A 72,089-nucleotide genomic window follows, 5' to 3' on the forward strand; every position below is an offset into this window, starting at 1 on the left:
TGCTTTCCTGTAATATCTCATGGATATATTCTGTTCGCTGGGACTTTTGGCTTCTATGAAAGGACCTTGTTTTATGCTCTATGCTTCTATGGACTTATTGCTTGCAGCCTTGGTTTTGTACCTATCTTTTGGAACTGAACTTTTATCCTTTTATGAACTATCTTTTGCCTATTTTCTAAATAAACTACAAAATACTACTTCTTTTGTGTGGCTTGGTGTCTTTAGCAAGGTGAAGCTAACCTGAGGTGTGACAAAAAGAACCTTTGTAACAAGATATGCTTTATGTGCCAAAGAATTCATAAAAAATATTTATTTATAATTTCAACAGTGTCTTCGAGTTGTGAACTGCACTTCACAGAGTCTGCGAGGATTCGTCCATCACTCTCCCCTCAGCACCTCTTTGACTCATACACGCGCGCACACACATATATGTATATTGTTGGCAGTGGCTGAGATTTTGAAATAAAGATTATCCCCTGCCAGTCAAGTCTCATGCCTCACATACATATTTAATTGTGGCAGTGGTGGGATAACACAAAATTCCTCCCTGCCTTAAATAATAGTTGGATCCTTTTACAGTGGGTTATAAGAATAAAGTTATTAATGAAGTTATTATTGTCAACACCTGGAGCTGGAGTACGACTGGCAGTTGACTATTTGCCTGGCAATGCTTCAGGGCCTCCAGAGCAGTTGCTGAGGAAAACTGGTTTGGGGAAGCCAAAAGTCTCCAGGACTGTCTGGCATTATAGGACACAAATATAGTCCCACATAAGTGAATAATCTTGCTCAATTTCAAGTGCTTTTCTCTGACAGAAAAGACAGAAAGCTTCCAGTGTTGGCATGCTGAGCAAGGCAGAGGTCCAGTACATTCAATGGCTGGACCAATACATGTGCTAACAAAGGCTGGATTCAGACAGTGACATGATACCAGTTCTCAATTGGTTTGCTGCAGATCCAGTGTTCTTCTCTTGAGCAGCTAGAGCTGGCAATAGCATCAGAGATCATATATGCACACCTTCCTCCGCCATAAATTGTAAACCTAAACAATAATAAAACAGTAAAACAAATTGTATTTAAAAGTATTAATTTTAATTTGCATTGCAGAATGTAATTACACACAACAGTGAAACTGTCTGCAACTCATTTACAAAAAAATGTTTTAAAGTCATATATTTCTATGTCACATCAATGCAATCTGGTTTCTGAGCTGATTTTTCTTGATTTTTTTTTATTATGTCAGAAGTGAATTGAGAATATACTGCAAGTCCTTCTGGTTTGAGAAAATTTGCCATCTTTCGAGACCGTTGCCCAGGGGATGCCTGGACATGTTACCATGCTTTGGGAGGCTTCTCTCATGTCACCACATAGGAAGCTGGGGCTGACAAATGGGAGCTCACCCCATCTCACGGATTCAAACCACTGACCTTCAGGTCTTCAGGTCAGCAGTTCAGCCAGCACAAGGGTTTAACCCATTGCACCATCGCAGCTCCCTATTTTTTTTTTTATGAGACCATACAGAAAAAATGCTCACCGTTTGCGGAAAATGGTACCATTGATCCATTTCCAGGGCTGCTCTGGATTATCTCTTCGGAGACCAATCCAATGGTCAGGAGGGCTTTTATAACGTAAAAGAAAATGCTTGAAAGATAGAAAGAAATGCATTATAATTGAGGTGTTGTGTGATTTCTGGGCTGTATGGCTGTGTTCTAGCAGCATTTTCTCTTGACGTTTCACCTGCATCTGTGGCTGGCATCTTTAGAGGATCTGATAGTAGTAAAGCAAGTGGAGTATATATACTTGTGGAATATCCAGGGTGGGAGAAAGAACCATTGACTGCTTAACTAGTTTAACAGATAATGGTTACATCCTTTACACTACTTTAACAGACAATGTTTCCTTATCCCACCCTGGACATTCCACAGGTATATATATACTCCACTTGCTTGACTATCATCACATCCTCTGAAGATGCCATCCACAGATGCCGGCAAAACATTAAGAGAAAATGCTGCTAGAACATGGCCATACAACCAGGAAACCACACAACACTCCAGTGATTCCAACCATGAAACGCATTATCTACTTGATTGAAATATTTTACAAGAAACTAGAAAATGTAAAATAAAAAATTCACTTGATGAGTTGCTGAAAGAGCTAAGACCCAGATGCTAAGGTTTTATATAGATAGAATGTTTTTATAGATTGTGACACCAATATTTGTAGAGTATACATTTCAAGACACATGCACACCTGAAATCAATGGTTTTGATAGAACTTGGGCCAGAAACACACCATAGAAATGCACTAAAATACCTAGAGAGGCCAACAAATCCTTCTAGGGGGAATATTTTGTGAAGTGTGAGTAAGTAAAATCTTGAATATCAGATTCATGAACAAAGAGCGATATTGTCCTTTACATTCAAGAAAAATATTTTAAATTATTTTAAAATATTTTGCAATAGAGGTTGAGTGTCCCTATCCAAAACACTTAAAGTGTTATGGATTTTGGAATATCTGTACAAGAAAAAAATAAAGTGGAGATGGAACTCAAGTCTAAATATGAAGTTTATTTATGATTCATATACACTTTAAATACTTAGCCTTAAGGTAAATTTATATTCAATAGCTTTTAGTTGTTTAAGTAAGCAGGTAAGCAGGCCTTTTTTCATCTTCGTCAGGCAAGGAAATTGGCATCCTACCTTTCGACAGAAGCATTGGCAACGGTAATCCATGCAACAGTCACCACTAGGTTGGATTATTGTAACGCCTTATATGCTGGCCTTCCGAAGACAAAAACCCAGAAGATCCGAATGGTCCAAAATGCGGCAGCCAGGCTGCTAGCAGGATCATCTATAAGATCCCATATTACACCAATTCTGAAACAACTGCATTGGCTACCAATAGAACATCGGATCTCTTACAAGATACTGATCCTGACATTTAGAGCTCGAACTGGCCAAGGACCATTATATCTTAGGGACCACCTCATTCCTTGTTTCCATCAGTGGTCACCTCGATCCTCCCAGGGAGGGCCCTAGGGAGGTACACCTGGAAGCCACAAGGCGTAGAGCCTTTTCGGCCTATGCTCCAATTCTGTGGAACTCATTGCATCCATATGTTAGAGCAATGTCGGAGTTGCAACCTTTTGTAAAAGTGCTCAAGACTTGGCTGTTTGGTTGTGCATTTAAGTAAATCAGATCTAATTTGCCAAATAGTCACTGTTGAATGTTTTTAGGTTGAATGTTTTTATGTTGAATGTTTTTTATATTGTGGAATGATATTTTAAATTGTAAGTCACTCGGAACACTCTGGTGGGGAGCCACTAATTAAGAAATAAAGTGAAGTGAAGTTTTGTGCATGAAACAAAGTTTGTTTACACTGAACCATCAGAAATCAAAGGTAGACAGGCACACATGTGGGCAGGTTTTTTTTGTGCTTGTATTTCAGAATCCTGGATTAGGGATGCTCAACTTATAATAAAAATGAATCAAACAAAACCAATTAGCAAATTTGTAAAACAGAAGAATAACAATAATGAAACCCCCCTAGGATTCACTATTGGTTTCAACCACTGTACTCACCATTTCTTCTTGTGAATCAATCACAGCCAGAGAGGCATTGTGAGAAGAACAGTGGAGGCTACTAGATGTCCAGTTTCCTTCAGCCTCTGAAAAGTAGTAGCATTTTCTCTGGAACCCAATCCAGCTGTTTGGACAGAGATCATAAGGGAGGAGAGGAGCAGGATCTGGACATATTTCACATCTTCTCACTAGTGGTATAAATATAATTAGTTAACATAAACAATTAAAAAAATTGATACCCACCATTCTGACCAGCTCAATAACAACTTGTGAACAATTTGTTTAATCACATCATATTATAATGTTTTCTTAATCTGGTCTACCATATTGTATTTTCTTATGTTAAAAGTCCTGCTTTAACTCCCTTCACTTTACAAGACAGATTCCCAGGGTTTTATTTGGCTCAGTGATTATAGAATCATAGAGTTGGAAGAGAGCTCATGGGCCATCCAGTTCAGCGGTTTATCTGTTTACCTGTATATCATATCAAAACCCAAAAGAATTGTCTACAAGAGTTTCTGAATGTTTCATGATAACAATGTTGGAAAGACAATAGCAAAAAAAAGAGTGAAATAATTTTAGGCAGAACAGAAATGTAATTAAACTACAGTAATAATCAGCAACATTTTAGACTCCTCAACATTAAGAATCTTTGGAATTCTAAAATAAAATGATAGAATTACATGTATAAGAAATATGAGATCAGTACAGCTTTTTACTCACCAGATAATATAATGAGAATTATAATTATTATCAGGCTCACAATTGCCAAGCTCAAAGGTAGTCTGTATTTTGCATTGGATCCCTTTTTCCTTCTGAGGCATAAAGAGCTTTTCCAGGCACACTCTTGAAGGAATTAATAGAAAATGTAACATTTTGATTCAAGATATATCTATCCTTCTTACAAGAACTCAGAATCATGCTCAATGAAAGAAGAAAAGTTGGGATTGGCAACTTTTTTTTTACATTGATCTTCTTTCTGTGCCTTTAAAAGTCTTCAAAAGTAAATATGCAATAAAAACAGCATTTTTCTGTGAAAAAACATTTTTAAATCATTAAATGCCTTGTATGATGTATATTTACTTCCATGGGAATTTTTCTTGTTCAGAAATTTTAACCAAATTTGCTCTACTAACCAAAGCAGCCTGATGGTGGTGGTGATTTAATGCCTCGTGCTACCAATTTTCTATAGTGAATTTGTTACTACAAATTAAAATCTATTTTCCATTAATAAAGGAATCAGTTAGACCTGGGAAAAGCAGAGGATTTGGAAGCAGTGCAATGTACCAGCTCCACCGCCATGATTCACATTTTAGAAGGGTCTATAATTCTTGGCAGCGACATGATCAAATGTAGAGAGCTGTCCAGTAGCATAAAAAGATACTATGTCTTTAATAGGACTTTCAGCAAGGTTCACTTTGTTTTTTAACAATTAACATCATTGTTAAAATTTAACCTGAAAAGGCAGTGGGACAGAGAGAAGGGCCTCTGCAGGCAAGTTTATTGCTAATAGACTAATTTATTATACTACACTGTTAAAGACTTTAAATTCTATGGCTGCCACCTGTTGAATACTGGTATTTGCAGTTTAGGGAGAGGCCTTTACATTCTCTGCCAAAGAGATCCTGGTCTTCACTAAACTGCAAACCACAGAATACCACAGGAGACAGCCAGGGAATTTAAAGTGGGGTAGCAATTCTTTAAAGCCACAGGATTTAAAGCAACACTTTGAACTGCAATGTACTCAATGTATCATGTATCTCTAGAAGGGATTACTCATGCAGTTCCCTGGTTGGGGGGTTGGAGGTTTGGATCTTTCCTTATATAGTTGCAGGAATCCATCTTCCAAGTATTTCAGGTGTGAGGGCCATATTCAAGATTTGGGGATCCATTTTCAGCCAAAGGGATCTGGAGTGTTTGACTGGGGCTAGTCTGGCAGAATCTCTTAGTAGCCCCAGTCTGTTATTTGCTGGTACCATTGACAAATGAACTGCAATGCTTCTTCTGCTACAAACCATCACTAAACCCCCCATTAAAACATGTATCAACCCCCTGGCGTGAGTTTGCTTATGTTTGTGCTGCTGTCTTGCAATGCCTGCTTTAAGACATTTTTAGTCTCAAGCATTATAAATTAAATGTACTTCCTTTTAATAAAATAATGAATGCAGCTCTCCCTGCAGCTTGAGGCAGGATAAAATATCATTAAAACAAGAGATAAAACACTACTAAAGATGCTATTAAAGACATACAACAAGATGCACACTCACTGATAAAATGCAAATTAAATTTCACAACTTAAAATTTAAGCCTTCCAAAAGAGATGGGTCTTCAATTGCGCCTTAAATTCTGAAAGCTCTTTCTGTAGGTTATTTTTAGTCTTGAGACAGCTGGTGAAAAGGGGCATCTGATCCTATAGTAGTGATGTGTGTCACTTTTGCTATCAAAAGAAATATCGGGAGGCAGGGGGAGGCAGGGGGCTGCAGCCAGATCCGGATCAGAACCTGCGCACCAAGGCCCCTTCTACACCACTATATAAAATCTGGATTATCTGCTTTGAACTGGATTATATGGCAGTGTAGAAGGGGGGCTCACTTTCTTCTCATGTGATGAGTGAATGCAATATCTTTTGGGATTTACTATGCAAATAAAATACTTCTGCCTGTGGTACCACAACTTACCATTTGTAGAGTCCTCTTCCTTCAAATGAGAGTCTTCTATTTTGATGATTTCATCCATTATTGCATTTTCTTTCGCTTGTGGATCCAAGGCACAACTGGACTGCCATCCTTCTTTTCTTTCCTGAGTTTCACCCATTTATTTTCCTTTCAAATCAATTTATAGATGTTGGGTAGTCAATTATTCTGCTCAGAGGTATTGTTCATGTGACGTGGGCAGAGAAAACACACCATAAGTACCATTTAACCATACCTTTTAGTCTCCGCCTTGGTCCAGCCAAACTGGGCTGCCTGTGTTGCCCAGCTGTCCTAGGGAAGATGATTCTTGGGTCTGGGTTGCTGTGCGTTTTCCTTGCTTCTGCTCTTACGGATAATGTTAACAGTGCTGCTCCAGATTTATCTGTGCAGAACAATTACACCATGAAAAGAGTGCCATCTTTCCAAATGGCTCTATTAATTTTCTTAAGTTTTATTTCCATACACAGCATAATTTTCTTCCAACCTCTGTGTTAATAGATATCTTACCAGCTTCAAACATAAATTCAAATAGATGCTATGATGCTTTTATTTTTTTTAAAAAAAGAGTCAATAATTTATATATGCACAATAAGAACCCGGTATCCATGGGGGATGCTTCCTGGCCAAAAGAGGTATCTGAAACTGCAGAATTACCTGATTTCTTTTCCCCATCTTACTATGGAATCACCTTAGACCAGTGGTTCTCAACCTGTGGGTCCCCCCAATGTTTTGGCCTTCAACTCCCAGAAATCCTAACAGCTGGTAAACTGGCTGGGATTTCTGGGAGTTGTAGGCAAAACACCTGGGACCCACAGGTTGAGAATTACTGCCTTAGAGGATTCAAGACCCTTCTACACTGCCATATAATCCAGATTATCAATGTAGATAATCTACATTATCTGCATTGAAGTGGATTATATGAGTCCACAGTGCCATACAATCTAGTTCAAAGCAGATAATCTAGATTTTTTATGGCAGTGTAGATAGGGCCCCATATCCTGGAATACAGGACAGTGTGAATCCTGCCTATGTCTTTTCTGCCTTTCATAACCACACTAGTTTAAAAGAAATCAAATTAACACAAAAGTATTTTTTTTTAAAAAAAAATTACTTGTAAAATGGTGAATCAAGTTACTGAGAAAAGGTAGCTTGAGGTAGAAAAAGATCCACAAATCAAGGTAAGTAGACCAGAAAAAAATACCATTCAAAGGTTTAAAAGAAGAATCTCTTGTTTTCTCCATTTCGTTTGGAAAACAGCCCCCTTCTATACTGCTATATAAAATCCAGATTATCTGCTTTGAACTCATATAATCTAGTTCAAAGCAGATAATGTGGATTATCTGTTTTGATAATCTAGAAAAAAAATATAAGAAAATTTTCTCAAAAAGTCCAAACTTTGGGTCACATTTAATTTTTCGTGGGTTGATTCTGGCCTGCCATATCATTTTCTATGGCCCTCCAAGTGCTGGGCTTCAAGTCCTGTATTCCTGATCATTGGATATTATTACTTGACTTGATGGGAGCTATGATACAGTAACATCGGGAAGGTTGCATTTTGTCAGAGTGGGGTTTGAATTGAGATTCAAAGCTTGTGGACAGGATGCCTGACTTTGAAATATCCCAATCTCAGAGCCACAACTGCGGTTGAATTGCAATTGCCATCATCCCCAGTCCACATGGAGAATAATCAGAATGATGGGGGCACAATTGGACAAAACCATGGGACTTTGGAGGCGCATCTCCATTGCAGAATTCATACAATTTAACACCACTTTACCTGCCATGCCTTGGTGCTCTGGGACTCTGGAAACTGAAGTCCGGTGAGGCAGAGAAAGTTAAAAAGACCTTGTCAAACTACAATTCCATAGATTCCATTTCACTGTGCCATGGCATTTAAAGCTGTGCCAAACTGCATTAACTCCAGATGCAGGCAGAGCTCCAATCCCTGCTTGAACCTGGAAACCTTGGGCAGGTGATCTGCTCTCAGCCTCAGAGGCAAATCCATCTCTGAGAACACACCTTGGACTTCATCAGATTATGATGGGAAGTGTTCAGAAGTGTTCGGAAGAAGAGAGTTCAGTCCAACTCCATTTTGTAATAAATGAAGTTTTTCCCTACCTTTTAATCACACTGTTTTACTTTTTCAGTGCACTCACCTGTCTTGTGTATTTTTCAATGAAGAGGTTTCCACACTGCAGACATTTGGCCATGGCCACTATCCCACTGGGTGCTTTTTGGTACTTCCCACAATTCCCAACAGCAGGAAGGGAGAGAGAGAAGGGGTGGGAGGGGAACCCATTTGGAAGGGCAGCAACAGAGGCTCAGCTGGTGTTTTGGACTACTACTCCCACAATTCCCAACAGCAGAGAGGGAGAGAGGGAGAGAAGAGGTGGGAGGGAATCTCATTGGGAAGGGCAACAGCACTGGCCCTCCCAACACAGGACACACAGACAAATCATGGAAGGAAGGAATAAAGGCTTTTTTTTTTTTTTTGCAAAGTAGAAGCTTTTTGAAGTAGCTTACAACCAAACCTTCCTGCTTGGGGAGCAAAGGAAATGGCCCAAAAAAGTTTATTTTGACTCCTCCCCCAATTTCTCCCCCCACAAATTGGGTGATCCTAACCTGAGCGCAAGGAGTGATAAAAGGTAAAGATTTCCCCTGACATTATGTCCAGTCGTGACCAACTCTGGGGGTTGGTGCTCATCTCCATTTCTAGGCTGAAGAGCCAGCGTTGTCCATAGACATCTCCAGGTCATGTGGCGGGCATGACTGCATGGAGCGCTGTTACCTTCCCGCCAGAGCAGTACCTATTGATCTATTCACATTGGCATGTTTTCGAAATGCTAGGTTGGTAGGAGCTGGGGCTAACAGCGGACACTCATTCCGCTCCCGGGATTTGAACCTGGGACCTTTTGGTCCGCAAGTTCAGCAGCTCAGCGCTTTAACACACTGTGCAACCAGGGACCCCCGCAAGGAGTGATACTTCATTAGAAATTTGGCAAAACCTCCGGAGTTTTGACAAAAATCTTATTTCCTCAGCTCTTGGAAAAAAAATGCTACTCTCTAGGTTTAAAAGACTCAAAAACTGCACTTTAACCAAAACTTAAACCTAGTGCAATACCTGAATTTAAATGTAGAACTCAGTGGAATTTAAGTTATGTGATGAAGTGGCTGGCTTTTCAAGGAAATCCCCCCTGATGGGTTTGCTTTAAGAAGTCAAAAGTACACAGCAGCCACACAAAACCCTGGAGAGGAAAGCTTCAAATAGAATTTAGGGGAAGGAGGGGTGCAAGAGACTCCAAATGAAGAAAGGCACGTACCAGAGGAGAAGGGCGGTCGTCTCGGTTCACTTCCCTTAATAAGCCTCTGGGATCCCAGAAACGGAGAAAGCCGTTGCTGCACTTCAGACCCAAATTTGATTACAATACATCGAAGAAGGGCAGGGCGACAGCTCAACAATGAACAAAAGCCACGGCATGGACAGATGGGCTTAGGGATGAGTGGCACGAAACTGCCAGAGCACGAAACTGCCAGATGAGATGGCATGAGTTTTGAGCCATGGGAACGAATCTCTGGGTCTCTGGGCTCGCTGATCCCCGCTATTAAATGAAGCCTGAAACGCAATGAGTAGAAAACCGCAAGAATGCATGGTCTGGAATTACTTAATTAGCTAATAATACAGTAGAGTCTCACTTATCCAAGCCTCTGGATTATCCAAGCCATTTTTGTAGTCAATGTTTTCAATATATCGTGATATTTTGGTGCTAAATTCGTAAATACAGTAATTACAACATAACATTACTGCGTATTGAACTACTTTTTCTGTCGAATTTGTTGTATAACATGATGTTTTGGTGCTTAATTTGTAAAATCATAACCTAATTTGATGTTTAATAGGCTTTTCCTTAATCCCTCCTTATTATCCAAGATATTCGCTTATCCAAGCTTCTGCCGGCCCGTTTAGCTTGGATAAGTGAGACTCTACTGTACCTGCAACACCCATATCATACCGAGCAGAGTCCAGCCAGAGCGGTTTGGCACTTTGAGCGCTGGGCAACCGCCTTGGGGAGCAAATTGGGATTAAAAGAGTGTCAAGTGTGAAACACACGGGTAGAATACAGAAAAGGCGAATGGGCTGAATATTATAATCATGTATAATTTAAACAGGAGCAGGTTCGAATCACCGCTTGGGCATGGAATGAAGCCGGGCAGGTCACACCCTCTCAGCCTATGAGAGACAGAGAGAAACCCTCCGAACGATGGGTTGTTGTGAGTCTTCCGGGCTGTATGGTCAATACGGCATTCTCTCCTGACATTTCGCCCACATTTATGGCAGGCACCGTCATAGATTGTGAGGACTGTTGGAGACTAGGCAAGTGGGGGTCAGATATCTGTGGAATATCCAAGGTGGGGAAAATAACTCTTGTCTGTTTGAGATACGTGTGAATGTTGAAATTTGCCATCTTGATTAGCATTTTAATGTCCCACAGTTTCAAGGTCTGCCTGATAGCTGCCAGTGCCCGTAGCTGCCTGGGGGAATCCTTTGTTGGGAGGTATTAGGTAAAGGTAAAGGTTTTCCCCTGACATTAAGTCCGGTTGTGTCCGACTCTGGGGGTTGGTGCTCATCTCCATTTCTAAGCCGAAGAGCTAGCGTTGTCCTGAGACGCCTCCAAGGTCATGTAGCCACTGGCATGACTGCATGGAGCGCCCTTACCTTCCTGCCGGAGCGGTACCTGTTGATCTACTCACATTTGCATGTTTTTGAACTGCTAGGTTGGCAGAAGCTAGGGCTAACAGTGGGAGTTCACCCCGCTCCCTGGATTCGAACTGGCAACCATTTGGTTAGCAAGTTTGGCAGCTCAGCAGTTTAACCCACTGCGCCACCAGGGAGGTATTAGCTGGCCCTAATTGATTCTTGTCTGAGATTCCCCTGCTTTTTGAGTGGACAATTTCAACAGAAAGGAGGAAACCATGAAAATGAACAAAATGAACAAAATCTGGCTACTAGTATTTTAAAAAACTCTAAAATCAGAACAGTAAAGAGCAAGACTCAAAAAGCAGGGGAATTCCAGACAAAACTCAATTAGGGCCAGCTAACACCTCCCAACAAAGGATCCCCTCAGGCAGCTACCAGCCAGACCTTGAAACTGCGGGCCATTAAAATGCTAATCACGGTGACAAATTGCAACATTCATACCTACCTCAAGCAGACAAGAGTCCCCCCCCCCCCCCCCCCCCATACTCCACAGATACATAAACCTCACTGGCAAAAAGGCGCAGAGAAGACCAGGCTTCACATCCCTCTTCGGCCAAGGAAAACACACACACGCACACATGCAGTGCAATAGTGGTGCATTAAGGGTTAAACCACAGGCCATTTACATACTGTATATATAAAAGTGAAAATATGTACAGGCGATCCTCGGGTTACCCAGAAGGGTACTGTTCCATTATCCGGGGAAGCCAAAGGGGATGGCTAGAGAGAAAGATTATTCGTTTTATATTTTTTTGGGGGGGGGGGGGGGAGGAAGGAGGAAAACAATTTCCCGTTTTCACTGGTTATTCCCTCTCCTCACTTTTCATATCATAACTGAGGGGACATGAGTGAAGGGAATAACAGGAAAACGGAGGGAACCTTTCCCCCATAAAATGGACTATCCTTCTCTGTCTATCGCCCCTTTGTGGCTTCAACCTGGATAATGAAACAGTATCCAAAGAAGAGAAGTTCTGTAGGGTTGTTGTATGTTTTCCGGGCTGCATGGCCATGTTCCAGAAGTATTCTCTCCTGACGTTTCGCCCACATGTATGGCAGGCACCCCACAACCTCTGAGGATGCCTGCCATAGATGTGGGCGAAACATCAGGAGAGAATACTTCTGGAACATGGCCATGCAGCCCGGAAAACATACAACCCTGTGATACCAGCCGTGAAAGCCTTCGACAACACATTAAGTTCTGTAGGTTGAATTTGCATATAAGTCAGAATAGGTCAATTTTTAAAGTGTAACCACAAACACACACACACACACACACACACACACACACACACACACACATATATTAGAGTCATTTATCCAACATAAATGGACCAGCAGTATGTTGGATAAGCAAAAATGTTGGATAATAAGGAGGGATTAAGGAAAAGCCCATTAAACATCAAATTATGTTATGATTTTACAAATTAAGCACCAAAACTTCAAGTTTTACAACAAATCAACAGAAAAAGTAGTTCAATACACGGTAAGGTTATGTAATAATTACTGTATTTATGAATTTAGCACCAAAACATCACAATGTATTGTAAACATTGACTACAAAAAATTGACTACTAAAAGGCAAACTGCATTGAATAATACAGAATGTTGGATAAGTGAAGGTTGGATAATAATATTATACAGTATTCACTTCACTCAGGCAATCCTTCATTGTCCGAGTATGATGGTGCTCCAAGTGAAGTGTCTTGGCACTGGGTATGTAGATGACTGTGGAGTCCTAGTTTTGACTGGCAAGTTCTTCCACAGTGAGGACATCTGCTTCCAGGTGGATGGCGGTCCCAGTTTCTCCCTTTCACCCTCAATTCATGCCTCTTCATATTCCACTGCCCTGCTGGTCCAGTTAGAGCACTCAAGGACCAAGGCTTCCCAGTTTTCAGTGCCTATGCCACAGTTTTTGAGGTTAGCTCTCTTTGTCTCTCTCTCTGTCTCTCTCTCTAATATATATAATATATATAATATATATATATATATATCTAATATATGAACTGAAGCTTAATCACCAATCCTTGTTTCCACAAAAGCCATTTTTTTTCAAAATCTAATTCTCATAGAGACAGAAGTGAGGCAGAAGTTTGTACGTTTTGTTTTAAATTTAGCAAGGACTTGCTCGGATCTTTGGACCAAAGCTCCCAAAAATCTATGGTGCCATAAGAAAAAGTAGGAGAGAGCACTAGTGTATATCAACCTTTCACCAACCTGGCAGAATGGTTTGAGTGTTGGAGAAGAGAGTTCAAATCTCCACTTGGACACTGAGGCAAGTCATACTCTCAGCTTCAGAGGCACAACCCCTTAATAAATCTTGTTAAGAAACCCACAGTGATAGGTTCACCTTAAGAAGTCAGAAATGGCTGGAAGGCACACAAGAACACCCATAAAAACACAAAACTGGAGATGAAAGCTTGTAATGAGATGAAGGAACCAGGGGCCACTAATGAAGAAAGCCACCTACCAGGGCAAATAGGGGAGAGCCGTGTGAGCCAAAGGGGATCTCTCCCCTGGGTCTGGGTCTGGAGCTGGGTGTCTGGGGAGCAGAGGGAGCCAGCTCCTGACCCAGACCTAGGGGACTCCACTGGGCTCCTGGCTCAGCAAGCAAACTGAAGGAAAGCGAAAACACACATTTTATACACTCTCTGGGAGGTGTAATAAATAAAAAAGGAAGGGAAAGGCAAAAATCCACGCTCTCACAGACAACATGGACTCAAGAGCATGAGGAAGGACATAAAATATACCAGGTGCAATTGTGGAGAGAAAGAGAGAGCTCTGTTTGATGACATTCCCAGGAAAAGAAAGAATCACAACAAAGACACTAGAAGAGCTTTCAGATTGTTTTGGAAATGGGGAGGAATAAAGATCAGATCGAAATCATAAAATATATGAAAGTAGCTACCCAAGCAACAATTGCCTTAGGATGGAAAGATGAAGGGAAATTAAAAATGGTTTGAATATTTATCAGAGTATAGGCTCCAAGCAGGGCCATAGCCAGACAAAAATTTCGGAGGGGGGGGGGTTGATAATTTGGAGGTGGGGGTTGAACTCCTAACCCCCCCCCCCCCCCTTAGAGGCCTGTCAATATTTGCTTGAGATAGTGCTTGCAGTTCTGGAGAGACTCTTAATTTTTTGCGTCTCATATACTTAGCATGGGGATTTGGTTAACCGTTTAAAATTCATGAATAAACCAGGTTTTTTATCCGCTACAGGCCTGGCTCCAAGATTATATAAGTGAAAGAAGAACAAAATATATGAATGGTCATCCAAAGGGGAAATGGGAGCTGAAGTGGAAAGAGCTTATAGCCAGAGTGAAAGGAAAATATAAGTAATTGAACCAAAAAACTTTATGAGTGAACAAATAATATAAATCAAAGAGTAGAGTCATAACTGTTCCCGGAGAGAATGAGGAAGAGGGAGGGGAAAAATTGAATAGGTATAGGTAATTGATGTATAGGACTATAAAAGATAGAATGTAATCAATAGAATGTGTTATATGGAGTTAAAAATAACGTATTATTGTGTAAATGCAATTAGACAATATTACAAATTACTTGCATCTAACCAAATAATAATAAAAAGATTGTTTTGCAAACTCCAGAATGGTTGCAATTTTCTAAGAGCTAATACGGTGTTAAAATATAATTGTTGGTGACTTTAGTTGGATTGCAGGTTAATTTCTGCACTACAAAATAGCAAATTGCCTCCAACTCACTACCAATATTCTTCAGTTGATTTTCACATTCTTTTTGAACATTAATAAGCATCTACAACTATAGCAGAGGTACAATGGTAGCAGTTTTCAGGAGAGAAGATGGAAACCTTGTGATATGTAGATTGTGGAACCCAGCATGGTATTTTCTGATTTCTGCAGTTCTTGTTCTTCATATTGCCCAAAATGACTGAGTAAACAAGGTATAAAGGGAACAGAGATTAAGAGAAGGTCCAATGTTTTGAAAAAATGCAGGGATTTAGATGATGCTAATCTTTAGATATATCTAAAATGTGGACTTAAAGGGGCTTACATTAAATAAATACAATATAGTAAAAATCAATCCCGTCCAATACAATAAATACAATATAGTAAATAATTACAAAGGACCAGCATTAAAAATAAGATTTGAAACATTGACCACATTATAAAAATCTAAAACATACAGTTAAACATCTTGGTATCCTTAAAATGTTCTCAAACAAAACATATTTTGCAGGCATAGAACAGGATTGTGAGGACAATAGCTTTATAAACAAGCATAGAATCAAACCCTGGCTTCTACTAATACTATGGCTAGCATTTTGTTGGATGGTTTCAATGAGAGTAGACTCAACTTTTGAAAGGTCACATCTCTGTTTTTCAATAGAATTAAAATACAGCGTATCTTGATTTTGATAAGGCCTTTGACAAGGCCCCCATGATTTCTTGCAACAAACTAGTAAAATGTGGGCTAGACAATACTGTTGTGGTAATCTCTGAGCAGTTAGACTCAATTTAACCCTCTCTGGGGGACATTCCACCAAAATGCAGCAGAGTAGCAAAAGCAAAAGCTTTCAAATGCAACAGTTACTTACATGGGGCAAGAAAGAGAAGAGAAAAAGAAGAATTAGTGTGGCCGGTGACCTCCTGTCGATTCCACAGGGATAAAGTTTCATTAATATTATTTCCAGTATTTCTTATATCGGTCTCCATACTTCCCGCTCTTTATTTATTTATTTACAGTATTTATATTCCACCCTTCTCACCCCGAAGGGACGTAGGGCGGATCACATTACACATATAAGGCAAACATTCAATGCCTTAACATAGAACAAAGACAAAGGCAAATGCAGGCTCCAAGCTGGCCTCGAAGTCATGACCTCTTGGTCAGAGTGATATGTTGCAGCTGGCTGCTCACCAGCCTGCACCACAGCCCGTGCCTATTTTCTTGCTTCAACTGGTCTCATTAAAGTAGTCAACTCAAAATTAATATGACGTTTTTCTCGGAAGTACTTTTCCACCGGTGACCAGTCTGTATTTTGTTTTTTGTATGTTCTTGTAATAGAAAAGTCATAGAGTCCAAATCCATGTAGTCCCTTAGTTTGGTGATCCAGGAGTCTTCTGACAAAATTTCTTTGGAGCGCCATCTTAGAGCTATGAGGACTCGTGTTGCTGCTGTTATGTAGAAAAATAATACATCTTCATTTCTTTCTAACAGAAAGTCCATGATATTTAAAATGTAATATTCAGGTTTAAAAGTGAATTTCTTTTTTTTAAAAAATTGTGAGTGGGTGTGGATCCTTTTCCAAAATCCCTTAATCCCTTTACATTCCCACCATACATGTAAAAAAAGTCACTGTTTGGGCATTGCACTTCCAACATTCCTTCTTTTGATTTTTATAGTATTTAGATAATCTCCGTGGGGTTAGGAACCATTGAAAGAACATTTGCTACCAGTTCTCCCTTAATTTTAAAGAACTCGAATATTTTAATTTTATCTTCCACAGTTTTTTCCCAATCTCCGAGGAGAATTGGGTGGCCCAGATCTTGTGCCCACTTGATTATTGTATCTTTTACCCCTTCCGATTCGATACTCCACTCAAGTACATTTTGAAGGGCTTCAGTGTATGTGTAGAGGAGGAATCAGGGCTCCATTTCTGCAGTTCAGGCAATGCTTTTAAACATGTCTTTGCTACAGATCCAGAATTCTTCTCTTGTGCAGTTAGAGCTGGCAACAGCTTTATGATTCAAATATGCACATCTCCTTCCCTTTTCAGTTGGAAGTGTGAAGAACCTGAGGAGCAACAAAACTCTGTTAGGCAAAAAAAAATTATGTATGACTGTTAGAATTAAAATTCACTAAAGGCTTGAGTAATCCACAGCCTTATAATGCATATTTCATTTATCTCATTGGTTGAGTGTCAGTTCACTAGCAGATAGATATTTAACGAAACATAACAAATTTAGAGCCTAAAACATGTGTTGCTGTACTTAAGAGTTTTTGAGCATTTGATTTAGAGTTGTCTTGTTGAAAAGTAGAAATGGGTCCTTTACTTTCAATGATTGTGTAGAAGTGAGAATTTCTGGCCTTGATAGTAATCAAGCAATACATGCTGAAATCTCCTCTTCCACACAAACACTGAAGGTACAAAAGCCTCTCCAGTTTTCAACCTGCCAACCCTAATGTGGGCATTTTTTGCTTCAAACAGAACAGAAAAGAGACCTACCCTTCTGTGAAAATGCTGCCATTGATCCATCTCCAAGGTTGACCTGAATCTTTCTGGAGGCCAATCCAGTGATCAGGAGGGCTTTTGTAACGTAAAAAGAAATCCTTAATCAAGAAAGGAAGGAAGGAAGCACAGATTACCAACTCCAGTTTGATGACCAACTCCTCTCATTTGAGAACTAGATGAAGGAAAAATAAAACCAATGTATTGTCGAAAGGTTTCATGGCCTGAATCACTAGGTTGCTGTGAGTTTTCTGGGCTGCATGGCCATGTTCCAGAAGCATTATCTTCTGACATTTCACCCATATCAATGGCGGGCATCCTCAGAGTTTGTGGAAAGTCCAGACTGAGAGAAAGAACTCTTGTCTGAGGCAAGTGTAAATGTTGCAACTAGCCAGCTTGATTAGCATTTAATGGCCTTGCAGATTCAAAGTCTGACTGCTTCTTGCCTGGGGGCATCCTTTGCTGGGAGGTGTTAGCTGGCCCTGATTGTTTCTTGTCTGGATTTCCCCTGTTTTCTGAATGTTGTTCTTTATTTACTGCCCTGATTTTAGAGTTTACCAGTATTAAAAAAACTCTAAAATCAGACAGTAAACACCTCCCAACAAAGGATTCCCCCAGGCAGGAAGCAGCCACACCTTGACGCTGAAAGGCAATTCAATGCTAATCAAGGTGGTCAATTGAAACATTCACAACTGTCTCAAACAGACAAGAGTTCGTTTGCCACCTTGAACAGTCCACAGATATATAAACCCCACTGGACTAGTTTCCAACATACCTCATTACCTGTGAGGATGCCTGCCATAGATGCATGTGAAACATCAGGAAAGAATGCTTCTGGAACATGGCCATACAGCCCAGAAAACTCACAGCAACCCAGTGATTCCGGCCACGAAAGCCTTTGACAACAGTTGATGGAGTATTTTTTAAAAATAGTAATAAATTTAGTGTTATAGAATTTGATGAAAGATCTGAGATTAACTGTGCTCTGAATTTTTATACTTACGAGTGTTTCTTGGGAGCCGACCACAGCCAAGGAGGCATTGTGGGAGGAACAGTGGCTGTTGCCAGAGGTCCAGTTTCCTTCATTCACTGAAAAGTAGTAGCATTTCATTTGATATCCCAGCCAACCTTTTGGACAAGGATCAGCAAAGACAGCAGGGAGAAGATCTGGACATCCTTCGCTTTTTCTCTCTGGTGATGCAAAAGATTTCATAAACTAGGATGTTAATAACATTGTCCAAACTGTACCTGTCAGAACGTCAGCACTAAAAAGATTAAGTTGAGCATGAATGCAATGGATCTATTAACAAACATTCTAGACTGCTCACAAATATGTTAAGAATTTTTAAAAGTTTAATATAACTGATAAATTGCACAGTATAATTGGACTAATGCAGTTCTTTACTCACCTGTGAACAAAATGGCAAGGATCAGAATAATAACTGTCATTGTCAAAATTACTAAAGAAAAACATGTTACAGGTACGACCCACTCTCCTCTTTCACTCTTGTAGCACCAACAGTTGTTCAAGGAAGACCCTTAAAAGTAAGAAAAAGGCAGGATGAATTTGTACCCAGGGTGAATCTAACAATTTTGTGTAGATCAAGATAAAACATCAGTGAACAAGAGGAACTTAAGAAAGTGAAATTATTTTTAGGTAGGATCATCAGGGATTTTTTTTTCTTTTGCCACATTTTTATCTTTAAATATCCATTAACAACCCCTTTCCAAGAATGTCTTTCTTGAAAGCCACCAACCAAGGTGCCAAGGACACAGCTTCCTCCACTTATTCCCTGTTCCCAACACATCTGTATAGTTGGTATCACCATTCAGAATGTCCTAAAATTTAACTTTTAGCTCATTGCATGCAGTCATATCCCATGTCACAGAAATGAAAGATGCAATTCTGTTTCCTGAAGACCACTGAATTGATTTTCTAACAATGCCCCTCCACTAGGGCTACCAGCCCTAGCATAAAATAGGAATGATTATCTCCTAATAGGTAAAACTTTACAGAAAAGTTGACTGTAGTGAGGATGTCCATGGACTATGCTCTTAACTTAGAATCAGGGTAGGGGTTTGCTGCTGAAATGCCCCTTCCCCAGTTGTGTTTATATATAGTTCAAATATCTGCAAAGAACTCACATTAGGGATGCAGAAATTCCCCGTTCCACAGTCCTCCTCAGGCCAGTGTGAAAGGACATGAAGGCCCCCCCCCCCCCATTATATCATGTACTTAAATGAGAGAAAAGTCTGCAGTCTTGGAGCTAAGGACCTGTATATTATTTCTGTACTTTCAGTGGTGCAGCAGGTTAAACTGCTGAGTTGCTGAACTTGCTGACCAAAACGTCAACAATTTGAATCTGCGGAACAGGGTGAGCTCCCACTGTTAGCGCCAGCTTCTGCCAACTTGGCAGTTCGAAAACATGCAAATGTGAGTAGATCAATAAGTACCACTCCAGCAGGAAAGTAATGACGCTCCATGCAGTCATGCTGTCCATATGACTTTGGAGGTATCTATGGACAACGCCGACTCTTCGGCTTAGAAATGGAGATGAGCACCAACCCTCAGAGTCGGAAATGACTCGACTTAATGTCAGGGGAAAAGCTTTACTTTTACCTATAATATGCATACATCCAACGAGCACAATATACATACAGTGAGCAGAAAAACTGCCTTCTGCCCAGGAAGAAGGGGAGCTCGTCTTTCTTAGATGCAGGTTAATAGGTTGTACATCCAATTTGGGTTGGTAGTGAATTCATAGCTTTTCTGGAAATACAGTACTATCTATCTCGTCACACTCACCTTTTTTAAAATACTCTAAGGATCTTCTGGCCAAAAGCATTTTGACTGCTTCAATCTCAGCTCCTTTCTCTTCTTCATTTAGGTTCATTCGGGTTTCTTTTATATGAGCTTCAGCCATTTTTCTTGAGAATACACAGCTCTTAATTGTCCACACTAAGCCTATTCTTGCTGCAGATTTTATTCACGTGATATGATCAGAGAAAACAAACTTTAAATACCATTTAATCGTGAACTTTATTTTGTGCCTTTGCCCTTCTAAACTGGCAATGCAGTCTTTCCCTTTAGTGCTGTATAAAACCGTTGTTTTGTCTGCTCTTCTAAATCAATGTAAATAGTCCATATTCTCATTTGCTGAAGTGACAGTCTTTGTTCTGTGAAGATATTCTCCCTTTCTGGTCTGTCTCCAAGATTCATCTGTATTGAGGAAAACATGCACAGAATATAAAGTTTGTACTATTTTCATTTCCACATGAAATATACTTTTGTTGCATAGTGGCTTTTGCTAGGCTGTTTTAGCTTTGCTTCTACAGCTTTGCAACAAATATGGCACAGCAGTATACAACCACCTTTCCCAATGTAGTGTTTTTAGTCATTGAGCTATAATTCCCACTATCCTAATTCAATATGTATGTAACTAACATATGTACCTAGCGTTCCCAGGTATGCATTTTCTAAAGCAGTGGTTCTCAACCTGTGGGTCCCCAGGTGTTTTGGCCTACAGCTTCCAGAAATTCCAGCCAGTTTACCAGTTCTTAGGATTTCTGGGAGTTGAAGGCCAAAACATCTGGGGACCCACAGGGTGAGAACCACTGGTCTAAAGGGACCATTCACAATATCATAAAGCTTTTTGACACAGATTAACTCAGGTTAATTTTTTCTCCTTGCAGAAAAAACATACTGGTCTGAATATAGGATTCTGTTAGAAAACAGGAGGATGGCCAGACACCGTTCCCTCAAAACATGGAACCAATTGCTGCAAAAGGAAAAAAAGGCAAGCTTTCCAGGTGCGGGAATATCGCGGTTTTGAGCCAAGCCAAATATGCGGATATTCAGGACTGGTCCGAGGAAATATAAAGGGGTACGCAAAACAAATATTGTGCCATGGTTAGCTTCCCGTGTTGGGCTAGGCCTGCGGATATTGGTATGTCTGTATGTCCCAGCAAATGGAAATCATGGGATTTTTATCTGGGTTTGTTCCCGGGTTTTAGATGCTTGTTCCTGATTGGTTGGTTCCTAAAAGGAAGGCGACACTTGAGTGGAAGGTAAAAACTTTGTCCTGTGAAGAGGAACTTCGTCCTTCACATATTTAATGAAGTTTGTGGCAGAAAAAGGAAGTTCCTGGGGTGCAACAAGTACTTCCACATTAAGCAGTACACAATGAAACAGGAACAGACACTTTCAAACCAGGAACAGAATGTCATAATTGCTATAATTACTCAGACCCTTGGCGCTTTCAGACAGCACTAAATCATGGGTTTTAAGCAGGAGCAAAAAAAAGAAAAAAAAAGCCCAGGACTTCAGAAGAGGTCCACATAAAGACCTGTTAGTCCTGGGATTTCTGCCTGTGTTGTCCAGACTTGCTACTTTGTTCTGAGATTTAGAGGCGCCCAAGATGGCTACCATGGGACTTCCGCCGGAAACCCCCCAGATGTTTCATGAAGTATCTTCCACACAAACAAACCTCATGGGGTAGGATGACTACTGCCCAAGTCAGCAGTACACAATCAAACAGGAACACACACTTTTAAGACAGAACTTTATCATTATCGACTATTTTTACAGCTTGGCTGCCTGGCCATTTGCCCAGACAGATTTTGTTGCGTACTTGTGGCATCAAACAACACGGTGCTGTTCCTGGATTATACATGGCTTTTCCTATTAATAATAATAATAATAACTTTATTTTTATACCCCGCCCCATCTCCCCAAAGGGACTCGGGGCGGCTTACATGGGGCCTGGCCCGATAAAACAAACAAATAACAGTAACAAAGCAATAAAACAATTATCCCAGTAAAAAACACCAACATCAATAAAAACTATCATTAAAATCAACAAGCAGGATACAGTGTTAAAAACAGGAGACTAATTCGTAGATCCCAGGCGAAATGCAGAGTGTTACGAAATGGGAAAAGGAAATTTCACAGTTGGACAATAAAGTGCGGTATAAAATGGCAAGACAACAACAATGGGACTATTATGGAATGGACAGATAGATCAATCCAGCAACAACTAAACATCGAAGGCCTTTTGGAATAGCCAGGTTTTTAAGCTCTTCCGGAAGGAGAGGAGGGTAGGGGCCTGCCTGATCTCTCTAGGTAGAGCGTTCCAAAGCCGGGGGGCCACGACGGAGAAGGCCCTCTCTCTCGTCCCCACCAACTGTGACTGTGAGGGTGGTGGGAGCGAGAGAAGGGCCTCCCCCGACGAGCGAAGAGAATGTGTGGGTTCATAGAGGGAGATGCGGTCTCTAAGGTAGGTGGGTCCCAAACCGTTTAGGGCTTTGTAGGTGATAACCTGCACCTTGAATTGGGCCCGGAAAGTAAATGGCAGCCAGTGAAGCTCCTTAAACAGAGGTGTTGAACGCGCCCTGTAATTCGCTCCGGTTAGAAGCCTGGCTGCCGAACGCTGTACTAGTTGTAATTTCCAGGCCGTCTTCAAAGGCAGCCCCACGTAGAGCGCATTGCAATAGTCCAGTCTAGAGGTAACTAAGGCATGGACCACCATGGTCAGATCAGACTTCTCGAGGTATGGTCGCAGCTGGCGCACAAGTTTTAGTTGTGCAAAGGCCCTCCTGGCCACGGCCGACACCTGAGCCTCAAGCGTCAACCCCGAATCCAGGAGGACCCCCAAGCTGCGGACCTGCGCCTTCAGGGGGAGTGCGTCCCCGTCAAGCACAGGTTGCCACCCAATACCCCGATCAGATGTACGACTGACCTGGAGGACCTCTGTCTTGTCGGGATTAAGTCTCAGTTTGTTCACCCTCATCCAGGCCAACACAGCGGCCAGACACTGGTCCAGAATCTGAGGGGCTTCCTTGGATTTAGGTGGAAAAGAGTAGTAGAGTTGGGTGTCATCCGCGTAGAGATGGCACCATACTCCAAAACTCCGGATGACCTCTTCTAGCGGTTTCATGTAGATGTTAAAAAGCATGGGGGACAAAATAGAACCTTGTGGGACCCCACAGGTCAATGGCCAGGGGTCCGAGCAGGTGTCCCCCAGCTTCACCAACTGGGAACGACCCTCCAGAAAGGACCAGAGCTACTGGAGTGCAGTACCCCCAAGGGCCATTCCAGTGAGCTGCCCCAGAAGGATACCATGGTCGATGGTATCGAAAGCCGCTGAGATGTCCAAGAGAACCAGCAGGGTCACACTCCCCCTGTCCAGCTTCCTGCGGAGGTCATCCACCAAGGCAACCAAAGCCATCTCGGTACTGAACCCAGGCCTGAAGCCAGACTGTGATTGGTCCAGAAAATCCGTATCTGAGAAGGTTGGAGGAGCTCCCCAACAACTCGGAACTCAGAAGATCTATTTGTTGCAGACGCGATGTGGGCAGTCGTGAAAACCTTCCTGGCTGCCCGCAACGCCGCGGAATAAGCCCTAATAGCGGCTATTAGTCACCTGCATGATTTGGCTCTCAGTATTTACATTCCTCTCCAGCACATCTATTTCCCAACTGCCAGTACTAAGTTTTTGCCATGCCATTTACTAAACTGTACACATGTTGTTAGCATACACCCAATGAGGAACCATAATTATAACCCGGCAACCCATCCTGTTGTTCCCTGGCACAAGTACACCACAAAACCTGTCTGCAGAGATGGTCATACAAGTTCTGAGTAATTATAGTACTAATTATGGCATTCTGTTCCTGATTTGAAAGTGTCTGTTCCTGTTTTATTGTGTACTATTTAATGTGAAAGTACTTGTTGCACCCCAGGAACTTCATTTTTCTGCCACAAACTTCATTAATCAGGTGAAGGATGAAATTCCTCTTCCCAGGACAAAGTTTTTTCCTTCCACTCAAGTGTCACCTTCTTTTTAGGAACCAACCAATCAGGAACAAGCATCTAAAACCCGGGAACAAACCTAGATAAAAAATCCAGTGATTTCCGATTGCAGGGCCATACAGACATACAAAAATCTGGATATTTGGCTAAAACCCACGATATTCCCGCACCTGGAAATCTTGCGTTTTTTGCCTTTTGTAGCAGTTGCTTCCAGGTTTACAAGGAACGGCCACCCTCCTGTTTCCTGTAGGAGCTCCTGGGATAAAGGTACTGTCTGGACAGGCCCATAGTTCTATGGCCATCTGTGCTGACAGGTTTTGTGGTCTTCTTGTGCCAGGGAACAATAGGATGATGTTGCCAGGTTGGTTCCTCACTGGGTGTATGCTGACAACATGGGTACAGTTTAGTAAATGGCAAGAACTTAATATTAGCTGCTGGGACATGGATGTGCTGGAGAGGAATGTAGATACAGAACGCCAAGGTCATGCAGAAGGCTAATAGGAACAGCCATGTATAACCCAGGAACAGCATCCTATTGTTCCATGCCACAAGTACACAACCAAATCTGTACAGCCAGGCTGTAAAAATAGTAGACAAAGTTCTGTTCCATGCTTAAAAGTGTGTGTAAGGATGTTATGAGTTAATGGGAATTATTGAGATGATTTTATTTGTTTATTAAAAGGAAAAAGGGGAGTTATGTATTGATGAAGACAGGTCTCACATGGAAGCCAGCTGTGTTCAGCAGGTTGCCATGGTAACACAGCTTCCCTTGGGAGAAAAGGGGCGTGGCTAAGATGACAGTTGGAGCATATTCCCTTTTAAAAGTTGAGTTGCTGTGAGGGTTTAAAAAGGACAGTTGCGGTTAGGTTTTGGAAAGATTAGGAGCTGTGGAAATCAGCTACGGACGGCAGCTTATGGTCACTCAGGGGAAAGGCTGGGAATATAAGCTGACCGGGGGAGTTTAGTATACTGTGTTGAAGAGAAGTTATTTAAGAAATATCCATTCAAGAAAGACTACATTGTAACTTAAGATCCGGAACGTTTACTGATTGAAACCATACGCTTATGTACCAAAAATAAACTTGAATTTTGTTATTGTTCATAAAGATAAGTCTCCTTGCCTCTCTGTAAGCCTGTTACCTCACGTTGGTGACAGTTACCGTACCTATCTATATAAGTTACCGTACTTTCCTATATAAGTTACCATCTTTACTCATTTAAACCCAATCAATTCCGTTATCCTTCCTTATCCACTAAATCATCCCTGTCATACATTCACACATCCTCCATCCCTCCCTCTCACACGCGCACACATCTCCTGAATTGGAGGCAGCAGTGGGATTTAAAGACAAAGATTTCCCCTGCCTGAGTTGAGTACCACAAATTGGGCTCTCTTCAATTGGTGGCACCGGTGGGATCAAAAAGGATTCCATCCCTGTCACCTCAGTCCTCCTCAGTGTGTGTTCCTGTTTAACTGTGTACTGCTGACTTGGGCAGTAGTAGTCTTACCCCATGAGGTTTGTTTGTGTGGCAGATACTTCATGAAAGGTCTGGAGGGCATAGTTTTTCTGGCCAGGACAAAGAACTGAACTTTTGCAGTGATCTGCATATCCGAATCTCCACATATTCGCATCTCAGGTGTTTTTTGTTTTTTTAAACTGCCGAGGTCTCTGGTGAAAGTTCTGTGGCAGCCGTCTTCGGAGCCTTTAAATCTTGGAGCAAAGCATCGTGTTTAGACAACAGAAGCAGAAATCCCAGGACCAACAGGTCTGTATGTGGACCTCTTCTGAAGTCCCAGGATTTTTTGCCCCTGTTTAAAACCTGTGATTTAATGCGGACTGGAAGCACCCTGAGGGAACCTTTCTAGCTTTAGTCTTCCCTCTTATGGTCTCATCTAAGTGCTGCAGTATGAGGTTCATGGGCCACCAATGTAGGTTATTTTAAAAAACAGGCAGCTAACAAAAGGGAGTGATTATTTTCATTTAACCTCCTGCTTGTACTTTAAGTTGGATCATGAAGGATATGTGTTTCATGAAGGAAATTTGGTCTAGATCCATCAAGCCATATAGGAGTCTTTGTGGAACTTACATACATACAGAATAGATGCAACAGGAGTTGTAATCCAGTATCTGACCTTCTGATAGAAATTAAAAAGATGGTTATGGGACCAAGCTTTTGGATAGCAAGTTTGCAGCTCAACAATACTTTGAAAGTTTTAAGTTGCCCACCTCTAGTATAAAATCTATCATGACTATTTTGTTTATTCTGAATATTTGTTCTACTTAAATACGTAAATAGTATGATTTCATATATATATATATATATATATATATATATATATATATATATACATACACACACACACACACACACATATATATACATACATACATATACACACACACACACACACAGGGCTGTTGTCGGGGGGGGGGGAGTTAGGGGTTCAACCCCCCATCAGTGGCCGGAGATGGAGTGACAGCACCCCCCCCCCCTCCTCCGATAGCTGGAACCGAGCACAAGCCTATGAGATGCTGAAGATGGGAAAAGCCTATATATATAACTCCTTCTATGTGTGATGTCCCATGGGCCTTGGAGTTCTGACCCCAGCGCCATCATGGATGATGATGACGACAGCATGGGTTTTTTGCCGGCTCAGCAGGAGACGGAATTGTTGTTAACGGCTTCACAAATTTGTCAATTTTGTGGCCGGCCTTGCTGTTGCAGCAAGGTCACACACACTCTTTTTGAGGAAATGGTAGTTGTGAAGCTTAAGGCACTGATGGCTTATATAAAAAATGGCTGCAGGAGCACAAACTGGTTTGGTTGGAGGAAGACCCATGGCATCCAGTAGGTTTTCCCTCTGAATCAACATACAGTGTGGTGTGTTAAAGAGCCTGAGTATTTGCCATCCACATGAAAACTGAGCCACACACATTAAATACTGAATCTGCATGAGGAACTTAATGGCTGCATATTGCTTTTATATAGTACTAGCTGTGCCCGGCCACGCGTTGCTGTGGCTGATGGGAATCATTTGTTGACCAGGTGGAATAGCAGTGAATAGCCTTGCAGCCTTAAAGTCTGGGTGTTTTCTCCTTATGTGAATCCTTGTTTGGTGAGGTGCAATACAATGGAATAGGTTTGCTGCTTGGAAGTCTGGGTACTTGCGTTGTAGGGAAATGGTTTTTTAGCCCATTGGAATTGTACTGAATAGCCTCGCTGTTTCAAAGACTGACTGCTTTCTACATAGGGGCATCCTTTCTTGGGCAGGCTGAATGAGTCAGAGTAGCCTCATGGCTTGAAACCCTGAGGGTGTACTATGAAGGGGAAATGTTGCTTGGTTAGATAGAACAGCACTGAATAGCCTTGCTGTTTGGAAGCCTGGTTGCTTCCTGGCTGGGGGAATCCTTTGTTGGGAGGTGTTAGCTGGCCCTGGTTGTTTCCTTTCTGGAATTCCCATTTTCAGAGTGTTGTTCTTTATTGAATGTCCTGATTTTAGAGATTATATTGTTGCTTCCTGCCTGGGGGGATCCTTTGTTGGGAGGTGTTAGCTGGCTCTGGTTGTTTCCTTTCTGGAATTCCCATTTTCAGAGTGTTCCTCTTTATTTAATGTCCTGATTTTAGAGATTCTATTGTTCTGTATTATTACACCACAGTAATTGTAGATATGATACTTGTTGCCTGAGAGTACAGGCAGGCGGCCCCTCTTTTCAATCCCGGGAAGAGAGTCAGAGGCCCAGGCAGCTGAGCTTGGAAGGCAAGGCCCTCCTTTGAAGAGGGGAAAAGTGGAGGGAGGCTTTAGGGCCCTTTAGGACGGGGGGGGGGGGGGGGGGCTCTTCCCGGCCTTGCGGCCACCCCTGCCTCCGCCTCTGGAGGCCTCCATCTAAAATAAACAAAACAAATAAACATTGCAGCCTGGCGGCCTCCCTCCTGGCGGGAGACAGACGTGGCTCTTGGGGGGAGGGGGGGGGAAGGTTCGCGCTCCGGCTCTCTCATGGCTGGGGCCGCCCTGAGGCCTGTGGGGCACGGAGGAGGCTGCGGTGGTCTCTGTGGGGGGGGGGCGCCTTTCTGGAAGCTCCCCCCCTGCCTTCGCCTCTGCAGGCCTCAACATCCAAAAAAGAAAAAAGAAAAAAAAGAAATCTTGGGGCCTCGCAGCCTCCCTCCGGCTTGTGGGAGGCTGAGGTGGCTCTTGGCGGGGGGGGGGGGGGGCGCGGCCTCCCTCCGGCCTGTGGCGCATGGAGGAGGCCATGGTGGCTCTTCGCGGGGGGCGGGGGGTTGTTCCACGCCTGCTCGGGCCCCTGACAATTTTGACTCCGCGGCCCCGCCGCGTGGAGGCCCCTCCTCCTCCGACCACCATTGGGCCTTCCAGCCAGGCTGAGGGCTGGGGTTTTAAGGCCCCGTGGGGTTTTTGACGGGATTTTTTTGTTGTATCAACCTAGAGGCATGGATGATGGGCTGTGTTGTCAAATTTCGAGGTTGGGGGTCCTTTAGTTTAGTTGTTTTGCTCAGTGCCGCGATTCCATCACTCTTTTTTATATATAGATAGATCAGATTTAGCACAACCTTTTTGAGTGATGACCCAAAGGAATCATTTTTCACAGAATTGAAAGTTGGAAGAGACCATAATTATTATGATCATTATTATGTTTATTTATATCTCGCTTTTTCTCTCTATAGGTAAAGGTAAAGATTGCCCCGATGTTAAGTCTAGTTGCGCCCAACTCTGGGGGATGGTGCTCATCTCCATTTCTAAGTCAAAGAGCTAGCGTTGTATGTAGACACCTCCAAGGTCATGTGGCTGGCATGACTGCATGGAGCACTGTTACCTTCCCCCCAGAGCGATACCTATCGATCTACGCACATTTGCATGTTTTTGAACTGCTAGTTTGGCAGAAGCTGGAGCTAACAGCAGCTGCTCACCCTGCTCCTCGGATTCGAACCTGCGACCTTTTGGTCTGCAAGTTCAGCAGCTCAGCACTTTAACACACTGCACCACCGGAGGCTCCCTTTCTCTCTATACAGAGACTCAAAGTGGCTAACAACTAAAAGCCTTGTAATTCAATTAAAATGTACAATTATACAAGTATAAAAAGAGTATTAAGCATAATCAAAAGCCTATAAAATCACAGCAGCCCCTGACAATCTCACAAACCTTCTTCCTTAAAAGCCTGCTTGAATAAAAAGGTTTTCACCTGTGGCCTGAAAGACAGCAGGGAAGGGTCTGGAGAACAAGCCCTATGAGGAGTGGCTTAAAGAGCTGGGCATGTTTAGCCTGCAGAAGAGAAGGCTGAGAGGAGACATGATGAGAGCCATGTATAAATATGTGAGGGGAAGTCATAGGGAGGAGGGAGCAAGCTTGTTTTCTGCTGCCCTCGAGACTAGGACGCAGAACAATGGCTTCCAACTACAGGAAAGGAGATTCCACCTGAACATCAGGAAGAACTTCCTCACTGTGAGGGCTGTTCAACAGTGGAACTGTCTTAACCAGAGTGTGGTGGAGGCTCCTTCTTTGGAGACTTTTAAGCAGAGCCTGGATGGCCATCTGTCAGGGATGCTTTGAATGCAATTTCCTGCTTCTTGTCAGGGGGGTTGGACTGGATGGCCCATGAGGTCTCTTCCAACTCTATGATTCTATTCCCTGGGCAGGGAGTTCCACAGTCGAGGGGCAGCCTCCAAGAAGCAAGTCTCGCTCTCTCATTCCCACCAACTGAGCTTGAAATGGAGGTGGGACCAAGAGAAGGGCTTCTCCTGAAGATCTCAGGGCCTAGGCAGATTTCTACAAGGGGATGTAGTCAGCCAAATAGCTAAGCACTATCCAGTCCAATAATAGACTGACTGGCCAACCTAAGTGAAGACGGCAATCCTAGGGTGCATCTACAAGGTGGAAGAGATGTAGTTTGACATCACTTTATTTAACTGTCATGACTCAATAGGATGGCATCATTGGAGATGGATTGTGGTGAGGCACCAGTTCAAGACTTGTACAACTAGGTCTTGTTCTATAATATTGAGCTCTGGCAGTTAAAGTGCTGTCAAACTGCATTCACTCTTCAGTGTGGAAGATGCACCCACCCTCTCTCTGGCTGAGAAGCAAACGCCTGAAGAAACCTTGCCAAGAAGCGATCGATTCGCTTTAGGAACAAAGGAGTGCGTTGAAAGCACATAGCGAGCAACCTATAAGCCCAACTCTGGAGAGAACTGCTTCTCATTGGGGTGGGGGAAAGGCGAGGGAAGGGGGCAGGGACCCCATGAAAAGAAAGGCACTTACCAGGGAAGAAGGAGCTGGATGCCCCGATTCGCTTTGTTTGATCAACCGGTTGCCGCGTGGAGTCAAAAGAGAAAGAGAGAGACTTGGAAGCGGCGGAAATTCAATTCTCCCGCCCGCGCCCCTTGGGAGGAGAGCACATGAAAGCGAAAGAGGGAGAGAGGGGAAGGAACAAAGTCCTTGCTGTGCACTGTGTGGCTCAGGGGGTCCCCAAACTTTTTAAACGGGGCCAGTTCACGGTCCCTCAGCTCGCTGGAGGGCTGGTCTATAGTTTTAAAAAAATCTATGAACAAATTCCTGTGCACACTGCACATATCTTATTTTGAAGTAAACAAACAAAACGGGAACAAATACAGCCTCAATGTTAATAATCATCATCACCATCATCATAAAAAAATAAAGAGGGTTGGAAGAGACCCCTTTGGCCATTTAGTCCAACCCCCTATTGCCTTTGTGCATCAAAAGCACAAGCAAAGCACTCCCGACAGATGGCCACCCAGTCTTAATGTTGTTGTTAATAATAATAATAATAATAATAATAATAATAATAATAATAATAATAATAATAATAATAATAATAATAATAATAAAAATATAATAATAATAATTTTTAGCACTGATATCAACATGGAGTTTGGTTTGGACAAATGTTTGACAGTGGCATTGAAGAAGGGAAAAATCATTGAAAGTGAGGGCATCAATATGCCCAATGGCCAAACAATAAGGTGTCACCAGCCAGAGGCCTATAAATATCTGGGCATATTACAGCTGGACAACATCAAGCATGAACATGTGAAGACTGTGGTCAGTAAAGAATACACACAAAGGGTCAGAAAAATTCTCAAAAGCAAGCTCAATGGAGGCAACACCATCAAGGCCATTAACACCTGGGCCATACCTGTCATAAGATATACTGCTGGCATCATAAACTGGACTCAGGCGGAACTGGACAATTTGGACAGAAAAACAAGAAAACTCATGACCATTCATCATTCACTGCACCCTCGCAGTGATGTTGACCGGCTCTATCTGCCTAGAAGATCAGGGGGCAGAGGACTCTTACAAGTCAAACAAGCAGTCAAAGAAGAAGAACATGCCCTGGCAGAATATGTAAAGCAAAGTGAAGAACCTGCTTTGATTGAAGTCAAAAATCAGAAACTCCTCAAAGCACAGCAGACAAAAAACCAGTACAAGAAAGCCACACTACAAACTAGAGCTGATAGCTGGCACAACAAAACATTGCATGGAAAGTTCCTTGACAAAATTGAAGGAAAAGCTGATAAGGAGAAGACCTGGCTCTGGCTCACGAATGGGACCCTGAAGAAGGAGACAGAAGGCCTGATCCTTGCAGCCCAGGAGCAAGCCATCAGAACAAATGCAATTAAGGCCAAGATCGAAAAATCAGCTGATGACCCAAAATGCAGACTGTGCAAGGAAGCCGACGAAACCATTGATCATATCCTCAGCTGCTGTAAGAAAATTGCACAGACAGACTACAAACAGAGGCACAACTGTGTGGCCCAAATGATCCATTGGAACTTATGCCTCAAGTACCACCTCCCAGCAGCAAAGAACTGGTGGGATCACAAACCAGCAAAGGTCGTGGAAAATGAACACGCAAAGATGCTGTGGGACTTCCGAATCCAGACTGACAAAGTCCTGGAACACAACACACCAGACATCACAGTTGTGGAAAAGAACAAGGTTTGGATAATTGATGTTGCCATCCCAGGTGACAGTCGCATTGATGAAAAACAACAGGAAAAACTCAGCCGCTATCAGGACCTCAAGATTGAACTTCAAAGACTCTGGCAGAAACCAGTGCAGGTGGTCCCGGTGGTGATGGGCACACTGGGTGCCGTGCCAAAAGATCTCAGCCGGCATTTGGAAACAATAGACATTGACAAAATCACTATCTGCCAACTACAAATGGCCACCCTGCTGGGATCTACATGCATCATCCGAAAATACATCACACAGTCCTAGACACTTGGGAAGTGTTCGACTTGTGGTTTTGTGAAACGAAATCCAGCATGTCTATCTTGTTTGCTGTGTCATACAACGTCGTTGTGTCAATAATAATAATAATAATAATAATAATAATAATAAATCACACAGTCCTAGACACTTGGGAAGTGTTCGACTTGTGATTTTATGATACAAAAGCCAGCATATCTATCTTGTTTGCTGTGTAATAATAATAATAATAATAATAATAATTATTATTATTATTATTATTATTATTATTATTTATTTATTTCCAACATTTCTATCCTGCCCTTCTCACCCGAAGGGACTCAGGGCGGTGTACAATTGTCAACAATTTGATGCCGATACATCATTAAAAACAACAACATATAAAAATATATTACAACCAATTAAATACAGTATAAAAAATAAAACATAAAACATATGCTTAAAATCCGTTCGTCCAATATCCTTTAACTTTATCCATATAACAGTCTGGGTCGTCTTTGTCATTTATTCGTTAAAAGCCTGGGCACATAGCCATGTTTTTAAGGCTTTTCTAAAACTCAAAAGGGTTGGGGCTTGCCGTATATCTCTGGGGAGGGTGTTCCACAGCCGGGGAGTCACCACCGAGAAGGCCCTGTCCCTCGTTCCCACCAGCCGCACTTGTGAGGCAGGTGGGACAGAGAGCAGGGCCTCTCCAGATGACTAATGATGAATAATATACATCACACAGCCCTAAACACTTGGGAAGTGTTCGACTTGTGATTTTGTGATACGAAATCCAGCATATATATCTCGTTTGCTGTGTTATACTGTGTTTTTGTGTCAATAATAATAATAATAATAATAATAATAATAATAATAATAATAGGTTTGGAATAAGAGGGTTGGAAGAGGCCCCTTGGACCATTTAGTCCAATCCCCTTCTGTCTTTGTGCACCAAAAGCACTAGCAAAGCACCACTTAATAATTAATTATTAATTAAATAATGATTAAAATACCATTATAAACAAGCAAAGCCTTGGAAGACACTGAATGAGGCGGGAAAGGTGTGCGCCTTTCCCTCTCTCATGCCACATGCACCTTTCTCAGTGGAGGAGGAGGGAGCCACTGCCACGGGGGCCAGATAAATGGCTTCGATGGGCCACATGTGCCCCAGACCTTAGTATGGGGACCCCTGGTGTGGCTTCTTCTCAATATATGTTGACCCCAAAAATTTCCCTTATTTCTGCTTCCTCTAAAATAGAGGAAAAAGAAATAAGGAGCAATGGGTTTTTTGTGTGTGTCAGGAGCGACTTGAGAAACTGCAAGTCGTTTCCCGTGTGAAAGAATTGGCGCCTGCAAGGATGTTGGCCAGGAGATGCCCTGATTTGTTAACATCCTGTGGGAGGCTTCTCTCATGTCCCGTGCATGGGAAGCTGGAGCTGACATACGGGAGCTCACCCTGCTCCCCAGATTTGAACCACCGATCTTTCAGCCGGCACAAGCGTTTAACCCATTGCGCCACCAGGGGCTCCAGGAACAATGGTGACTTTGGTTATTACTTCCTGTTCTTCTTTTCTGTACTGTTCCATGGTTAATTTCTAATGATGTTTCAAATAATTCAGACAACTATTCCAAATAAAGATAAAATCTACTGCTCTACACTAAGGTCCAGAGGGCTTGCCCATATTAGGGAGACTGGCCTCAGTAGGTGCATCTGGGTAAAGGTAGGTAAAGGTTTCTCCTGACATTGTCTAGTGTCCGACTCTGGGGGTTGGTGCTCATCTCCATTTCTAAGCCAAAGAGCCAGCATTGTCCGTAGACACTTCCAAGGTCATGTGGCTGGCATGACTGCATGGAGCTCTGTTACTGTGATGACTCATGGGCCATGTAGTCCTGTTCCTAACGCTGTTGTGACAGATGAAGAGGAAAACTTGGGTTTTCCACCATTTCAGCCAGAATTGGAACTTTCCCAGCCTGAATTGGAGCCCTTGCACCTGCAAGAGGTTTGCCTTCCAGAAATCTGCCAAACAAGCCCTGAGTCAGAATCTCCCCCATTTTCTCGCCGTAGTTATTATCAACAACAAAAAGGAGTTCAGCAGGCTAATCGCAGAAGCCTGAGAATCGCAGCCAGGCATTCAGCTGATTAAGACTGCTTCCATGAGAAATTCTAGGGAGTCATGCATCTGGACACAGAGATTGACTTTCGGTTCTGATTCCCCAGAGAAGTGTTCTTTGGTGGGAAAACGAGACCCTATTTAGGTTCCTTGCCCCGAAGGAATCTTGCGGAGTGTGATGAGTCATGGGCCATGTAGTCCCGTTTCTGGCACTGTTGTGCCAGATGAGGAGGAGAACTTGGGTTTTTCGCCGTTTCAGTCAGAATTGGAACTTTCCCAGCCAGATTTGGAAACCTTGCACCTGCAAGAGATTTGTCTTCCAGAAGTCTGTCAAACAAGCCCTGAGCCTAAATCTCCTACGTTTTCTCGCCATGATTTTTGTAAACAACAGAGAGGAGTCGATCAGGCGTCTCGCAGGAGTGCTAGGATAGCTGCTAAGCATTCAGCTGATTAAGCCTGCTTCCCATGGGAAACTTTAGGGAGTCATGCATCTGGACTCAGAAAATAGCTTTCGTTTCTGGTTCTCCAGAGAACTGCTCTTGGGCGGGAGAACGGGACCCTATTTAGGTGTTTTACCCACAAAGGGATCTTGCGGAGTCAATTCGTCAGCAACCGGAGTAGCGTGTGTGGACAGCTACTCCGCTTCCAAGCCTCCGTTCCTGTCGCCAAGCCTTCGTTCCCAGCTTTGTTTACTCCACGAATCCTGCCTTGCTTTCTAAGACTCAGCCTCGTCTTGTTTCCCGGATTTTGCCAAGAAATTACCACGGATCTTGTTCTTGTTCCTTGTTTCCTTGTTGCCTTGAATCAAGCCTCGTTTTTCCAAGAATCAAGTTACTTCCTAGCCTCGCTCAAGTTTCATGGATTAAAAGACCTTGTCATCTCCCCTCACTTTGCCTGGCAAAGTGAGTGTTTCGGTTATTGGATTACAACTTTGGACCTTAATATTTCATATTGGACATTGTTTCCTTGGACTAATTTTGACCTTTCCTGAAAGGTCTATTTCTGGACTATTTTCTACACTTGTTTTTATTAACTTTATATATTCCTTCAATAAAGATATTAGATAGATTCTGGCCTCTGTGTATGGTTATTGGTGCTCTGCAGCCTGGGTCGTGACAGTTTGACTCCGCCACCCTAAGCACCAATTAACCTAGGCCAGTATGTCTACCGGAACCGTGCCGGGTGGCCAGCCACTTAGCTACACCATCGACAAGGACGAAGTGGACCGCATCCGTGACAAGCTCAATGCGCAGGATGGGGAAATAAGGGGTTTGAAGGAGCGCGGAATCCGTCTCCCGGCCATGGCGTTGCCAACCAAGTTTTCTGGAGAAGCTTCTAAGGTTCATGTTTTCCGTCGCCAATGCCAGGCTTATCTAGAGGCCCGTGCTGCCGAGTTTCCCCAAGAAGACATCAAGGTGGCGTGGATTTACAGTCTCTTGGACGGGCCAGCGGCCAACTGGGCGACGGCACTGTTCGACCAAGTCTCCCCACATCTAAGGTCAGCGCAACATTTCTTGGACCACCTTAAGGCGACCTGGGGAATCGAGGACAATTTGGAGGCAGCCGGCCACAAACTCCGGCGCCTCTCCCAAGGGGACAGACCCTTGTCCCAGTACATAGCCGAGTTCCGAGTGCTGGCCCACAACACCGGCTGGAACGATGTAGCCCTCAGAGGACAATTTCGGGAGGGTCTCAACATTAAGATGCTGGAAGAAATCTCCAAGGTGGATCCTCCCCACTCTCTTGAAGCACTCATTGATCAATGTTTACGAGCTGAAGTCATGCTTGCCAACAGAAAACAATGGGTCCGAGGCCAGAGCGGTAGAGCTGGGGTGAAACCTCCCGCTCCCACCGGCGTCCAGCCGCGTCCAGTATGGAGACCCCCGCCACCAGCCCCATACCCCAGAGGGAGCGAGGAGGTGCCGATGCAGTTGGGCAATGTGCGTCCCAGATTAGATGCCGCCGAGAAGGCCCGCCGCCAACGCCTAAATCTCTGTTGGTACTGCGGAAACGGGGGCCACTTCGCCAGAGAGTGCCCAGCCAAAGGGAAGCCCGCCGCCCGTCTGGCGGCGGCGTCCTCCACGGAGACGAAGACGTCTGAGGCGGCTGGCGCACAGCCGGCGGGGGAAGCCAGCGACCGGGCGTAGAGAGGCTCGCCAACCCGGTCAAAAAACCCACTCAAGAGCCGCCAACCGGGGTCCTATTTCTTCTAGTGGTCACCTTGTGGTCAGCAAAAAAAGGACCCGTCATGGTCCATGCCATGATAGACTCAGGAGCCACAAACAATTTCATTGATAGAGAGTATGCCGACTCTCTGGGATTACAATATCATGACTTCAAGAACGCCCGTGTGGTGCAAGCCATCGATGGCCGCCCCCTCAAGACGGGTCCCGTAAGCCAGTGGTCGGAACCCACCAGAATGTGGATAAGGGAACATATGGAAGAGATTTCCTTCTTTGTTACCGAGGTTCCCCATTTCCCTGTGATTTTGGGAATTCCATGGCTGACACTTCACGACCCAAGCATCTCCTGGTCCAACAGAGAACTGCAGTTTGCTTCAAAATATTGCCAAAACCATTGCCTTGTAGCCAAGGTCTGCCATGCCACAGACACTGAACCCATTATCACCTTGCCCAAGAAGTACTCAGAATATTGGGATGTATTCAATGAAAAAGAAGCCGAGAGATTACCCCCACATAGACCTTATGACTGTGCCATTGACTTGGTGGAGGGGGCCCCGATCCCGCGAGGACATCTCTACTCCCTGACTGAACCGGAGCAAGAAGCTCTCAGGGAGTTCATAGAGTCAAACCTTCGCAAGGGATTCATCAGACCCTCTCAATCCCCAGCCGCTTCCCCAGTGATGTTTGTGAAAAAGAAGTCAGGGGACTTACGCTTGGTGGTGGACTATAGAGCATTGAACAATATCACTAAGCGGAACAGCTATCCCCTGCCCTTGATCTCGGACCTACTAGACCGACTTCGAGGAGCCAAGGTCTACACCAAGCTGGATCTTCGGGGGGCTTATAATCTAGTTCGCATCAGAGAAGGGGACGAGTGGAAGACCGCCTTCCAGACTAAATTCGGATTATTCGAGTCCCGAGTTATGAATTATGGTTTATGTGGAGCTCCCGCAACGTTCCAGCATTTTGTCAATGACATCTTTCAGGATTATCTAGATCGGTTCTTGATCATCTACCTGGACGATTTTTTGGTGTTTTCTAGATCACAATCAGAACATGAGAACCACGTCAGAATGGTGTTACAACGATTGCGGGATCATGGACTTTATGCCAAGCTGGAAAAATGCGCTTTTGATCTACAAGAGGTAGATTTCCTGGGGTACCGCGTCTCACCACTAGGGCTCTCCATGGACCCGGCAAAGGTTTCAGCAGTATTGGAATGGCGGGCGCCAACCAACAAGAAAGAGGTGCAACGATTCTTGGGGTTCGCGAACTATTACCGCAAGTTCATTCCAGACTTTGCCCGCTGGTCTGACCCAATCACCAGCTGCATCCGTGGGAAACAGCCTTTCCGCTGGACAGATCAAGCAGAGAAAGGGTTCCAGCAACTAAAGAAATTATTCACGTCCCAGCCAATCCTTCAGCATCCAGATCCTGAAACCCCTTTTGTCGTGCAGGCGGACGCCTCCGATGTGGCAATTGGGGCTGTACTCCTACAACCAGTGGGAGATCATCTTCATCCTTGTGCCTTTTATTCCCGTCAATTGACCGCACCAGAGAGAAATTACACCATTTGGGAAAAGGAACTATTGGCCATAAAGGCAGCCTTTGAAACTTGGAGACATTGGTTAGAAGGGGCCAAATTTCCCATTGAAGTCCATACTGATCATCGGAATCTAGAGCATCTAAGAACTGCCCGCAAGCTAAATCAGAGGCAACAACGCTGGGCTTTATTCTTTGAACGTTTTAACTTCCAAATTCATTATGTAACCCCAGCCCAGACCAAGCAAGCAGATGCTCTGTCACGGAAACCGGAATACGCTGCAGGGCGCAAGGAGACCTTGGAGTCCCAGCTGCTACAACCCGAGAACTTTGCCACGCTCACAGTGGGAAACACCAAATCCACTCCCATTGAATCAACTCCCTCTACTCCAGGGCCCCTTTGTGCTCAGGAAATCAGGGCTAGTCAGCAAGCAGATGCCTGGGCACAGGACCAACTTCGCCAAGGACTACATTTTCCCTTTTCGCTTAAGGATGGGCTACTTTGCTATAGAAATCATGTTTACATCCCCCCAGGACCGGGCAGGGAAAAAGCACTTCGTCTGTGTCATGACTGCAAGCCAGCAGGGCATTTCGGACTATTTAAAACCATGCATTTGATCCTAAGAGATTTCTGGTGGCCCAAGATCCGCAAGGATGTGGAAAAATATGTCAATACCTGCCCAGTATGCCAGCGCTCCAAGACAAGAAGGGAAAAGCCCTCAGGGCTTCTGCATCCCCTCCCTACCCCATCCCACCCATGGGAAATAATCTCTGCGGATTTTATCACTGATCTACCACCTTCCTGTGGATTCACCACGATCCTAGTGGTGGTGGACCTTTTCACCAAGTTAGCCCATTTCATTCCCTGTGATGGCCTTCCCGCGGCCAAAGAGACTGCAGATCTATTCCTCCAACATGTTTTCAGATTGCATGGATTGCCCAAGAGTTTGGTCACAGACCGTGGGTCCCAATTCACCTCTCGTTTCTGGAAAGCACTACAAAAACTATTGGGCATAGACTCTCGTTTATCTTCGGCTCATCATCCCCAAACAGATGGGCAAACTGAGCGCACCAATGCCACTTTGGAACAATACCTTCGCTGTTATGTGAACTACCAGCAGGACAATTGGGCTTCCCTGTTATCGCTGTCAGAGTTTGCCTACAACAATGGGGTCCAGGCTTCTACTAAAGAAACCCCGTTCTTTGCAAACTACGGCTTCCATCCACGTTTCTTTCCCCCTGTCATTGAAACCTCAGAAGTCCCCGCAGCAGAGGACTGGCTGCAGGAACTCACAGCGGTGCAACAACTCTTGCTCCAGCAACTAGACCAAGCCAAGGAGGACTATAAACGTCACGCGGACAAACATCGCCAGCCGGGCCCCGAAATCAAGGTAGGAGACCGGGTTCTTCTGTCCACTCGCTTTTTGCCCTCCCATCGCCCTTGCCGGAAATTAGATGCCCGTTTCATTGGTCCCTATCCAGTGGTGGCGCAACTTAACCCCGTGACTTTCAAACTCCAACTTCCACGCTCTATGCGCATTCATCCAGTGTTCCATCGCTCCCTGCTCCTTCCGGCGGATGGTGTGCGCCCTGATACAGACCGGCCGGCCCCCCCTCCTGTTTTGGTGGATGGGGAGGAGGAGTTCGAGGTTCAGGACATTTTGGATTCTCGCTTTCACCGCCGCCGCCTACAATATCTCATTGACTGGGTGGGTTTTGGCCCCGAGGAACGCTCTTGGGAGGACGCTTCCACAGTCCATGCCCCCGATTTAACCCGCCGCTTCCATCAGACCTATCCCGCCAAGCCGCGGCCTCGCGCCTCGGGGAGAGAGTCCCAGTTTGAGAGGGGGCTTGAGGAGGGGGATAGTGTGATGAGTCATGGGCCATGTAGTCCCGTTTCTGGCACTGTTGTGCCAGATGAGGAGGAGAACTTGGGTTTTTCGCCGTTTCAGTCAGAATTGGAACTTTCCCAGCCAGATTTGGAAACCTTGCACCTGCAAGAGATTTGTCTTCCAGAAGTCTGTCAAACAAGCCCTGAGCCTAAATCTCCTACGTTTTCTCGCCATGATTTTTGTAAACAACAGAGAGGAGTCGATCAGGCGTCTCGCAGGAGTGCTAGGATAGCTGCTAAGCATTCAGCTGATTAAGCCTGCTTCCCATGGGAAACTTTAGGGAGTCATGCATCTGGACTCAGAAAATAGCTTTCGTTTCTGGTTCTCCAGAGAACTGCTCTTGGGCGGGAGAACGGGACCCTATTTAGGTGTTTTACCCACAAAGGGATCTTGCGGAGTCAATTCGTCAGCAACCGGAGTAGCGTGTGTGGACAGCTACTCCGCTTCCAAGCCTCCGTTCCTGTCGCCAAGCCTTCGTTCCCAGCTTTGTTTACTCCACGAATCCTGCCTTGCTTTCTAAGACTCAGCCTCGTCTTGTTTCCCGGATTTTGCCAAGAAATTACCACGGATCTTGTTCTTGTTCCTTGTTTCCTTGTTGCCTTGAATCAAGCCTCGTTTTTCCAAGAATCAAGTTACTTCCTAGCCTCGCTCAAGTTTCATGGACTAAAAGACCTTGTCATCTCCCCTCACTTTGCCTGGCAAAGTGAGTGTTTCGGTTATTGGATTACAACTTTGGACCTTAATATTTCATATTGGACATTGTTTCCTTGGACTAATTTTGACCTTTCCTGAAAGGTCTATTTCTGGACTATTTTCTACACTTGTTTTTATTAACTTTATATATTCCTTCAATAAAGATATTAGATAGATTCTGGCCTCTGTGTATGGTTATTGGTGCTCTGCAGCCTGGGTCCTGACACGGAGTCAATTCGTCAGCTACTGGAGTAGGCTGTGTGTGGACAGCGCTACTCCCGTTTCCAAGCCTCGTTCCTGTTTCCAAGCCTTCGTTCACGTTTCCAGCCTTGTTTTTGCTTCACGGACCTTGCCTTGTTTCCTAGGACTCAGCCTTGCCTTCCAGGACCTTGCCTTGCTTCCCGGACCTTGCCAAGTAATTACCACGGATCTTGTCCCTGTTCCTCGTTCCTTGTTGCCTTGAATCAAGCTATTTCCTTGCCTTGCCTAAGTTTCATGGACTAAAGGACCTTGTCATCTCCCCTCACTTTGCTTGGCAAAGTGAGTGTTTCGGTTACTGGATTACAACTTTGGACCTTACTATTTCATATTGGACATTGTTTTCCTGGACTATATTTGACCTTTCCTGAAAGGACATCTTCTGAACTATATTCTACACTTATTTTTATTGCCTTTACTTATTTCCTTAATAAAGATATTAGATAGATTCTGGCCTCTGTGTATGGTTATTGGTGCTCTGCAGCCTGGGTCGTGACAGTTACCTTACCGCAGAAGCAGTACCTATTGATCTACTCACATTTGCATGTTTTCGAACTGCTAGTTTGGTAGAAGCTGGAGCTAATAGCGGGAGCTCACTCTGCTCCCCAGATTAAAACTGGCAACCTTTCAATCAGCAAGTTCAACAGCTCAGTGGTTTAACTCGCTGCACCACAGGTGCATCTACACTGTAAAATTAATGCAGTTTGACACCATCATTGCTCAATGCTATAGAATCATTAAAGTCTTTAGCCTTCTTTGGCAAACATTGCCGGTGCCTCCATTGCATTGATCCATGGAGATTAAAGTGGTGTCAAACTGCTTTAATTCAGCACCCAGTGAGATATACTTTTGCCTTATCCAAGCCATCACACCTGTGCATGCATGGCAATAGCCCTACATGAAAATAAAAATATGAAAAGAAAGGTGTACGCTTCACAATAAGTTTTGAAGCACCAGAAAAGCTCAACCACAACTCCAGGAAATTGTCCTAAATTTGCCTAACAAATTTCTCTATGCAAAAGAATTTATCGTTTTTTTCTTTCTTTTTTTTTAATCACAGCTTTAGTCACATTTTCCACAGCTTCAGAATTGCTGAAACTGTCAGAGGTATCCGAATGGACCAAGTAGCAACTGTATCCTGCACACTCTATTAACTATTCTGAAAGAACTGAAATAGAAATATTATCTACCTATATAGATGTCAAGGAAGATAAATGGGCATTTGGTAGTACAATTCCACTGTTGTCATAACACATATCATCAGAACCAGCAACAAACCTTTTCATTGGGCTGCCATATTTTGTTCATACTACTTTGTTTGATAGCAAACATGTTTTGTCAGTCTAATCTTTGAGTTCATGAATTTGCCTATTTTTCCATCCAGAATGTTTACTGTATTCTGCTTTACTTCATAAGTAGTTATTAAAATATGTAAAGTTACCTCAGTTCTGTCTTTAAAACTTCCCACTAATAAAATGCAGCCCCTGATTGACAAGCTAGGAGGAAATATGGCTCTTGAGAGAAAAAAAAACCTTTCCATTTCTGAGGAAGGTTTGATCCACCACGTGTACCCATTTGTGTCATCTGCTGCCTTATAGCAAGCCCATGAATATCATAGGGTTTTATTTGGAATAGTAAGAGGTAGTTTACCAATTCCTTCCTCTTAAAGATAACCTACAGCACATGGTATTGTTGGTGAGCTGCCAGGGCCGGCCGGAGATATTTTTTGAGGTGAAGCGGGGGTGCTGAAAAGCGCCCCCGCCACCGGCGCCCTGGCCCCGCCCAGCGTGCCCTGGCCCCGCCTCCCACGCTGCGTGGGAGGCGGGGCCAGGGCGAATAGTGAGGGGGGCGGGGCCAGAGTTGGCCCCGCCCCCCCGCCCAGCGTGCCCTGGCCCCGCCTCCCACGCAACGTGGGAGGCGGGGCCAGGGCACGCTGGGCGGGGGGGGGGGGCAGAGCTGGCCCCGCCTCCCACGCTACCCCCGCTCGCCCGTCTGGCCATTTCTAGCAGGCCAGAGTTAAGCGGAGGTTCCTCCAGGCCGCGATTGCGGCCTGGAGTAACCTCCGCATAACTCTGGCCTGCTAGAAATGGCCAGACGGGCGAGCGGGGGTAGCGTGGGAGGCGGGGCCAGCTCTGACGCCGCTCCCCCCCGCCCAGCGTGCCCTGGCCCCGCCTCCCACGCTGCGTGGGAGGCGGGGCCAAGGCACGCTGGGCGGGGGGGGGGGGAGCGGCGTCAGAGCTGGCTCCGCCTCCGCTACTCCCGCTCGCCCGTCTGGCCTTTCCTAGCAGGCCAGAAAGCAGCGGAGGTCCCTCCAGGCCGCGATTGCGGCCTGGAGGGACCTCCGCTGCTTTCTGGCCTGCTAGGAAAGGCCAGACGGGCGAGCGGGAGTAGCGTGAAAGCGGGGCCAGCTCTGGCGCCGCCCCCCCGCCCAGCGTGCCCTGGCCCCGCCTCCCACGCTGCGTGGGAGGCGGGGCCAAGGCACGCTGGGCGGGGGGGGGGAGCGGCGCCAGAGCTGGCTCCGCCTCCGCTACTCCCGCTCGCCCGTCTGGCCTTTCCTAGCAGGCCAGAAAGCAGCGGAGGTCCCTCCAGGCCGCGATTGCGGCCTGGAGGGACCTCCGCTGCTTTCTGGCCTGCTAGGAAAGGCCAGACGGGCGAGCGGGAGTAGCGTGAAAGCGGGGCCAGCTCTGGCGCCGCCCCCCCGCCCAGCGTGCCCTGGCCCCGCCTCCCACGCAGCGTGGGAGGCAGGGCCAGGGCACGCTGGGCGGGGTGGGGAGCGGCGTCAGAGCTGGCTCCGCCTCCGCTACTCCCGCTCGCCCGTCTGGCCTTTCCTAGCAGGCCAGACTGCAGCAGAGGTCCCTGTAGGCCGCGATTGCAGGGACCTCCGCTGCATTCTGGCCAGCTAGAAAAGGCCAGACGGGCCAGGGCGCACTGGGCGGGAGGCGGGGCACCGTCAGGGCGGTGCCCCGCCTCCCGCCCAGCCTGACGGCGCCCCCCCGGGCCTGCGCCCGAGGCGGCGGCGTCAGGTGCCTCCATAGTGGGGCCGGCCCTGTGAGCTGCCATCAAATACTAACCAGGATTGAACCTGCTTAGCTTCCAAAATCAGATGAGATCTGGTGCTTAGGATACTCGGCCCCATATGAATCTTCTTAATAATTAGGAATATGATTTTTTCCTACTTTTGCAGGGTTCCTGAACCACTTACTCCCACAAATGCCTGTTATGTCTATGTGAATGTCAAGGAGACTCTTTAAGATTATTTCCATCCCTAGCCCTCATTATGGGAGCCCCCGGTGGCATAGCAGATTAAACCACCAAGCTGCTGAACTTGCTGACCCAAAGGTTGGTGGCTTGAATCCAGGGACTGGGGGGAGCTCCCGCTGTTAGTCCCAGCTTCTGCCAACCTAGCAATTCGAAAACATGCAAATGTGAGTAGATCTGGCAGGAAGGTAATGGAGCTCCATGCAGTCATGCCGGCCACGTGACCTTGGAGGTGTCTACAGACAACACCGGCTCTTTGGCTTAGAAATGGAGATGAGCACCAACCCCTAGAGTCGGACAGGACTAGACTTAATGTCAAGGGGAAAACCTTTTGCTTAGTCCTCACTATGCATACACTGTATATAATCACATCCTGATAGAACCTTTAGACCTTTCACAGAATCTGTAAAATAACCAGTTGCCTTGATTAGAATATCAGGCATTTCCTTTGTGAAAACATATCCTTTATGAGAATAACCCATCATTTATTCTCATTTATTTCATTTTATATTATAAATTTCCTGGCTGAAAATTCATCAGTAATTCTTTGTCTAGCACTGGTAAAATTTTTGGTTAGTTTTGCTTTTGTTCAGATGACCTTTTTAAAATTTCCCTTTCTTTCTATTGTAGTAGAAATTTGCAAATGTTTCCCCCTCCCCACGCACACACTCAAAGTCAGCCATCTGCATCAGATAAAATTTGGTGAAGTTGGCCACAAAAAACCTTTCCTTGACATATTTGTAAATGACAAAGAGTTAATAGGGGAAAAAAGAGGGGTGACGGACTTCATTCAAGATTACAACCATGGTGTATAGCAGGGGTCCCCAAACTAAGGCCCGGGGGCCGGATGCGGCCCTCCAAGGTAATTTACCTGGCCCCCGCCCTCAGTTTTATAATATAATATTTTATATCATTTTAAATAATATAATATATTGTATATACATATAATATTGATAATAATATTATAATGTTATACAATTTAATACTAATAATACCATATAATAATATTAATTATACGTTATATATTACATATAATATTACAGTATAGTGGTATAGTTCAATATAGTAATATATAATGCTAATATGGTGCAATGCTAATAATATAATATATTCTATGTACATACAGCTGCTCTGAGTCCCCTTCAGGGTGAGAAGGGTGGGATATAAATGTAATAAATAAATGTAGTAAATGAATAAATAAATAATTTTAGACTTAGGCTCGCCCAAAGTCTGAAATGACTTGAAGGCACACAACAACAACAACAACAACAACAAACAACAACAACAATCCTAATTAACTTGACTATCTCATTGGCCAGTAGCAGGCCCACACTTTCCATTGAAATCCTGATAGGTTTATGTTGGTTAAAATTGTTTTCATTTTTAAATATTGTATTGTTCTTTTGCTGTTGTTGTTGCACTGCAAATAAAACATGTGCAGTATGCATAGGAATTTGTTTTTTTTTTTTTTTAAATGATAATTCGGCCCCTCAACAGTCTGAAGGATTGTGGACCGGCCCTCGGCTTAAAAAGTTTGGGGACCCCTGGTGTATAGCCTCCTAAAAAAAATTTGGCAAATGAGGATCTGCCCAGAAAAAAGTTATATGAATCTACACTGCCATATAATCCAGTTCAAAGTAGATAATCTGGATTTTATATAGCAGTGTAGAAGAGGCCTCATATAATCCAGTTCAAAGCAGATAATAGGAATTATCAGCTTTGATAATCTGGATTATATGGCAGTTTAGAAGGGCCTAAGAGCAGTCACATAGTGTAATATACTGTCTCAATGGATGGTAGATTTTCTTTCTTTGAAGGTTGGATGATCTCTCAAGTTTACATAGACAGTGTGCAACGATTGAACTAGATGGCCTTTGTGGTCATTTCTATAATTCTAAAAATCAGGAAAACTTATGGTCTGTTGTCTCTTTCACTGTGTAAACTCTTTCAAAGTACTTGTAATTTTATCTTTCTGTGACAATTCTCCCAAGGTCAAGAGGAGTACTTTTGATGGAAAAAAACATTGTCAGAAGAATTTCCCCTAGTCTCTTGGAAAAGAGAAGAGTGGGTCTCCCACTTAAAAGTCTTATGATTCTTGTGTCGGGGAATCTTGAGAGGCTGACACACCACTGAATGATCCTCGTCTGTCTCATGACCAGCAGCCACTCTTAACTCCTCAGAGCAAAGAGTCCTAGTATAAATAGAGATATGCAATTCGGCTAAACTCCATGCCGTTTTCAGTGTCCAGATATTGGTGTGTCCCCTGGTTCACTGGGTGGCCTTGGGTAACTCACACTCTTTTAGCCTTAAAAGAAGGTGAATGCAAACTCCCTTTAAAATATTTCCCAAAAACCACACCTATGACAGGTTCAGCTTAAGGTTATCATATGACATAAAGGACTAGAAGGCACAACAACAACTCACGTGGTCTCCTATACAAAAGCCTTACTTCTTTATCATAACCCTTGTCCCCACAACACATGACAGATGGAGTATATGGCTCTCTGCTTTAAAAAGATAACATAAGCAAACAAGCCCACTGAAAAATGATTATTTCAGATGTATAAAAACAACAAATTATATTTTTTTTCCTTTCTGGTGCACATTATGGGATAGATTATAAAATTTGCACAGCTGCTGAGCTCTGAAAAAACTGTTCCATATAGGATCATTTTAGCCAGTGTTTTTCTGATAGATCTGAATATTATTTGGGTGTAGAAGCAACAGAGAAAGGGGTCATTTTCCCCCTCATCTATTTCCCCACTACCAGTCGCACTCCCCTAAATAGCTTATTCTTTTGTTCGGTTTCCAGCCTGTATTGTAACCCTATCTGGGTGTGTGGGGAACAATTACTAGGAGCAACGTGAATATGAAAACAGAGGGCCAGGTTGAAATGAGAAGATAGAAACCTCAACCAACCAGTGGAAATATCTTATTGAGCCCAGTTCTTTTGGAATCGGAAAGCGTATTTTTATATTATTTTGTCAGTCAGTGTAGAGAGAATATTGATCAAGATGGGCCAAAGTTTGGATCTAACATCTTAGTAGAGAAACCTAGATCATTTTGATGCACGTGTTCTCTGAAGGCCTTCTTCAGGGTGAGGATATGACCTATAATGTTTTACAAATGAAAATTGTGATATGAGAGCCAAGCAATATCAGAATGTGATCAGGATGACAAAAATTGCAAATGAGAAAAACCTAGTGGTAGGATAAGTGAAACCATGGATAACAGTCCATACTTTTGTACTTTGCAGTCAGTTCAAAGCAATTGAAAAAGCTAAGAAAAAGAGGGAGGAGGAGACAGAAACTGGGACATTTTAAAAACTGCTTAAAAAGTGAGATAGAAGAGAATTATCCTGTTAAATAGAAACAGTTGGAGAATATGGGGATATGTGCAAAAAAACAAACAAACCCAAAAACCCCACACACAAACACTGCAAATCTTTCTGAACCAGGAATTCTGAAACCATTTAGTGGACAACATGTTTGAGAACTGAGTTGCCAAGAAGAACAGCTAGTAGATGCCAAGATATGTGTTTTGCAGTTTAACTGAAGAACATCAGCTACATTCCCGGTTGGTGAGTTTCCAAGGGCATTCCAGATGAGCTGAACTGGAAACTATTTATATGGAAGGCACTGAAGCCTTGACCCACCCCAGCAGTGAATTTTGGTACAGTCCTGAGAGAGATTGTCAATAGGTTGAGTATCCCTTACCAGAATTGTGAAATCGTAAAAAATCCCAAAATTGTCCATGGTGGGTGGCTAATATTATGGCACCCTTTCTTTTGGATGGCTCAATGTACATAAATTTGATTTCATACACAAAAGTAGTACAAATAATGTGTATAAAATTACCTTTTGGCTATGTGTCTATGGAACCGAAATGAATTTTGTTATTAGAATGGGGTTGCAACACCAAAATATTTCATAATGCATATACAAGCAATCCAAAATCTGAAAAACAAACACAAAACAAAACAAAACAGGGAACACTTCTGGTCCCAAGCATTTTGGGTATAGGACACCACTTGAGGGCTAGAGTGCTGCAGGGTATATGAGTACAAACACTGATGCAGCACAACAGGAAATGTTTTGTGTAACCTTTCGTTTTGGGTTATAATTAGGCCTTTCTGTTTTTTTCCACTTCCTATGGTGAAACTACACCGCTTCCTTTTCTTTATTGTTCCATTGCTCTGCCAGACTTTTGTAACTCATTAAATTATGCTTTTTCTTATAATTTTTCTGGCCTTTGTATGTGACAGAAAGTTGCCAAAGCTGTTTGTTGTTTTGGATATTTCATAGAATAATAGAGTTGGAAGAGGCCACATGGGCCATCTAGTCCAACACTGTCCCATGTAGGAAAAGCAGAATCAAAGCACCCCGACATTTGGCTATCCAGCCTCTGTTTAAAAGCCTCCAATGAAGGAGTTTCCATCATACTTTGAGACAGAAATGTCCACTGCTGAACAGGAAGTTCTTACTATTGTTCAGCCATTTCACAGAAAAACTATCTTGGAAATCCCATATAGAACATACTAAAACAGTGGCTTTGAAAACTATTGGAGCAATCCTCAGATTTTACAACACTGCAGGGGGTCATCTTGTTGTTCCAGCACTCAAAGTATTCCAGAGTAAAGTCATAGCCCAGATTTTGTATGGTGCTGCTGTTTGGGGATGGAATGAGACTCTGACAGTGAAACTAGAAACCCTTCAAAATACATTTCTTAAGAAACTACTGAGGCTCCCACCAGGCGCCCCAGCAGCCTTAGTCCGGGCAGAGGTTGGTCTCCCTTCCATTAGATCACGTATTCACTTCATCCTATTTAAATATTGGAGAAGTGTAAAAGATTCATCAGTTAGGGTCCTCCCCAGGGGATGTTTTGAACAGATAGCAAAATGCAAAGTCTGGAATACAAGATATCAGAAGCTGCTTGAATTTCACCCCACTCTGACCAATACACCCTCCATCTTGAACTCAAGGGAGAAGCTCAAGGAATATATTTTCAATCACAGTGTTCACCTGGATAGGCAGGCTATTAATAACTCAAAATTTTCTCACTGGTATAGACTGTACAAACTTGACCATGAGAGGGCTATCTACCTACCTAGGCTCACATTTCCAAGACTTAGGCAAGCCTTCACAGCCCTTCATTTCCAAAGTATGCCCACAGCTGTGATTGATGGTAGATATACAGGCATCCCTCTGGCTCTTCGTTTATGTGTGTGGGGGCCCCCAGAAATTGAGGATTTGCCTCACTATTTATTTTCCTGCCCTCTGTATTCTGAGCCAAGAACTAAAATTCTGGGACCTATTCTTTATCCCCTCCTAATGAATACGGTGTCAGAAAGGATTTTCTACCTTTTGTCCGACATTAACCCTGCAGTTACTCAAAAAGTGGCCCTTTTTGCCCTGGCTGCTCAGAAAATCCGGGCAAAACTGATCTCCGATGTCGCGGTCAACTGTGCTGGGGATGCTTTTAACTAATAGTGGTTTTTTATATCCAAGGTGTTTACTGCTTGGGTTTTAATAATGCTTTACTTACTTGGTTTTATCTTGTTTTTAATTATGTTGGTGCTAATCCATGACATATGTAGTATCTGAAGGGCATATCTTGACATTGATATTTGCAGCATTTTAATGTTTTAATGATTTATATAGGGTTTTAATGGCATGTTTTATATTGTATTTGATGATCTGGCTTGTGTGTATTGGTTTGTTTGTCTTGCATGCGAAAGACCTATGGTCTAAGCATTAAATAAATTTGTAAATTGTAATTTGATACTATTGTTCAGGTGGAATTTCTTTTCCTGTTATTTGAATCCACTGCTCCGAGTCCTTGTCTCCAGGGCAGCAGAAAACAAACCTGTTTCCTCTTCCTTATGACATTTTTATTGGTTTGCACCAATCTTCAGAAGCAACCCATCAACATATACTTTCACCCCTGCTGCCCTCTGCTTTGATATATACTGTGTACTTTAAGTGTTTAGGGGTGCATCCACACTGTAGAACCTATGCAGATTGATACCACTTTAGCGGCCATGGTTCAATGCCATGGAATCCTGGGAGATGCAGTTTGGCGCTAAAGACCTGATAAAACTACAACTACCACAATTCCATAGCATTGAGCCATGGCAGTTAAAGTGAAGTCAAGCTGTATTAATTCTACAATGTAGATGCCCTCTACTTCATCAGATTACGCAGGGAAGTGTTCAGAAGTGCTCAGAAGAAGAGAGTTCAGTCTAACTCCATTCCGTAATAAAAAGGAGTTTTCCCCTACCTTGGGATCATACTGTTTAGTGCACTCAGTTGTCTTGCATATTTATTAATGAAGAGTTTTCCACACTACAGACATTTGACCCCACCCACTATCCCTCTCCGTGCTTTTTGTTACTTCATCTCCCACAATTCCCAAAAGCAGAGAGGGAGAGAAAAGGGGGGAATCCCCTTTGGAACTGCAGCAACACAGTCTCAGCTGGTGTTTTGGACTACAACTCCCACAATTCCCAACTGCAGAGAGGGAGAAAAAAGCAATGGGGGGGGGAGGATTCCCCTTCGGAACACAGCAACGCTGGCTCAGCTGGTGTTTTGGTCTACAATTCCCAACTGCAAAGAGGGAGCAAGAGGAAGAGAGGGGAGGATTCTTCACCAGCTCAACTGGTGTTTTGGACTTTTTTTTGTGTGTCACAAGCAACTTGAAAAACTGTAAGTCACTTCTGGTGTGAGAGAATTGGCCATCTGCAAGGACATTGCCAAGGATGCCTGGATGTTTTGATGTTTTTATCATCCTTGTGGGCGGCTTCTCTCATGTCCCCGCATGGAGCTGGAGCTGATAGAGGGAGCTCATCCGCGCTCTCCCTGGGTGGGATTCGAACCTGTCAGCTTTCAGATCAGCAACCCAACCTTCAAGTCACAAGGCTTTAATCCACTACGCCATTAGGGGCTCCGTATTTTGGACTACAACTCCCATAATTCCCAACTGCAGAGAGGGAGAGAGAGGGAGAGAAAAGCTATGTGGGGAAGGATTCCTGTTTGGAATGCAGCACAGGCTGACAAATCATGACGCAGATAAATCATGGAAGGAAGAAATAAAGGTACCCTAAAAGGCTATTTTATTTTTTGGCAAAGTAGAAGCGTTATGAGGCCGGGCTGTGGCGCAGGCTGGATAGCAAGCCAGCTGCAACAAATCACTCTGACCAAGAGGTCATGAGTTCTAGGCCAGCTCATGCCTGCATCTTGTCTCTGTCTCTGTTCTATGTTATATCATTGAATGTTTGCCTTTATGTGTGTAATGTGATCTGCCCTGAGTCCCCTTAGGGGTGAGAAGGGCGGAATATAAATGCTGTAAATAAATAAATAAATAAATAATGAGGTAGCTTACAAGCAAACCTTCCTGCTTGTGGAGCAAAAGGAAATGACAGAAATTGCACAAAAAAGTTTATTTTGACTCCTCCCCCAAATTGGATGATCCTAACCTGAGAGCAACGAGTGCCACTTCATTAGAAATTTGGCAAAACATCTGGGGTGTTGAAAAAAATCTATTTCCTCACCTCTTCCTGAAATGTTGGAAAAAATTGCTGCCCTAAACATTTAAAAGATTCATAAAACTGCACTTTAACCAAAACAAATGTAGTGGACCAGTGGAATACCAGATTTTAAGTGTAGAACTCAGTTGAATTTAAATTATGTGATGAAGTGGTAAGTAACTGATAAAGGATTCCAGTCAGCTATTTTGTCTCACAAAAATTCTCAGTGTGAAATGAATATTTTCATCAAGGATTCCCAACTAGAACAAATTTCTTTCCCATTCTTAGCAAGGGATATTATGAGTAAATCTTGGGATAGGGAGTTGAGATTATGGTTGATCCCTCTGACATTCATGGAATCATAGAGTTGAAAGAGACATAATAAGCCATCCAGTCCAACCCCCTGGCAAGAAGCAGGAAACTCACATTCAAAGCACCCCCGACAAATGTCTGAAATTCCCCATTGTGAGTAGCAATTCAGCTTCTTTCTGGTAGACAAGTAATAATCTGTCATTCAGCCCCACTTCAAGACAATTCTGTCTACATTTTTAAGAAGCAACGTGTTTATTTGGAAATGTGGGCAAGCTAAGTTCTACTTTGGTAATGGAGAACTATGATCCAAACAGGCCATGGGAAGGAGGCAGAGTCAGAGTGTGTACAGATCTGCAGAATCCTACAGAGTTACAGAATCTCTTGAGAAAGCCTGACTATAAGATGACTCCATTATAATGAAGCATCCTTGAATATTGTGCACCAGGCAGACATGTTTTCATACAGTATTATTACTACATTCTTACAAAAAACATTTTCACATTTTTATTAGTTTTATTCTTATTTGTATCTATACCATTGTGTGTGTGAATAAAAATGGTGCTTTCACACTCAATTTAATGGCTATGGCCTGTTTGACTCAGTTGGTGGTGATTCCATTCCAAACTTGCATTTGAAAGGCACTGTCCAGAGTGCTGAACTGTAATTCCAGACAAAGATTGTCATGATTAGACTGAGACCTAGAGGAGACACTAGGCACAGAGCTTCTGAAGAAGCAGATGTTGGCAGGCTACATCTCTGCCTTCTCACCAATATTTTTTCTGTGGGACCAGATTGAGAAATGGAAGAAAAGCTCACTGCCATGCTGAAGAAATGGGATGCACAATGACCAAAATGTGGTGGAGCTCAGAGGGCTGTATTAATCCCCTGTGCATGTTCCTCCACTGATATATTGGAGTAAAAATATTTATTTTGTTGTCCTAAATGACTGATAGCACCTCCAAAAGATTAAGGTGCTATTGATCAATTAGGCCTTTGATTCTATTTTTTTCCTTTTCAGGATTTGCACAGTAAAGCAGGTCGGGAGGAGGCTGGAGGAGCTTTGTTTGCTGTCTATCGACAGATAAGACTATTTAATAGACATTTAATATCTTTCCTTTCTTCATGAATGTATTTTCTCAGCCGTCTTATTTTAGATATTCACTATGCAGGAAACATCAAGTTGCTGATAAAACCCCCTTTTGATAGCTGACCATGAGAGAAATGGAGGATAACACTCCCCCAACAGTCCCTCCAACAGCCAAGCAAAAGAGGATTGCTGACTTTAACACAAACCATTTCTCAGCTCTTGCCGAAAGTGATAATGTGGAATGTAAGCTAGATAAATTAGCTACATGACCAGGGAGTGCTGAAAATAAATCTGACCTGCCATATAACTCCAGTGGAAACAGTGAAACAGATGTGCAAGCTACTGAGCAGGTGGATGTGATAACTATTCCCATTGCTTCAATTTATTGACCAATTACGGCAACCACATCAGTGATATTTTAGCACATCAACCACCACACATATCTGCTTCAATCCCACACTGACCTTTAAAAAAAGAGGGTGTGCAGAGGTCCGTAAGAGGCCATTAAAAGATGGCAGAAGCTGATAATGCAGGAAAATGATTAGTGACATTTTAGAAATTTGAGAAGGCTGTGGAACTCCCTCCCCAGTGAGATCAGGTCAGTCACCTCCCTCCTGGTGTTTAGAAAACAACTAAAAACTTGTGTATGTACACAAGCATTCGGTGAGTGACAACAAAGCATAGCAGATGGATGACAAGCTCGGGCTCGGTGCAATGTCAAATCTTTCATGTTTATTTTTGATGGTTTTATAGTTTTAATGGTTTAATTTAGTTATATGTTATAGTTTTTAGATGTATGGTGTATTATTTTTATCATATGCGAGGTGTTGAAATTTTGCCATTTATTTGATGTGCACTGCTTTAAGTTCCCTTGGGGTTAGAAAAGTGGTATATAAATGCAATAAATAAATAAATAAATTTGCCATCTGGGGTGAAATAAGCCAGGAACCTGCCAGAGTGAGCCAAAGGGAGACACAGTTGCTTTCTCTGGTGCCCAATAGCTTCAAGTGGTCACATTACTTGGGTACATGGTAGAACCAGCTTTAGCCAGAAAAAATAAGTTAAAATAAAGCATAAACTGCACTGGGATCTGTCTTGTGAGTTGAATCACACGGAAACACTCAGAAACATCAAGTTGTAGAAATAGTGTTTTGTAAACAATAGTTTCCTTGTCTCTGGTTTGAATGTGGGTGAAAATTTAAAACAGAACCAAGAAGTAGATCACCAATAAGAGGTTCTCTCAAATGCTTCAGTAGTGCTAAATGAAGAGCAGCTCTCATTATTATGTGCTAAAGCAAAGCTCTACCTATAAGTCTTTTCTATTAGTCTGCAAATAACATTATTAGAAATACATGCCCATTTTACATCTGCTACTTGATGTCTATATTACTGAATGATATCTCCTGGCTCAATCTGTCTCTGTTCTTTTAACACCCAGCTTTCAGGAAAAAACAGGTGCACAAGGAGGAAGAGGTTTACAACTGTCATCTGCAAATAAAATTAATGTGTAACTACGTATTGTCTTCTAGCCTGACCCACTTCCCCAACTCTGCATAGCAGCTCTGAGGGGGGGGGGGTTAAAATAAAAAAATAAAAACAGTAACTAAAACTCTGTTATCAATTCAAGAGAGAGGAGGAAGAGAACAACCCTTAGGAATATGTCAAAGAAGGGGAAAAGAACAACAGATCAGTAAGGCCTTTGCTTTTCCTTGGAAGAATCTTTTGTCTGGTTAAAGAAAGAAGATGAAACGGACTCTTGAGAATAGCAGAAGGGGTATAAACAGAAAATGACAACATTGAGACACATCGGGAAGATGTTTGGCTTTTACTAAAAAAAAAAAGTCAAGAGATTTAAGTGCCTGAATTTTGAGTCTGTTCTTGGCTCGAGGGCAAAGGTTCAAAGGAATAAGAGCCCATTCAGAAGACTCCAGGAGCATGAAAAAATAGATTGCAAAAACGATTTCCTTTGTTAATCCCAAAAAGAACAGAAGCTCAAAGTTATCAAGCAGGTCTTCCAGTTTTGGCACACATGTTGGCAGAGTATCTAAAGAAGAAAAGTGAGACACTCCCACACAACAACACCTGATTTAGGTGAAAATGTAAAAGGATTAAAACCATTGAAGACTGCCACCCTGTGGACACATTGCAGAATTTTGAAAACAAGCAAAATGGCAAAATTAAACCTTTATTCAATACTGCAATACAGTAGAGTCTCACTTATCCAACGTTCTGGATTATCCAACACATTTTTGTAGTCAATGTTTTCAATACATCATGATATTTTGGTGCTAAATTTGTAAATACAGTAATTACTACATAGTATTACTGCGTGTTGATGTTTAATAGGCTTTTCCTTAATCCCTCCTTATTATCCAACATATTCACTTATCCAACATTCTGCTGGCCCATTTATGTTGGATAAGTGAGACTCTACTGTATATGCTTTTTGTGTAGAGTATAACCCCCTTCCCTGCTGCTTCACTTACCCATACTCCAGAAAATGTTCCCTCCTGGAAGTCTTTGTGAAGCTCATTAGGACCTCCAGTGCAAATCTATTAAATGATTCCAGCCCAAGTATACTCAAAATATTGGGCTCACTATTATCAATGGTTTTAAGCATCCACGGCCAAAATGGAACATATCTACTGCAGATATGGGGATCATACTGTACTTAGAACTATGGTGTGTGTTTTTCTGTTTGCATTTTAAAAAGTTATTTCAACTATTCCTGTTGCCACTGCAAGTAATCATTATTATCTTCATTTTCTCCATAAAGCAGAAAGGAGAAATTGCCTTGGGTCACATGGACATGGGAGACCCCTGCCAACTCAGTGGGGAAATGCCCTGCAGCTGCCACTCCATCAAAAGCCAGCTGTGAGCAACAGGGGCAATTCTAAAATAGGCAATCCTCTTTCAACACCTTTCATTAAAGCATAATTGTCCCAGGGCCCTTTTGTTGTAGTAAGATCTAGAAACATTTCTGTTAGTAGGAGACGTGTCAAAAGTTCTTCTTTTATGTCATACTTCTTTTGGCATGTCTCCTACAAACAGAAATACGACTTAAAGATACTTCTTAAGCATCTTGATTTCAACAGAATAAAAGTGGCAGTGGTTTAGACTTGAGGGCTGCACATTTCTCCTTTTTAAATGGTCTGTTATGAATTTTTTTAAATTCGAATTATGAATTTAATTTTTTTCAAAAAATATTTCCTACTTATTAATTTTAAGAGAACACAATAAAGGAAAGGAAAGGAAAGGAAAGGAAAGGAAAGGAAAGGAAAGGAAAGGAAAGGAAAGGGGAAAAAAGAATTAAATTGCTTCTTTACCTATTGCTACAGCTTTGCTAGGTAGTCCTGGAAAACTTCTCATCTCAGACTCAGGCCCCTTCCACACAGCTGAATAAAATCCCACATTATCTGCTTTGAACTAGAATATATGGCAGTGTGGACTCAGATATCCCAGTTCAAAGTAGATATTGTGGGATTTTCTGCCTTGATATTCTGGGTTATATGAAGGGCCCTAGTACATACAGGAAACTATATGTACTAGACAGACATATAGTTTCCCATGATGGAGCCCAGTGAGCCAAAGAGCAGAGGCGTGGCAGGGTATTCAAAGACAAGACTCCAGACACATACAAAAGGGGACCTTATAAATGGCTGTCTTCTGGCCTTGGGACTTTCTTCCTAGAAAAGCTGAATAGTTCCCTTCTATGGACTGGTCCCATCAGCAGGTTTGGATCAATTAATATTCTCACAATAACAGACCTTAGTCTGGTATGCCTTTGATAACTTCTCCTATTAAAGCCATGTTTAAAATAGTTTCAGTTCTAGAGATAGTGTGATGCTGCTTTCAACACAATGTTTTAGATGGTTTTAGACATGTGTTTTTACTAGTATTTCTTGTTGTCATGAAAGCCACCTTAAGTCTCAGTTTCGGAAAAAGGCAGGGTATAAAATAAATTGAGAGTCAGCATGATATAATGGCTTCAACATCGGACTCTGGGAGAACAGGGTATGAATCCCTGCTCCATCATGTAAACCCACTGGGTAACCTGGAGCATATCACACTCTTTCAGCCTCAGACAAAATCTCTCTGAACAAATTCTGCCAGAAACCCCATGATAGGTTGACATTAGAGTCAGAAATGGTTTGAAGGCACAATGCAACCACCAATTTAATATAGCTCTTGGACACAATAGGTGTGTATGTATTCTGTGTGTGCTCATTAATCAAAGTTAAATGTAGTGAGAAATAACATGAAAATAGCTCATAACAATTCAAAAAAGTTTTCAAATATGGCCATTTGTCCAGTTCTGGTTCCCCAAGCCCAACCAGCACCTTTTCCTTTCCAGAGATTATAGGGCTATGATTTCCATCATCTGTTGCTGCCTGGAACTGATGGTACTTGTAGCCATTCCAAAATCATTCCGGTATCTAGAAAACCACTGGTTTCCTTTGTCTGCTGTAGTAATCTATTGAGGCACCCTGAAAGGACCAGTCTGATGTTCCCATCGCCTCTCCCTCTGAGCACTTGCTGGTCATTAGTCTTCTTTGAATGTGAAGACACCCTGGTCTCAGTCTCCCCTAGAGATTGACACACATAGACCAGAACAAGTCAAATGCCTTTATAAATCTATTAGTCTACCTCTTTCCATGCACATACAAAAAAGTCTTCATGATTAACTGACAAGTGTTTTGCTCTAATCCTTCACCTTATCCCAAAGCCAACCATAAAAACGAATATATCAAACTTGGTATCCCCAAGTCTCAGTCACTCTGAACAACTCCCCACAACTGTCATCATAAACGAAAAGACTGTCCACATTTCATTTCTTCAAGCCCTCTTCACTCAAGAATTAAAACATACATACACACACACTTCTACTCTACTGTGTTACCTATTACATTCTGATACGGTGTATTTGTGGTTGAAGACAACAGCTCTTCTGACAGAAGGGTTGGACCATCCACCCAGACCACACAAGCAAACCTTCCACACTGCCTTGCAAACAGTCTGCACTGCTGTGCTGTTTCTTTGCCACCTTTGCTTGCAAATGGAGGATGAAGAAGGCTACACCACTCCGAATTTCCAGTCCAGGAGGCCAAGGAGGGTCTCAACCGCAGGGGCTGCCTCTCCAGATGGGAAGCAAGGTACCCATGGAAGGTCTTTTAGCACGTTCGGTTTTTGTCTGTCAGAGCTGTAACATTTCACTTGACTAAGATCAAGTGTTGTGCAATGTAGATCACACTCATTGTGTGAACTGCTTTGATACCTGGCAAACAATAGTTCAGCTTGAAGGGTGACTTAAAATGTAGACGGGGAACATGATGCCTCACTTTCTCTGTGATTCTCTGAGTACCTCATGGGAGAAATGGAGTTTCTAGGATTAATATATTGCTATGTGCCATCCATGATGTATTGCAAAGTACCTCATGAATGGACAACTCAGGCCCATTGGCTTATCAAATGACTTCCTCTGTTCGAGGGAGAAACTAACAGAACTGAACATGGGGATCTCTGTTCTATACTAGAAATACAGAATCCTATTGAGAGCTTGGCAGGTCAGGACTAGATTAAAATATAGTTGAGGATTACAAGGAGCCCCCTGATGGTGCAGCGGGTTAAACCACTGACCTACTGAATTTGCTGATCGAAAGGTTGGTGGTTCGAATTCAGGGAGAGATGTGAGCTCCTGCTGTTAGCCCCAGCTTCTGCCAACCTAGCAGTTTGAAAACATGCAAATGTGAATAGATCAATAGGCAATGCTCGGGCGGGAAGGTAACAGTACCTCATGCAGTGATGCTGGCCACATGACCTTGGAGGTGTCTACAGACAACGCTGGCTCTTTGGCTTAGAAATGGAGATGAGCACCAATCCCCAGAGTCAGACACGGCCAGACTTAATGTCAGGGGAAAACCTTTACCTTTACCTGAGGATTACAATAAAATAACTCTTCCCTTTTATGTTATAAACCATCTAGTCTCCCCAGCATTGTTATTGCATTGTGTACAGCAATAATGTTTCTCACATTGGCATCCCATCCTTCTTCCATGGAGCTCTGAAAAACATAAGTACCAACAAACACAAATAAGGGAGGGAAGGCGAGAGAGGTATAAACCATGAACACTCTCAAGTATACACAGACACCGATGGGATTATAAATATCTTTTAGAGTAGGCTAATTTCTAACAGTGACTGGCCCCAAATCACCCAGAAACTACTGTTTTACCTTCTGTGGGCAAAGCACACCCTCTCCGTCCAATCCCTGGAAGGAAGATTTCATGAGCACACTATCACAGCCATTTACAGGGTGGGAATGAGAGGTAGGGTGAAGACCAGGTAGAATGCAAGAGCAGTTTGCAATTAGGGAAAGAAAGCTAGAGCTCGCCCTTGTTCTGAACATTCATCAACTCACTGGAGATTAAGAGACGGAGGTGAAGTTTATTCCCCCAGGTGCAGAAATGAGTGCCTTTCCCCCTCCCTCCCAATTAAACGTTCCTGACAGTGTCATCCAGGTGCTTGGAGGCGGCATTGGGGGAGGTGGGAATGATGCAGATGGAGACAGTGAACCCCTCTTTCCACAATGCCCAAAACAATCATGTGAATATAGAACATCAGATTAGATACACGCATATCACTAGCAGGTGTGCAGAAGGTAAATTGAATGGTGAACAAGGGATAGGAACCCAGGTGTCTATTTGAAGCCAAAGGATTAAGGCCAAAAAGGTGTAAATTGTGAAATGGGCCATAAACATTCAAATGTGTTGTAAAAAGATATATATTTATGAAGCAGCTAGTCTTTTAGTCTTGAGATGAAAAGCAAGACATTCTGTTCACCTCGAAATCAATTCAATTGAAGTGGGAAATTAATGTGATAAGAACCTGTGTTTGAATATACCAGGAGACCATGATCTCTGCTTATTGCTCTGCTAAAGGATTACAAATCTAAATGCCTTTCATTTCCACTGTTTCTATCTCAACCTCTTCTCTTTTTATAGCTGTTCTTCAGTCACAGATCAAGTCCTCTCCCAAAAACTCCAGGTTTTTTCAGCCTGTCTTTTCACTGGCTTCTGTATCACTTCTGCATTCGTGACCAAGTTTTGTTCTTGTCTATTGTTGCTGCTGCTGGCAGCATTTATTGCAGGAACTTTGAGTCTTGCAATTATTCCAGTTCCTCTTTCAAGGAATTCCAAGACTGTAACCTCATGCAAAATATCCTCCCTCAACTCTACATAAAACAGCCTGCACATTATGAGTCAGTATATAAAAAAGTGATCTTCCTCAACAGGATTCCTTCCAAATGAACTACAGCATCCATAATCCCCAGTCAATTTAACCAGTGGCTAAATTGTCTCCTGTAGATTGTAATCTAGTTCATCATTTCAGGTTTGGGTTGAGAGAGGAATAAGCACAGGAAATAGTAAACTAAACAATATATATACAGAGAAAGGATTTTGCTTGTGAAGGGCTGATATTCATATGATGTGGGTGGAGGAGTGTTAGACAGTGCAGATCAAACACGAACACTTCCTCACATATAGCATATGAATGTCAGTCCTTCACAATACATACAGGATGTCCTTGCTGAACTAAGTCTAAAAGCTTCAAAGGTCAAGGCCTCTTCACCTTCACTCTACACCACATCCTTTTCCTCTCTGCAGTGAAGGCCATTTGAGTCAGTAGCAGTTACCTCATTTGAAATGTGTGCATTTGGCCCTCCACATTTGGAAGCTTGATTTTTGCAGATTTGATTATTCATGTATTTGATTTAAATGTTCTCTCTAGGATTTCTAGGTTCTCCAGTGTGACTATATGGCAGTGCTTCTCAACCTGGGGTCCCCAGATGTTTTTGGCCTACAACTCCCAGAAATCTCAGCCAGTTTACCAGCTGTTAGGATTAATGGGAGTTGAGGGCCCAAAACATCTGGGGATGCACAGGTTGAGAACCACTGTATATGGTGAGATTTGAGCCGTGGTTGAACACAGAGTCATGCTAGTTCATAGAGAGCTGTGCTCTCCAGCAAAAAAAATTGCAATCTTTGTAATCATGGTTTATTACTCTCATAGGGTTCTCTGCAGTCAGGAAACCTAAAGTGCTGATTGTATTTCCAAAAATGATATAGTTGAAAGACTACCGTTGAGGGGTAGAACATCAGCAAGTAGAGCATCAGCTACTGCCATCTGGTGGATTTCATGTTTTGTTCTGATCTTTTTGAAAAGCTGAAAATTAAAAGCTGAAGGTGCTGAAAATTATCTCCAAATTAGGTTCAGTCCCTTGCATAACTCCTTGAATGTCTAGATTAAACCTTACCTAGGTTGAGGTGGGAGATTCCAGGTGCCCCTGCTGCATCCACAGGATGTGTGGTCTGTTTTAGTAGCACTGGGAAGGAAGACTCCTAGATAAAATCAGTGAATGTTCACAACAGGGAGTTCGATAGACCAGGGCTGACAACTGTGTGGTCTTCTACATATTGTCAGACTGGAACTTGTTGCAGTCTTCACTTTAAGAGCCACCTGACCAATGACATCCCAAGGGCCATAAAATTCCCACCCTTCAGATTTGCCAGTCATCTAAACTCTTGCAAAGAAGCTTCCCCTAAGAGCTTGAGACATACTTTTGTTTGTACTGCAAAGCCCAGAATCTAGTCTATGAATTACATGTAATCCAGCTACATAATTTATCCAGCCCTTGGTGGCACAGTGGGTTCAACTGCTGAGCTGCTGAACTTGCTGACCGAAAGGTCGGTGGTTCGAATCTAGGGAGCGGGGTGAGCTCCTGCTGTTAGCCCCAGCTTCCGCCAACCTAGCATTTCAAAAACATGCAAATGTGAGTAGATCAATAGGTACCACTCCAGCGGGAAGGTAACAGCGCTCCATGCAGTCATGCTAGCCACATGACCTTGGAGGTGTCTACAGACAACGCCTGCTCTTCAGCTTAGAAATCAACCCCCAGAGTCAGACACGACTAGACTTAATGTCAGGGAAAAACCTTTACCCTTTACCTCTGTTTCATCTGTTCTCAAAAGAGTATTGTTGGTTACGTACTTTTTACTTTCTCTTTCCTCCTCATTCACTTTTATTTGTAACAGTTTTATCTGGAGAGAGTTAAAACAATATTAAAATTTGTATAGTTGAATAACACTGATAAAAACTGAGATAAAATATTAGAACCTTTTAGGACTGACAGCATCCTGACTTACATAACCATAACCACCATAAATCAGCTGTCATTCTTCACAGATGTTCTCCAGTCTGCCCGTTGCCACCAGATCATCCTATGTGCAGCATCCCTTGTGATTGCCCTCCTGATAGTAGCTTTCATAGCTTTAGGTAAGTATAGAAATATACATACTTCTATACAGAGAGAGAGAGTATAGTATAGTATAGTATAGTATAGTATGATCTCCTATATGGATGAGCAAGTTAAGTGCACAGAAGCAAAGTGGCTCTCTAAGGATGCCCTTCCAACATTTTCTATCCCCAACACTTCCAAACTGAACTCAATAAAGATGCCTTTAGATCTTTTAGGGATTGGGTTGTTGTTGTTTTTTTGCTATACTCCCCCCCCCCACACTTTTTTTAAGCATAGGTAGAACTTTCTCCAAAACCAAGACAGATATGACCTTCTGAAGCCCAGGGGAGGTGTGTATACTATAGTACTTTTAAGAGCACCAATTCAGTGCAAGACCTCGCAAAGTGTTAAAACAGACAATTGACCAGAATAGCTCCAAAAAAGGGGAAACTTGAGTTAAGGACAAGATGATTTAGGGGAAAAAACCCAGTGTCTTTATTAAGATAACTGTAGTTACAGTAGAGTCTCACTTATCCAATGTTCTGGATTATCCAACACATTTTTGTAGTCAATGTTTTCAATACATTGTGATATTTTGGTCCTAAATTCGTAAATACAGTAATTACTACATAGCATTACTGTGTATTGAACTACTTTTTCTGTCAAATTTGTTGTATAACATGATGTTTTGGTGCTTAATTTGTAAAATCATAATGTAATTTGATGTTTAATAGGCTTTTCCTTAATCCCTCCTTATTATCCAACATATTCACTTATCCAACATTCTGCTGGCCCATTTATGTTGGATAAGTGAGACTCTACTGTATTAAGAAAATGATAACAGTAGAAACCCACAGAATAGTCTGTGTTCAATACAAGCTGTTATACAAGGGAAAAGGAGTGGAAAAGATGGCACACAGGTACAAAAAAATCGTACTGTTGACCAATCTAAAGTCCAGGAGAATGCAGCTAAGCTTAAGAGTCTAAACCAGGGGTCCCCAAACTAAGGCCCGAGGGCCAGATGCGGCCCTCCAAGGTCATTTACCTGGCCCCTGCTCTCAGTTTTAGACTTAGGCTCGCCCAAAGTTAGAAATGACTTGAAGGCACACAACAACAACAATCCTAATTAACTTGACTATCTCATTGGCCAGAAGCAGGCCCACACTTCCCATTGAAATCCTGGTAGGATTATGTAGGTTAAAATTGTTTTTATTTTTAAATATTGTGTTGTTCTTTCATTTACTAATATTGTGCTATGATAATAATATCATATATTGTGTACCTATATACATATAATATTGATAATAATATTATAATGTAATACAATATAATACTAATAATAATACAATATAATAATATTAATTATATATTATATATTAAATGTAATATTATTAATATTACAGTATAGTGGTATAGTACAATATTGTAATATATAATGCTAATATTGTGCTATGCTAATAATATAATATATTGTTTGTATATACAACTTGTAAACTGCTCTGAGTCCCCTTCGGGATGAGAGTAGGTGGGCTATAAATGTAGTAAACAAACAAACAAACAAACAATTGTTGTTGGGGGGGTTTTGCACTACAAATAAGACATGTGCAATGTGCATAGGAATTTGTTCATTTTTTTTCAAATGATAATTTGGCCCCTTAACAGTCTGAGGGACCATGAACCGGCCTTCCACTTAAAAAGTTTGAGGACCCCTGGTCTAAACAGTAAAATACATATGGATTTTCTCACCCTCTGATATAAAGAAGAGTCCAAGTAAAATGGACAGTTGAAGATCAGAGCAAGACTGAGAAAGCATCTATTAGGAGTGCTTTGATTATGTGTCCCTGCATGGCAGAATGGGATTAGACTGGCTGGCTCCTGGGATATCTTCCAGCTTGATGATGCTATCATCTGCTTTACCCTATCTCAAGGGATTCCAAGTAGTTAGTTGATATTGTTTTAGTAGTTACTATTTGGCTAATTTCTCAGTGTTTTGGATAGCCTGCCTCTTTTTGACTCCCTCATTACCAAATTGGGATCTTCCTTGCATTTTCACTTGCTTACACTGATACCTGTAACTAGATCCTATTGTTAGTCCCGACCAGAGTGGATCCATATGTCAGTGGATGTGGTATGTCAACACATGGGCAATTTCCATTGACTCCAGCCTATTATAAGATTTTGACCATTTGCATATGTAAAATCAATTAACCATTTATAATTCAATACTGATTGTCTTCTATATATATATATTCAGATTCTGTACACAGTTTCCCATGAAAGTTTCAATATTTTATGTAGCCTTTGGCACTGATTCCTGGAACATGTGTGTTTTTCAAACTGGTTCTAAAAGTGGTTAATTAATTTTTGAGGAATATTTATATCTATTTATAGCTATCTCCTGGATTGTGATACCTATAAAATGTTAAACAAATGCTTTAAGGAATTATATAAAAAATTAATCTGTCTGAGTTTGGAAAGCTTTGCAGGGATATGCTGGGAGAGAGAATAATGGAATAGATAGGAGCAGATGTGGCAATGTGACAAAATTCAACCTCGCTTTGGCCAACTTTATATCTCACCTAAGAAATAAACTCTGCTACACGATCCAGGAGAGTTCCTCAGGTAAAGTATATACATTACAGCTTAACATTTTGTAGCAAAGATGCATGTGGAGATAGCAAGTGCATAAGAGAACAAGCAACATTACTGGGAAGTAACGCTGGGAAAGTATATGAAGAATGGCAGGCATTTTCTACTGAGTGGAAATGAAAGAAGACATGTTTTCCACTCCCCATCCCACCCCCGCCTTTTAATGCATAACAACAGATTCATAGAATCATAGAATCATAGAATAGTAGAGTTGAAAGAGACCACATGGGCCATCTAGTCCAACCCCCTGCTAAGAAGCAGGAAATCGCATTCAAAGCACCCCCGACAGATGGCCATCCAGCCTCTGCTTAAAAGCCTCCAAGGAAGGAGCCTCCACCACGGCCCCGGGGAGAGAGTTCCACTGTCGAACAGCTCTCACAGTGAGGAAGTTCTTCCTGATGTTCAGGTGGAATCTCCTTTCCTGTAGTTTGAAGCCATTGTTCCGTGTCCTAGTCTGCAGGGCAGCAGAAAACAAGCTTGCTTCCTCTTCCCTATGACTTCCCTTCACATATTTGTACATGGCTATCATGTCTCCTCTCAGCCTTCTCTTCTGCAGGCTAAACATGCCCAGCTCTTTAAGCCGCTCCTCATAGGGCTTGTTCTCCAGACCCTTAATCATTTTAGTCGCCCTCCTCTGGACGCTTTCCAGCTTGTCAACATCTCCCTTCAACTGTGGTGCCCAAAATTGGACACAGTATTCCAGGTGTGGTCTGACCAAGGCAGAATAGAGGGGGAGCATAACTTCCCTGGATCTAGACGCTATTCCCCTATTGATGCAGGCCAGAATCCCATTGGCTTTTTTAGCAGCCGCATCACATTGTTGGCTCATGTTTAACTTGTTGTCCACGAGGACTCCAAGGTCTTTTTCGCACACACTGCTGTCAAGCCAGGCGTCCCCCATTCTGTATCTTTGATTTCCATTTTTTCTGCCGAAGTGAAGTATCTTGCATTTGTCCCTGTTGAACTTCATTTTGTTAGTTTTGGCCCATCTCTCTAGTCTGTCAAGATCGTTTTGAATTCTGCTCCTGTCTTCTGGAGTGTTAGCTATCCCTCCCAGTTTTGTGTCGTCTGCAAACTTGATGATCGTGCCTTCTAACCCTTCGTCTAAGTCATTAATAAAGATGTTGAACAGAACCGGGCCCAGGACGGAGCCCTGCGGCACTCCACTTGTCACTTCTTTCCATGATGAAGACGACGCATTGGTGAGCACCCTTTGGGTTCGTTCGCTTAGCCAATTACAGATCCACCTAACCGTAGTTTTGTCTAGCCCACATTTTACTAGTTTGTTTGCCAGAAGGTCGTGGGGGACTTTGTCGAAGGCCTTACTGAAATCCAGGTACGCTACATCCACAGCATTCCCTGTATCGACCCAACTCGTAACTCTATCGAAAAAAGAGATCAGATTAGTCTGGCATGACTTGTTTTTGGTAAATCCGTGTTGACTATTAGCAATGACCGCATTTGTTTCTAAGTGTTCGCAGACCACTTCCTTAATGATCTTTTCCAGAATTTTGCCTGGTATTGATGTGAGGCTGACCGGACGGTAATTGTTTGGGTCGTTCTTTTTTCCCTTCTTGAAGATAGGGACCACATTAGCCTTCCTCCAATCTGCTGGGACTTCTCCCGTTCTCCAAGAACTCTCGAAGATAATTGCCAGTGGTTCTGAAATAACTTCCGCTAGTTCCTTCAGTACTCTTGGGTGTAGCTGATCTGGCCCTGGGGACTTGAATTCGTTTAGAGAGCCCAAGTGTTCCTGGACAACTTGTTTCCCTATTTGGGGTTGGATTTCCCCCAATCCTTCGTCCATTCCGTGTTGCTGAGGTTGAAGATGGCTTTCTTTTTCTGAGAAGACCGAGGCAAAGAAGGTATTGAGCAGTTCTGCCTTTTCCCTGTCCCCTGTCGCCATCACCCCATCTTCTCCTTGCAATGGCCCTATCGCCTCCTTTTTCTTCCTTTTTCTACCAACGTAAGCAAAAAAGCCTTTTTTGTTGTTTTTTATGTCCCTGGCAAGCCTGAGCTCATTTTGCGCTTTAGCCTTGCGAACCTTTTCCCTACAGGTGTTGGCTGTACGTTTGAATTCTTCTTTGGTGATTTCTCCCCTTTTCCACTTCTTGTGCATGTCACTTTTGAGCTTTAGCTCAGTTAGAAGTTCTTTGGACATCCATTCTGGCTTCTTTGCACTTGTCTTATTTTTCTTCTTTGTTGGCACTGTTTGCATTTGCGCCTTGAGTATTTCACTTTTGAAAAACTCCCATCCATCCTTAACTCCCTTGTTTTTTAATATCGGCGTCCATGGAATGCCGCTCAGTAATTCCTTCATTTTTTGGAAGTCAGCTCTCTTAAAGTCCAGAATGCATGTTTGACTTGTCTTAGTTTCAGCATTCCTTTGTATTGCAAACTGCAGGAGCACATGGTCACTTGCCCCTAAGGATCCAACCACTTCAACTGTATTGATCAGGTCTTCCACATTTGTTAAGATTAGATCAAGAGTTGCTGATCCCCTTGTTGCCTCTTCTACCTTCTGGACCATAAAATTATCTGCAAGGCAAGTGAGGAATTTGTTGGACTTTGTACTCTTGGCTGAGTTTGTTTTCCAGCAGATATCGGGATAATTGAAATCGCCCATGATTACTATATCTCTTCTTTGTGCCTGTTTGGTCAGCTGTTGACAGAAGGCTTCATCAAGTCCTTCATCCTGACTCGGAGGTCTGTAGTAGACACCCACGACAAGATCTTTTTGAGTCCCGGTTCCCTTGATTCTTATCCAGATGCTTTCAAGCTGGTTTCCCGGATTACAGTCTTGCATTTCTTCTGCAACGTAACTGTTTTTGACATATAAAGCTACTTCCCCTCCTCTCCCCTTTGTTCTATTTCTGTGAAAGAGGTTATAGCCCTCAATGGTTAAATTCCAGTGATGGGAGTCATCCCACCAGGTTTCAGTGATGCCTATGACATCGTATGTGTGGTGCTGTGCTAGGAGTTGGAGTTCGTCTTGCTTATTTCCCATGCTCTGAGCATTAGTGTAAAGACATGTAAGCCCCTGTGACCTCCCCTCGAACTGTTTATTTGGGATTATTGTGCTCTCTGTACTTGGTCCTTGCTGTGTTTGTGCAGCCCTCCGTTTAGCCTTTCGGCGGTTCCCTGTGGTCGTGGGTAATATAGTGTTCGCCGGGCTGTTGTTCCCCTCCCCCAGTGGATCTAGTTTAAAGTGCGCCTGATGAGGTTTGTGAGTCTGTGTGCAAAAAGATGTTTTCCTACTTGTGTGAGATGCACCCCATCGCTTGCCAGTAGTCCATCCTCTTGGAAGAGTAGACCATGGTCAAGGAAGCCAAAATGCTCCTCTTGACACCATTTTCTGAGCCAGTTATTGACCTGTACTATTTTTCCGGCCCTTGTAGAGCCGTGTCCTACAACAGGGAGGAGGGATGAAAAGATCACATGTACATTATACAGTTTTAGCTTTGTTCCCAGAGCTCGAAAATCATTTGTGATCTTTTGAAAAGTATGCCTAGCGGTGTCATTGGTACCTACATGAATCAACATAAGGTGGGGAGGGTGATGGGGCTTTAGGAGCCTGCTGAGCCTCTGAGTGATATGGTGTATTTTTGCCCCCGGGAGGCAGCATGTTTCTCGAGCCATCCCATCCGGTCTGGAAATGATGGCTTCCGTTCCTCTAAGGAGGGATTCACCTACTACCAAGACCTGTTTCCTTTGAGGATTGACAGGGTCCCTTTTGTGCAAGACAGTGTGTATGTCCCCTGAAGAGTGTTCCTGTTGAAGTGAATCATGTAGGTGTAAAGTGTTGTCCTCCTCCTCAACATCCCCAGTGCATTCATCAATGACAATCCATTGAGATACATCCGAGAGCCCATTACTCTCCCAAGGATGTTCCTGTTGCTCCTGGTCTATGATTGGGGATGGAGTACTCCTGGTCTATGATTGGGGATGGAGGGACCCAAACTAATTCTTTCTAAACCTGAGGAAAAACTTCCTAATGATAAGAGCTCTTTGACAGTGTGCGGGGAGTTCCTTCTCTTGAGGTTTTTTAAACAGCAGGCAAATAGCCAGCAGGGAGTGCTTTGTGTATTCCTCCATAGCAAAATGTGGTTGGCTCTAATGGTTTATCACAGCTCTATAATTCTATATTTCCAAGATTTATCAAATAGCCTTGACCTAAACCACATAGGATTTTATAGGTCATCACCAACACTTTGATAAATATTACTTTGAGAAATATGTGTTTGCAGTTGAATCTATTTGAGAATACCTTTTATAAGCTCCTCAATTCCTTAGGCAACCTACATGCATGTGATTAACTCTTTTGCACATTCAAAGCTTCTTTGGCCTGGTTATTCGAGCTAGCCCTATCCCCTGCTTTGAATGCACCCATTATTCTCTCCACCTCCATAAAAGGATAATAGCACACATCAAGGTACACTTGTGGAGTTACTGAATGGGGAAATAAACAACATATACAGTAGAGTCTCACTTATCCAACATTCGCTTATCCAACGTTCTGGATTATCCAACGCATTTTTGTAGTCAATGTTTTCAATATATTGTGATATTTTGGTGCTAAATTCGTAAATACAGTCATTACTACATAGCAATACTGCCTATTGAACTACTTTTTCTGTCAAATTTGTTGTATAACATGATGTTTTGGTGCCTAATTTGTAAAATCATAACCTAATTTGATGTTTAATGGGCTTCTCCTTAATCTCTCCTTATTATCCAACATATTTGCTTATCCAACGTTCTGCCGGCCCTTTTATGTTGGATAAGTGAGACTCTACTGTAGTACTTCCATGCATGTATCATTTCTCATAACATTAAAGATCCACTCAGCAGGAAAATCAGAAGATGGTGCACAGCTAGCCAGAGTTCACCTTCAAACCTTGTATACTTTAAATACATGAATAGATTTGTCTGAATTTTTTTTTTAAATCTCACATTAAAACAATGAGATTTTGACCAGCAAATCAACAACCTGTTCTCCTTCTCCAGTGAATTCTACTTGCCAGGTTTGCCCTGCATATTGGTTTCTCCACAAGAACAAGTGCTATTGGTGGCAGTCAGATCATCGTATTAAAAACTGGAGTGACAGCAGAAATGACTGCACAGCAAGGAATTCTCACCTCCTGGTCATCAAAGACAAGGAGGTCTTGGTAAAGGACATTTCTTGAAATATATTTGTTCGTATATGACATGTTCTTGGAAGTAAGCCCTATCCAGTTGAGTGAAGTTGGATTCCAAGCAAGTGTCATCTTTAAAACAAGAACTAGGAAGGATGTGAGATAAGAAAGCCCAGTTAGTGCTTTCCTCAACCTGAAACAAGGAGCAGTTTATTAATGGGAGCTTTTTCAATGACAGCTAAACTGCATGTTCAATGCATCACACTTTAACAGATTAAGAATGTGAAAAATTTCGTTCTGCTAATTTTGCAAAAGAGCTTTTCAAAATGTGCTCTTTAGTATTTTTAATGGAGTTGAATTAAGATTGCCACTTTTCAAAAAATAAAAGACACTTTATTTTTTAACATCTGTGTGGCAGAAAAATGAAACATGGTCATGCCCTTTCTGGTAATGGCTATATGCAGTCAGTGCTTAAGCCTTGACCAGTCCTTAAGTCTTAGAATTGTATCCTATTTGTTTTTAACACGTCCACACTAAAACACAGAGATTTCTTCATGAAGGAGATTTTTAAATTATTTTAAAAATCCATGTCAGAGAAAGCAAAATTTGTAAAATTTTAGACACATGGGAAACAGACTATGGTGTTAGTTTGGAAATCAAGAGAGAGAAGCCCAAATATTCCTTAGTAAACTTTGCCTGAATATACATTTTTGGAACAAAATGTTTTTCCCCGTCAGGGAAAAAAAGTTTTGGCAGAGAAGACTTGACAAACTATCTGAAGGGTACATTCTTGCTCTAAATTTTCAGGCTGTCTTAAACTTGACAAAGGTTAGTATGAAATAATACTTCTGTGGAGGTACCCAGTGTTTGCTCTCTTTATAATACAGGATTTCTTAACCAAATTCACCCAGGATAAACATTACCCATACTGGATTGGACTGTCTTTATCACAGCCAGAGAACAAATGGATGTGGATTACAGGCTCCCAAATGGACAGGAATATGTGAGTCTATTTTTTCATAGTACCTCTTGAGATGGACAGGAAAATGTGATGATTGTAGAGCTGAGAGAATCTGAATGTACCAAAGAAATTCAGATTTGAAGTGCCTCCAGGTGAAGGGTTTAGGAAAGAGGAGCCCCAGGGACAGGGAAGATTTTAAGGTGGCATTTCAGGCAGAGCTGGGAGGTTCCTTCTTATTAAAACTGGGGAAAGTTACAGCAGCCTTGAAACTCATGAAGTGAATATATCTGCTTTTCTTCTGTAGAACCCAAGAACCAAACCATGACGAAGGACAATATTGTGGAGCAATAAGGAACAGCAAAATCCTAGCAGACATCTGCAGCATTGAATTCAGGTGGATTTGCCAGCAGGACACTATCTTGATATGATCTTGTAAGCTAGTACATGAACTAATGATGATGTTACTAATAATTTTGTTGTTTGCTAAAAACACATCTGCACAAAATAAAAGCACACCTACAATGCATCACTGTTTCTATAATAATCACTCTAAAAGACATTGATGAATTCATTATATGAATATTCATTTCAGGAACAACACCCAAGCTTCCCCCTGACAGTTCCAACTATGGTCCTGGTTGTGGGTCAGATTTCAGGCTTTTGTGAGGTGAAGTAGTACTGGCACCCCACTTGCTTTCTATATTGTTAAAGCAACAGCTATTGTGGAAATAATCTAATTTGAAAGTATGTGCAAATCACACCTGTATGGCTTGTGGACAGGTCTCCTTTAGATACCCTTGTGTACCCTGAGAGTCCTTGGTTGGGAAGGTTTCACTTACAGGGCTTCTTGAGGCATTTGACAGGAAGTTTTCAAATTATATCATTTATTTATCTGTACTAAGATTTTTTTTA

At 42.8% G+C, this 72,089-nt stretch overlaps 2 protein-coding genes and 1 long non-coding RNA gene across 4 annotated transcripts in view; 1 reads left to right on the forward strand and 2 right to left on the reverse strand.

Annotated features, from left to right (window-relative positions):
* Positions 1-288: 288 nt before the first annotated feature.
* Positions 289-10,636, reverse strand: LOC134292323 (C-type lectin domain family 2 member B-like). 2 transcript variants are annotated; one of them, XM_062969534.1, is made up of 7 exons: positions 9,595-10,636; positions 6,510-6,656; positions 6,260-6,403; positions 4,305-4,427; positions 3,582-3,769; positions 1,532-1,638; positions 289-1,039 (listed from the first exon to the last, which is right to left on the reverse strand). In XM_062969534.1, the coding sequence occupies exons 3-7, from the start codon at positions 6,393-6,395 to the stop codon at positions 910-912; spliced, it is 684 nt and encodes a 227-aa protein (XP_062825604.1). In that variant the 5' UTR covers positions 6,396-6,403; positions 6,510-6,656; positions 9,595-10,636; the 3' UTR covers positions 289-909. The 2 variants fall into 2 exon arrangements, with proteins under 2 accessions (XP_062825604.1, XP_062825605.1); XM_062969535.1 differs by lacking the exon at positions 9,595-10,636 and adding an exon at positions 8,431-9,055.
* Positions 10,637-15,718: 5,082 nt separating this feature from the next.
* Positions 15,719-30,851, reverse strand: LOC103282271 (C-type lectin domain family 2 member D). Its single transcript, XR_010002480.1, has 6 exons — positions 30,320-30,851; positions 20,044-20,457; positions 18,647-18,775; positions 18,241-18,428; positions 17,235-17,338; positions 15,719-16,801 (listed from the first exon to the last, which is right to left on the reverse strand). It is a non-coding gene; the product is annotated as a C-type lectin domain family 2 member D (long non-coding RNA).
* Positions 30,852-53,262: 22,411 nt separating this feature from the next.
* Positions 53,263-72,089, forward strand: part of LOC134295865 (killer cell lectin-like receptor subfamily F member 1) — a 19,850-nt gene continuing 1,023 nt past the window's right edge. Inside the window, exons 1-4 of the mRNA XM_062969335.1 lie at positions 53,263-53,380; positions 70,089-70,249; positions 71,104-71,219; positions 71,482-72,089. The exon at positions 71,482-72,089 is cut by the window's right edge and continues 1,023 nt beyond it. Of these exons, the coding sequence (XP_062825405.1) occupies positions 53,263-53,380; positions 70,089-70,249; positions 71,104-71,219; positions 71,482-71,605 (519 nt within the window). The 3' untranslated portion in view covers positions 71,606-72,089. The remainder of the gene's footprint in view (positions 53,381-70,088; positions 70,250-71,103; positions 71,220-71,481) is intronic.

Source organism: Anolis carolinensis, chromosome 2 (genome assembly GCF_035594765.1).
Source record: "Anolis carolinensis isolate JA03-04 chromosome 2, rAnoCar3.1.pri, whole genome shotgun sequence".
Classification (NCBI taxonomy): Eukaryota; Metazoa; Chordata; class Lepidosauria; order Squamata; family Dactyloidae; genus Anolis; species Anolis carolinensis.

What these genes read in the sequence shown, in the direction of transcription:
- LOC134292323 (XM_062969534.1), bottom strand. Translation starts at nt 6,395, where the DNA reads ATGGGTGAAACTCAGGAAAGAAAAGAAGGATGGCAGTCCAGTTGTGCC. An exon ending in GGAAGAGGACTCTACAAATG is followed by an intron (nt 4,428 to 6,259) that starts GTAAGTTGTGGT and finishes AATTCCTTCAAG; the next exon opens with AGTGTGCCTGGAAAAGCTCT. An exon ending in TTGATTCACAAGAAGAAATG is followed by an intron (nt 1,639 to 3,581) that starts GTGAGTACAGTG and finishes CTATCTTTCAAG; the next exon opens with CATTTTCTTTTACGTTATAA.